Source organism: Hesperophylax consimilis, chromosome 9 (assembly GCF_061612785.1).
Source record: "Hesperophylax consimilis isolate HC1 chromosome 9, BYU_Hcon_1.0, whole genome shotgun sequence".
In the NCBI taxonomy this organism is placed as follows: Eukaryota; Metazoa; Arthropoda; class Insecta; order Trichoptera; family Limnephilidae; genus Hesperophylax; species Hesperophylax consimilis.
This window is the reverse complement of record NC_142844.1, coordinates 26,171,565-26,232,512: the sequence shown is the minus strand read 5'-3', so window position 1 is coordinate 26,232,512 and position 60,948 is coordinate 26,171,565. Positions and strand designations below refer to the sequence as shown.

The 60,948-nt window shown below is 34.7% G+C and overlaps 3 protein-coding genes across 4 annotated transcripts; 2 read left to right on the top strand and 1 right to left on the bottom strand.

Annotated features, from left to right (window-relative positions):
* Positions 1-8,345: 8,345 nt before the first annotated feature.
* Positions 8,346-30,140, top strand: ninaB (neither inactivation nor afterpotential B). Of its 2 annotated transcripts, XM_089635829.1 has the most exons (14): positions 8,346-8,425; positions 10,771-10,882; positions 13,282-13,393; positions 14,030-14,176; positions 14,441-14,551; positions 16,450-16,547; positions 16,898-16,978; positions 17,159-17,242; positions 17,326-17,450; positions 18,787-18,963; positions 19,324-19,531; positions 26,160-26,221; positions 27,088-27,186; positions 29,740-30,140. In XM_089635829.1, the coding sequence occupies exons 1-14, from the start codon at positions 8,423-8,425 to the stop codon at positions 29,959-29,961; spliced, it is 1,641 nt and encodes a 546-aa protein (XP_089491955.1). In that variant the 5' UTR covers positions 8,346-8,422; the 3' UTR covers positions 29,962-30,140. The 2 variants fall into 2 exon arrangements, 1 of the variants encoding a protein (XP_089491955.1); XR_016302638.1 differs by lacking the exons at positions 8,346-8,425; positions 10,771-10,882; positions 13,282-13,393; ... (7 more) ...; positions 19,324-19,531; positions 29,740-30,140 and adding an exon at positions 21,526-23,162 and having other exon boundaries at positions 27,088-27,158.
* Positions 30,141-30,329: 189 nt separating this feature from the next.
* Positions 30,330-36,992, bottom strand: Pgant7 (N-acetylgalactosaminyltransferase 7). Its single transcript, XM_089635828.1, has 3 exons — positions 36,734-36,992; positions 36,180-36,511; positions 30,330-35,612 (listed from the first exon to the last, which is right to left on the bottom strand). Exons 1-3 carry the CDS (start codon positions 36,894-36,896, stop codon positions 34,374-34,376), a joined length of 1,734 nt encoding a protein of 577 aa, XP_089491954.1. The 5' UTR covers positions 36,897-36,992; the 3' UTR covers positions 30,330-34,373.
* A 287-nt stretch (positions 36,993-37,279) lies between these two features.
* LOC149421139 (G patch domain and ankyrin repeat-containing protein 1 homolog) lies at positions 37,280-39,152 on the top strand. Its single transcript, XM_089635383.1, has 2 exons — positions 37,280-37,376; positions 37,582-39,152. The coding sequence occupies exons 1-2, from the start codon at positions 37,351-37,353 to the stop codon at positions 38,438-38,440; spliced, it is 885 nt and encodes a 294-aa protein (XP_089491509.1). The 5' UTR covers positions 37,280-37,350; the 3' UTR covers positions 38,441-39,152.
* Positions 39,153-60,948: the final 21,796 nt, after the last annotated feature.

Below are 60,948 nucleotides of genomic sequence, written 5' to 3'. Positions count from 1 at the left end.
GGCTTGCAAGGGTCCGCGCTAGTTCAAATATATTGTCGGTTGTATTGTAAAGCTGTTCTTAGATATTTTCAGAAACAGAAAAATATACTTACATTTTACAAATTCCTCAACATTTGTGATAGTTTATTTTAATTTATATTGCAAAATATAACATACATATCTGAAATTTTGTTAAATATTGAATTTATGATTTTTTACAGTAAATTTGCAAATCATTTTTACATGTTCACAATATATAAAGAGACGAGACATTTGTTGGTGAAGGATTTCAACCTCAAATTACTTGAATATTTGAACTAGTCTTTTCCTTTTTCTATTTTTCTTTGTGATTGGCGTATAATTGTATTTTTTCTAGATTCTTTTTTGAATTGAAGTGGTGAATCATTTTACTGAATTTAAAGTTACCGTTCTTTATACAAATAGAACGGCGTCATTTCGAATCACAATTTTTACCTCATATGGGTGTTTAAAATTTGTAATAAGCTTGTAAACAATATATATCAATGTCTCCCCACTACGAAAGATGACTTCACCCACCATGTTTTTTTTTCACTCCCCAAACACACATACAATATTTTTGTTTTAAATATTTCGATAGTTTAAACATGTGCAAAAAATGTGACATCAAATTTTTTGAAATAAATATTTTCATAAAAATAGATCTTATTCACCCCATTTTACGGTACCCCAAATCTAACATTAAATAAGAGAGAAGGTAGTTTTTGATAAATAAAGTCATCTGTTCAAAAATTCACAAACCTTTGTAGCTAAAAATCCATACCAGATAAAAAAAGTATCTGAAAACGTGAGAATATTGGAAAGTACCAACGTTTCTTTGTCACGTTTTTGATCATGTACCGGAACATGTCGTTAATATATTATTTTCAAAGGTCAAATATTTGAACTAGAATCCCTAACAGGGTATTAACGAGATGTAAAGAGGATTTAGAGGACACCATTGCATTGCCGGGTTGACGGTGAAGCAAGGAGGTCAAATAATCTCTACCATATTACTATTGAGTATTAAATTGTTGCATAATTCTTTAGGCGTTTTACGTATAACATTATTTGCTGCTTAATGTGTTATGCAAGCACAGGGCCGTATTTACGCGTAGGCTATAAATCAAAATTATCAGTTATATGTAGCTACATCGGTATAAAGTACAGGCACAAAAAAAAATTGCCCCTAATCGATTTCCAAATTATTACCTATCACAGACCACAATAATTCTCATCAAGTTATTATTATAAATGATATACTATTTTTTTGTGTATTTGTGATCATAAATATATATTTTTTAATTTTAATATAAGGAATATAGATACATAAATATTTAACAATATTACATTTTAGATCATCATTGGTTATGTATACATCAGAAAAGAAGAGTTCTTGTGCCTGATATGGGAGCCACGGTTCTTACATAGGTTTTATGTTGTAATAATATTTTTAAATAGAATACAGATTTTTCAATGTAATGTTTAATTTAAGTTTTTTTCAAAATTTTATTTCATTTATTTGTTCTGATTGGTTGACAATACAGCGCAGTTCAGAAGGAAGATTATTGTAGTTTTTTTATGGCTTAGTAAATATAATGGTTTTGCATTTGTGTTGTTTTAAAATTTGGTGTAATAAATTGATTTCCATTTCTCATTAGTTTGTAAAATTCTTGGTATTCTTTGTTATTTTTTTCTTTGCACATTTTTACAATGGAAGCTTGCTTAAATATGTCACCGACATTTGGTACTGGAAACAATTTAAATAGTGATTATGTTGAGAAAGTAGATTTTTTTTAGTATTACTTTTATGATTGTGAAAATTTTACAGAGTTTAGATTGTTTTTATAGGATCCTCCCCAGCCTATGATTTCGTAGATAAGCAAAGAGTGGACAAGGGCATTGTACACATTTTTGATTGTTTTCACATTTAAAATATTTCTTAACCTAACATTAATATGAATCTCAACTTTCTGTTTTTTTTTTTTTAATATAGCAGCGTTAGTAATTAATTGTGTTGAATGATTTTATTGTTTCCATTTTTTTCATTTATATCTCATCATTTCATCTATTTCTAAACGGTAGAAATTGTAAAAAATTCTACAATTTAATAATAAACTTTTAATGTTTCTTTTTAGTTTTTTGGTTAGAAAATCGCTTTGAAATGCGATTTATGTAACTTGATTTTGAAACAATTTCCGGGGGCGGAAGCCCGTTTTAACTGGGGGTTATGGATTATCCCCAAACCTCCAGGTAGAGTTCGCACTACAGGTTCAGCCTCAGGGTCTATAGATCTTAAATTCGGCCCTGTGCAGGTCTACCACGTGGTATGACTTTTTATTGGTTGAGATGTAATGTAAACTTTCATCTCTGTTTTCTCACAATTGCGAATTGTGTGTAAGACTCCAATTGTAGTATTTTTGTAAACATTTAGTGTTTTAATTAAAGATAATATAATGTATTCTATTATCATTGGTTTTTAATAATACAACACCCCGCATGTTTAAAATCTTATATAAGTTCTTATACGCATCAAAACATTTTATAACACCATATCGATCGCCATACAATCCCATACAGACTTGTCACACCTGACAGATTATTTTTTTATGTGAACAAGAGTCTCAAGTGCTCCCAACCGTCTGGAGCCAGTGAGGCTATGGCATCCCCAATTGTGGTATGTTGTGAGGCTGAAGGTGTGGGGAGGGGAAGGAGATGGGGAATAGGAAGGTGGAAGAGTACCTGGCTGTTCATGGTGTCTTTTGCATGAAGATTTTCAGGAAATTTCAGTTTGGCCGTGAAAAATAAAAAAAATTGTTTTCAGCCACAATAAAATCAGTTAATCATCGTAATATTAGCACTCTCTCTCTCTGGTTTCAATCCTGGGATTGGTTTGCAGCAATTTTATCTAATCTCCTCTTCCATTTTTCCCTGTCTTGTGCGGCTCTTTTGACTTCTGCATATGATGAGCAGCGCACGTCCACCAGCAGGTCCTCCAGGTACTCTCGGCGTGGGCGTCCCCTAGAGTTGGTTCCCTCGGTCATACCCTCCATTATGACATGCAAGAGGCCTTCTTGTCGTATAACATGACCGATCCATCTTGCACGCCTTTCGGACAAGGTCCTGAGCAGGTGCCTTCCTCCTTCGATTCTTTGGAGAACCTCCTCATTTGTAACATGGTCTCTCCATGAAATTCCTAACAGTCTTCTATAGGACCACATCTCAAAAGCCTCTAGTCTCCGTTTATCTCTTTCGGATAGGCACCATGTTTTGCAGCCGTACATCAAGATACTCCATACATAGGTCTTGATGAGGAGTATTCTCAGTTTTAGGTCTATATGGATTCTATTATTTTCGACCTTTTATTGAATGCAAGCCTAGCCTGATGTATACGGCTGTCGACCTCGCTCTTAGACCGACCGTCCCAGGTTATTTTGCTCCCGAGGTAGACAAACTCCTTGGTGTTCTTTAGTGGGACTAAAGAAACTAGAAAAGAAAAAATAAAAAAAAAGACTAAAGAAAGTAAGAAACCTAACTTTTTAAAGTTATTAGCACTCTATTACACCCAAAAGTCACGAGCCGCCACTAAGTTAGTCTCTATTAGCCGCTGTGTGCATTGAAGCCTTAATAAAGCCTGCGGTAGGTACCTAGTCATGTAAAAACTAACTCTAACACCATTTACCTTATGCAAGCATTTAGTAATTTGTGGTGACTTCCCGGGGTGTAATGTTCGCTAAGCACATTGGCTTGTTCCTGGTTGACTTTCCGGGGTCATTGGTATCTGTCTACCTATGAACCACATCTACATAGACATAGAATAATGAATAGCAAATAGCTACTCCAATTGAGGATACCATTTTGAGGCGTTTTTCCGTGTCTTTGAGAGAGTTATAACTAACTTTCCACTTTCTTAGTTCTCGTCACTTACTCCACTGACAATTAGGGATACCATCGATCTACATTTCGGCTCCGAGTTTATTGGGGGGTTGAAAGTAATGTGTAATTTTATGTATTGGTTCCACGATAACTTAACAAATTAACACACCATTAAAAACATTAATAAAAAACTAACCTATTTAACCTTAATTTCTCTTGATTAATTTTCATAACTTTATACCACTTTTTAAAGGTGTTTTCAATTGCCATTTTGACGGGTCATCCAGTCACCGTAGGTAATCTACACATTTTTTTAAAATAAATTTTTATTTAACCTTTCCAAAGGCAAAATAATATTTTCGTATATAAATTGTGTAATACTCAATTCAAAACGATAATACCCATATTTAATTCATCTACTTTCAAAGTTATTTTTCAAGTTCTGTGAAAGTTATATTCATGTTCTGTTAATTTATCAATATGGGCCATACGCTTCACAGAACTGAAATAATAACAGAACTTGAACAGAGCTCTAACAGTGCTTGAATTTTAACCATAAAATTTTATGAAGTGTTTAAATTCTGTTAAACAATCCATCCTTAGAATATTTTTCAATAATTTTAAAATTTTAAAAAGCTCATATATCTAGAAATCAAGATTAGGTGGCATAATTTTGTGGATCACGTAAAAGATTAATTTCAACACTTTTCCTAAGTGGAAGTTGTATTTTTGTAAACCAGTCAAATCGCTGTATTTTTTAATTTATGTTCTTTTTATTTTTGTTTCTTGCATATATTACTTTTGAATATAATTTTATTTTTATTATTTCTTTCTCATGTTTCAAAATTGTACCACCTACATGTAAAAGCCCTCTGGGCGTTGAATAAATAGCACTGTAAAAAATTATAGAAAATATGGTTTGTTATTTTTTCTGTAGGTTTACGGATTTCAAAGAGGGACCCCAAACTTAGTATGTCTATGGCCTATTCGCGGTTTTAAACGGCCCTATTCAAAAACCCTAGATAAACATGAGTATGTATTGCTAATTTATTAAGAATCTCTTCAAATTATTGGTAAATATAAGTCCGGTTAAAAACGGGATTGCAGGCCTCACGAAAGAATTAACAGGTTTCCTGATAAACTTTTAGTAAATTACGGATATGTTATCACGATGTCGAAACGCGTGTTTATGAAAATCCCACTATTTTCGCATTTCGTCATGTGTTATCCAAGCGAATGCACGTGCAAAAAAAGAGCATTTTGAGAAAAAATAATATTCACCCTAAATATTGTGAAAAGTATGAAATCTCATTAAGTCCCCACATTCCCAATTTCTACCGATTTATGACGAATTTCTCGTATAACTCTTTTAGTTTTAAGTTCCAATATTATATAGTAAAGATAATATCTACTAGCAGTTAAAAACCCGCTCCGCGGGTTTTTGCTGCTAGGCCCTGCGGGCGGCACTTGCTTGGGCTGCGCCCAGTTTAAGTGATATTAACAACAGTTACATTTAATAGATAGATATTAGGTCATTCACAGAGAGAGGGTGAGTATATATTGTTAAAACACGGAGCAGGAAGGAGTTAATGAATAATAACATGCTCAATTTAGGCATAATAAGAATGACAGTTGTTTGAATAAATGAAATTTTACGTATTTGTGATGGATTATTTCAAATGAAACACTATTATTGACTACATGTCTACAACTGATATTAACTGTTATGGTACCTAATATAATTTGCTTATAGGAGACTTGCAGTGCTTAAATATGTGTTACAACCGTCAATGTCTATAAGTTGAATCAATATCGTATAGTTTGTCACAACAATTAAAGATAGTTACAACAAAGTTGACTGAAATAATACATTATTACATATTGATTAATTGTACCCGTGTTTATGGATAAAAGGAGGGTAATTGTGCAATGTGATTAGCAGTCGGTTTAATTAAAAGGTGTGAATTTTACTCCAACTGGTGGTAATTCTTTTCCTAAAACTGTTACTGTATCTAATAAAGTTTAAAGTTAGATTATATATACACCTTCATCAGGAGAGTAAAAATCTATATATAAAGGTAGATTATTACAATATAGCGCCCCTGAGGTGATATCTCACAAAAGCGGCGCCATGCAAATTGTCCAATTAATAAATAAATATAATGTTTACATTTTATTATGTACGTATGCATTGATATACAATGGAAATAGATAAAATAATGTTATCCGATTAAACTTTATTTTATTAAAAAACAAATAACTTTTTTAACTTCACTTTATTATATACAACCAATACATGTTTCATGAACGAAGTATACACCGAAGTCAAAAATTAAATATAGATTACAATTGGAAAAAAGAAGTGGAAGGAGGGGGGAGGGGTAAGAGTAGGCTGGGTTTATAAGAATTAGGAATTACAATATGAAAGACCAGTTAAGTGGGAAAATATTTAAAAGAGAGTTTATAAAAAAAAATTCTTGTTAATTACATCTACTTTTATAAACATGTTCTCTTATTTCTAAAATTTCGAAATTATTTATTTGTGATGCTTTATATCCTGTGTGAAGTATTTAAAGACCTGAAATTTTTTTTTGCATATAACCATAAAACAATATATTCATAAGACAAATAACATTTAATAACGGTTATTCTAATAAATTGATAGTTGAAATACTAAATAAAATAATTAAACATATTATCTTCAAACGGTATTTTTACCCTAGTTCTTAAGATATAAATAAACAATGGCGTAGAATTCTGTTTGTGGATAACGACACTTCTAAAATTATATATGTATATAAACATTCCTGGTACTATTCAACCGGCGTTTTACACTAATAACAGAATGAATAAATATATTCTTAATAATATAGATTGCGAAAATCAAACAAAAAAATCAGGAGTTTATAAACTCAATTGGGCTGGATTGTAATTTATTTTACAAAGGTAGAACCAATAGTAACTTTGAAGTCAGAACTAAAAAACATCTCAGGGTTCTAAATGGAAATAGTGAATATGAGTTTGCAAATCATCTTTTGAATCACACTTTCGATAAAAATTCAGGTCTTAAAATACTTCACTCAGGATTAAAGCATCGCAAATAAATAATTTAGAAATTTTAGAAATTAGAAAACATGTCAATATAAAATCAGATGTAATTAATAAGCAAAAAAAAATTATAAATAATAATGAAAAATGCCATTGCAAAGTAGAACTAAACTTCCAGAAGAAATCTTATTATTAAACACTTGATGTTCAAGTAATTTTGCATATTTAAATATACGCACCAGTCATTTGATTCGTTTCTTCACCGCCAGAGGGGCGCTCTGTCGGCCACCTAGCCGCGATGCGTATTCGGGTATCGGCCATATTGAATTAACGCTTGCTTTTTTCGTCAAACGTCAAACGTAATCACGTAATTGTGGATAATTTTCACTGTAATGTAATTAATCCGATGGATTATGAACTTTCTAAGACATATTTTCTTCGATATTATCCAAAAATTGTATAAGCAGAAACGATATTTTTTAAGAAATATCGTATTACATGTGGCGATTCTATTTCAGTATGAAATGGTGTCTTAATCTTTAAAGTCTTATTTAAACACAATTTGAATTTGACCAATCACAGGGCCTACACCGTCCAGACGCTGGAGTAATAATATTATCAGATACACTTGTTGTGCCGAAACGTTGATTATATGAAATTCCCTCGATTGAAAAAATCGCAAAGTAAGCTCCGAAAATTATTAAAACACGTTTTGTTCATAGTGTATCTTTAAATGCAACTAAAGCATTCGTTGACAGATTTTTGCTCTATTTCAAATGGGTCGTGTTTTATTAAATATTTTCACAAATTTCGCTTAATTATTATCGTTTTTTTAACATCAGTGCGCTCTTCTTAACATTCGTATCTACATAATCTCCCTTTCAAACCATCTTTGAACGTTTACTACGGGGCATAATTATAATCCCTACATATTTATGTAAGTAACTGAAAATAAGAAGAATTAAAAAATACACATTTCTGACAGATATGGAGATAATTAGAACCCACTCTTGAATTACAATTTTCGAAATTTTTATTTTAACATAAATTTGCTTTCTGAAATCGAATAACATATTTGTAAAATGCTGTATACAAGCTATGCATCTGCACTGTGTTCTACTCAAATCTGGTTGCGATACATAAAGTATAAATATTTATCAAAATCCTACGTTCAAATTAATAAGATAGAAAATGTTGAGCTTGCGGGATTTTTCCCCGTTCCCTCAAAAGTATTCGGTCCGCGCGTGGTAAAATTTCCATCAATGTTATGGCACTTCCTGAAAAAATACTCAATTTTCCTGGTGTTGTTTCCCTCCTGAAAATGATTTTTCTACTCGTAACCCTCAAATAAAATTCCTTGTGTGCTCTAGTCCGGTAATATAAGAATAAATTCTACGTGCGGCGTACTTAGTGTGATATTAGCAGGCAAACAGAGTGGATTGCGAACTAATACGTAAATAAATTGTTTTTTGGAGAGTGACCTGTTAATTCAACTAAAAAAATGGTAAACTCAGTTGTTTGTAAATTATAAAAAAGAGATAAGTAGTAATAGATAATTAATTCGGCACATACTTCTGATATCCTTGTAGTAATTTAAAATTAAATTCTGCCATCGCGAAAGTTTAGTTACCCATATTTTCAATAAAAAAATATATTTTAGTGTCAGAGAATCAGGGTGGTTACTTCAAGCAAATAACAAACAAATATTAGTTACATTGTTGTATATATTTTGAGAGCTGTTAAGTATACCTACATTTTTAATTTTTCCCTCGAAACCACCTGTTTCCAAAATATTGAGTTGTACGGTTCTTCGATCACTTTGACTGTCGGAATTTTAAATTCCTAACGATCTTTTGTTTGGCTTGAATTAGTTTTGTTCAATTTACGTTACAATTGTAGCATAAATTTTGTAGTTCAGTTTTTTTACAGTGTCGAATGAGTGTTTACACTGTGAAGTTTATTTCGGTCGATTTACAGATTTTTTTAAAATACTAGTGCACGGTTAAAGTAAGCGATTTTTCATAAACATATTATATACCTTTTCAGCACTAAAAAATACACATTTTGTAGTCTTTTAACTGAAGAAATATCATTACAAATGATTTATCTGTAAATTCTATACGGGTAGTTTTCAGTGATAAATGTTCTTAGACTGTAACTTTATTCTATTCATGAAATAAATATTGGAAATTTAGGTAAAACGTTCGAAAATGAATTTTTTAAACTGCACTTTTCACAGACATTTTGGTATGTATTTCATTGTATTTAAAATATAACAGTTTGAAGATTTTTGTAGCTTGAAACCTTTTTCATTATTCTAACTACCCATATAGAATTTACAGTATTGCTTATATTTATGACTGTAAAGAGTGATGTTTAGGGTAATATTTTAGTGACATACTCGTAGCTACAATTCCCTTGGCTCTAGATTGTAAAATTAGAATGCTCGGAATCAGTGTAACTACGACATTCCCTTTATTGGCTAACGTCGTAAGGCTTAACAAAGTGAGGGGAGGGGAGAGCAATAGGGTTGTTATAAATTTCTAGACTATTCAGCTCTGGTCATTAAATCTAACTACAGCCATTTCATCCATTGCATTGATATTGAACATTAACAACATTTTCAGAATGGTAGGTATACACTGTGTCCGGAAACTCGTAATTCAAACAGGAAATTGGTGAATATACATCACATAGAACACAAAAAACTTTTTTCATCTATTTGAGAATTTAAATATAATTTTTTTTTCAGAAACAAAAAACATTTTTCATTTTAAGATAATCAAATAAGCAGCTGCACTAACACCATAGCAAAAAATTTTTCAAATTTGACATATAAAATCAACTTCGGACTAGATTTACTCAAAAATGAAAAAAAAGAATTAAAAAAAAATACTACCAAATCGATTCCAAATTTGATGATTCGATTCATGATTGATTTGATTCCCGCTTTTACCACCAGTTTCCCGCTTTTACCACCAGTTTCCCGCTTTTACCACCAATTTCCCGCTTGTACACCAGTTTCCCGCTTTTACCACCAATTTCCCGCTTGTACACCAGTTTCCCGCTTTTACCACCAGTTTCCCGCTTGTACACCAGTTTCCCGCTTTTACCACCAGTTTCCCGCTTGTACACCAGTTTCCCGCTTGTACACCAGTTTCCCGCTTGTACACCAGTTTCCCGCTTGTACACCAGTTTCCCGCTTTTACCACCAGTTTCCCGCTTTTACCACCAGTTTCCCGCTTTTACCACCAATTTCCCGCTTGTACACCAGTTTCCCGCTTTTACCACCAATTTCCCGCTTGTACACCAGTTTCCCGCTTTTACCACCAGTTTCCCGCTTGTACACCAGTTTCCCGCTTTTACCACCAGTTTCCCGCTTGTACACCAGTTTCCCGCTTGTACACCAGTTTCCTGATTTTACCACCAGTTTCCCGCTTTAACCACCAGTTTCCCGCTTGTACACCATTTTCCCGCTTTTACCACCAGTTTCCCGCTTGTCCACCAGTTTCCCGCTTGTACACCAGTTTCCCGCTTTTTCCACCAGTTTCCCGCTTGTACCACCAGTTTCCCGCTTGTACACCAGTTCCCGGACTCCGTGAATATTGTTGGGTGCAGAATGGTTCACTCTTTTGGATTTAATTTCGTATTTTTTTGCAAAATCACAGTGTTATTAGTGAGGATAAAGCTAGTAGAATAAGAGCTATTAGTATCCACAGTATACAAATATTTATTTGAAAAACGCCCATCTTGTAAGAAATAATGTTTAGGAAAAATTGGCGGCCATATTGGCAGTGTGAATAATGTAAAATGTTGAATAATATAACATGAATGTATTTTGAACTGCAGAACAACAATAAGGACGTACCCCCAGCCGACCTGTACCCCAACACGGACGAGGGTGTGTGGCTTCGGTCGTGTGAAGAAGAAATTATCAAACCACAACGGGGACACATAACAGGTTAGCTATCCGTATTGCTTTACAAACTCAAAATAATATAATTTATTTTAAGCAAAGGGACGACTGACGAACACCCTGATAGAAAGGCGCTTCCACTCAGGGCCGGCTCCAAACGGTGAAAGGCGTGAGTAAACTTTTGGCGACCCTTGTCAAAACCAGTTGACTCCTAGGTAGGGGATCACTGCAATCAATAATATTCGGAAGATTTACATTTGTGTGCATGGCTGTTTTTAGAAAAATAATCTCAAGGGTGATGTGTTAGGACTGTTAAGGTGTTAGGTATTTCCTTGGTAATTCGTCACCCGGAGAGGACTGCTCCAATTCCGCCCGCATAGGGCCGAATTACCGACTATGGGAATGTTATCTGTCGGATTAGATTACGCTTATTACTGGCGAGGCGAGCAAATCGCAATCGTGAATATCTCTCAAGTCTAGCTAAAGCAACTGTAATACCGGTCCTGAGGGAGCGATTGAGAAACCCAGAGCTAAATGGGGTAGACAAGCCGTGATTACAATTTTGAGAAAGGTACTTATTTGTATACAAAGAAACTAAAGCTAAACCTATCTAAATTAATAATTCCCATAAAAAATTTGTGTCTGAAAAAAATGGGAAATTTCCCATTCTGCCCAAATGAACCAGGGGCACAAAAAGGTACTAATTTTATTTATTTATTTTGATTATTTTTTATATACAGTTTAAACAAGTTTTTTCAATCAACACCTCACTAAGAAAACTTGTGCTGAGGCGTTCGCAAGTACTAAGAAAGCGTTATTATGATGTCATAAGTAAAAACACATCATCGTCCTTCAGGTAATCAAGGAGGATACTGTGGTTTCACCCAAGGCAGCAGTAATGTATACATAATAGGCTAATAGTTGTTACATCATAATGTTATAATGCATCATATTACACAGACGTAATTTCGTGAAAAGATAGTGTACAAAGATACAGTTAAGACGTAAGAGAATAAAGCAAAACAGAAATAGATTATAGTTAATATAAGTATTTAAAATGCAGGTATTTAAAACATTACCAAATAACTATGCAACAATATTTTTTTATTGGCAATTATTGGCACAGTTCACAGAAGAGAATGCTATTATCGTCATCACTGTCTAGAGTCTAGACTATCACACGCCATGTGGTGTTGTAGGTAGGTACTTCCCTGACGCTTTATCAACAACACCTCCTCCACCTCCTGGATTTTCTCGTCTTTTCCTAACATTCTTCTCTAATGATACTGATGGCACTTCACAACGTAACGCATTTCTCCACTGACCAAGACTGATGGCTGTTTTTTGATATATTTACGCACCATCTGCAGATGATATTTGTTGTGTTTCCACAAACAGTTCGCCAACTTGTCGTGGAAGGAGATTTTAAAGAATAGGTTCTTTATATTAAATCAGGGATTTATTCCATACGTATTACAATAGTGACTTCGATAGTTGACCTAACTAGGAGCTGGCTAAATGAGATCTGAAAACACCATGTTTTTCTGGAAGCAGTCTAACTAGCCCTAGCGACTACTGACTACTAGCTGCCATCTTGCGGACTTCCCAGCAAGCTCTTTGCACTGCCCTCTATGAGTGCATCTGTGAAGCTCCTAGCCAACTCACTTCCCAACAAATTAATGGGCTACACCCCTATTGCGCCCCACTCATTAGAGAATGATATCCATATATGTTGGCCTTGAGATATCACTAGACTTTTAGTCAGTCAAAAGTATGTTAAACAAACCTGTAATGTAAATTTTCGAATAAAGAATAGTGTATAGCGTAATCGTGTCGCAGAGCAAAAATGTCAATATGCAAGCTTTTTCTCCAATCTTCGGTTAAACCAAACTAAGGGCACTAGCACATTAACAGTAGGAACTCCGTTTAGGGCAACACAGCGAATCATAAATAAACCACTCACAAACAGCAAAACTGCAGCGGGAGTGGTTTATTTATGCTGCAGCGAAGTGAACGTTATGTGCGAAGGTCACGCATCTCTATCGTCCATAGCGAGCCTCTGCCGTTTTCCGTTCCGCCCCGGTACCCCATTCCGCCCCAGGTTTACCAAAATATATATTTTAAATATTTATTTTTATTAATTTATATATATTATTGCTTCTCACAGAATATAAATCATCATTTTTCACGTAATAATCAACCTCACTAGGACTAAGCCTGTATTGAAGTTGACAATTTACACATTTGATCAAAGCAGCATAAACGTAATCACTACACGACTTATTAATACAACACAACCTGGATGAGTGGCCAATTGGGTACTTTGATACAACAATTGAACAATATTTGAACCATGTCAGAATAATAAATCATTATTCCTAAGAAGAAACAACGCAAGCACAAATCACACTACAATTAATATAATTATTGATATATATTTTTAGGAAACATTCCACTCTGGCTGAATGGTTCCCTTCTAAGAAATGGTCCGGGGTCCTTAAAGGTGGGAGACATGGAGTTCAAGCATCTTTTCGACAGTTCAGCTCTATTGCACAGGTAAACATTAATACCTGCATTATACGCAATAGTACGATATACACGATAGCTACATCACTTTGAGTTTAATTTGAGCTTTCGCTTTCGAGTAAATCAATAAAAAACAATTAAAGTGCTCAGATCGAAAAAAAGTTTCTTGAGCGATGTAGATTCGCCAGTACTACGAGTTTTCAGACTCCGTGTATGGGTACTACAAATAATAATTATAAGACAATTAAATAAGACACGAAATATCACTTCTATAATTAAAAATAAAACAAACGGTTAAACATATATTCCACTCGGCGATATTTGATCGTACATGTTTTTGAGGGTATAGAAATAAACCAGGGAAAATAGAGTTTCGCGAATTTACGAATTTTGTGAATTTTGGTATTTCACCTGCACTAGAGTAATTGATTTTAATTATTCAAATCTGCCTTCCCTAATTCCAAGGAGAATGAAATACTTGAACACACTCATAGCCAATGTTTCGTTTGATATCCCTATTGGCTAGGAAGGCTTTCGACATGTGTAATTTTCGTGTACTTGAAATTAAGGCCAATGAAGATGTTTATTTTATTGGATACAGCCTGTATTGGTTTGTAACGAATATCTGTATCATACGGGTTAGTTTATTTCTGTATCGGCTTCAAGGTTCGCCATCTCCAACGGCGAGGTGAGCTACCAGTGCCGTTTCCTACGCTCCCAGTCCTGGCAGAAGAACCACAAAGCGCAGAGGATTGTGGTCACAGAATTCGGGACTAAGGCCGTACCTGACCCCTGCCACTCCATATTTGACAGGTGACAATGTCGATAACGATATTTTTGGCATTATTAGTGAATTAAAAATTAATCATTCAATTTAAAAAAAATCGTGTTCGATAAAATACTATCAAAAATTAGAACTTCGGTGCTATGAAAGTAGCATAACAATAAGGCGCAGAGTCTTTGAAATTTAATACAAATATTTCTAGGTATGCAAATATGCCCAGCATCCCAGAAGGGCGTAATTGAAAGTTTGTCGAAATACCAAATTAAAAATAAAAATAATCGAACTTGTTTCAGAGTTTCTGCAATGTTTACACCAGGAGAAGGATTATCGGATAATGCGATGATTTCAGTTTATCCATTTGGAGATGAATTTTATACATTCACAGAGAGCCCGATAATAACAAGGTAAAATAAAACAAGTACTACTTCGTTTGTGAAATAGATATTGAATTCTTTTATTACGACTTCATTAGTGAATTCCAGGTAAATTCGGACAGCTAATAAAAATTTATAATTTGCAACCTTATTTTAATTTTATTTTTATTATGGCGACTAATTAAACATTATACATTCAAATATGATAGTGAATATATGTATGGTGAATTGTATAGGATCCTTTAGTTAGTTGATCGCTCAGTGGTCACTGTTGCGTTGGGAAGAGCTTAGTTGTGCATTTGAGCCAAAATTTCGGCTCATCAGTTGATAAGTAGGATTGGGAACAACGGCTGTTAGTCTTCCTCACTAGGGTGACCTGTGCTGAGGCGGACTAAAGTTATTCAGTTCTATTTTCTTTTAATGTTTTTTCATTGATTTCTTTCAGACAAATTTTTATTCTTGATTTGTAATCATTAAACTTTTCTATTCGCTTTTTATATCTGGGGGAAGGATGTTATATATTTTTGTCGCAAAATAAATGTAGTTTCTTTGTCCGAATATGGTTTTATGACTTGGAATATTGTTTATGTCATTATGATTTAATCTAGCGTGATGATACGCGGTATTGTAGAGGATTCAGTATTTTTGAATTGTTTCAATGGTATATTTTAGCATATATTTGCTGTACATTTGGTACATCAAAACTACTGAAAATTTCAATCAAAAGCGTTCTTATGGGTACTTTCAGTATGGTCTATATGAATCCTTTTTGAATTGTATTCAGGTTATGTATATACGATACAGCAGATGCCCATCCTATAATTAAGTATTCAATTCAATCGAAGGCGTTCTTATGGGTACTTTCAGTATGGTCTTTATGATTCCTTTTTGAATTGTATTCATGTTATGTTATGTACATACTTAGATAGAGCAGATCCTAATCCTAAAATTCCATATTCAATTCAATCGAAAGCGTTCTTATGGGCAGAAATAATATAAGAAAACTGTTTATGTTTCCTTTAATGTTAAGGTTAATGATATCATTTATATCTCTAAATAGTGTAAAACAAAGTCACTATCCCCGTCTGTTTGTTTGTGCGCTTAGTGCTTCTAAATTATGCAACGGAGTTTGATAGGGTTTTCACTATCATTTATAGAATTTCTTCTGGAAGGTTGATATATACAGGGTTTTCTAATAAGAGGTGTTATTTTGAATAGCCCGCTATTTCGGTAGATGTTACTTTTGAAGCTGTCATTTTTTTACATTTGGCAAGTAGAAACTACGCCATTAATAAAAATGGAACAATACACGCTTCAAAAACGCATTGAAATTATTAAAATTCACTTGAGTGAATCAAATGCAAATCATCTTGAGTTATGAGGCCCATTTCCACCTCGGTGGCTTCGTCAACAAGCAAAATTGTCGCATCTGGGGCTCGGAAAACCCAAGAGTTATTGTTGAAACGCCTCTCTATCCTCAACGTGTGACTGTTTGGTGCGGTTTATGGTCTGGCGGACTCATTGGACCTTATTTTTTTCGAAAATGAGGCTGGAGCAACAGTTACGGTGAATTGATTGCGCTATCGAGAGATGATTAATGATTTTTTATGGCCGGAATTGGATCTGGACAACGTTTACTTTCAACAAGACGTTTGATATGATTTTTTCATCTACTAGCTTTGTAGATATCTATTTGTATTTTTTGAAGACATGGCACAATCAAGTGAATCAGATACTTGAGTCGGGCCATGTCAAGAGTCAGAATAATAGAAGAGTATGTATGAATGTTAATGAGGCAAGGAGCGTGTGCCAAGACCGAGTAGTTTGGCGGTCCATCCTCTCTGCCTATCCCTGCGGAGAAACGGCGTGATAGTTAGTTAGTTAGTTAAATTACCTACATATTTACAGATTTGTAAATATTTTTACAGAATAGATCCAGAAACGTTAGAAACAACTGGAAGAGTGAATGTGGCAAAACACGTTTCTATAATCAATCACACTTCACATCCACACGTTTTACAAAATGGTAAGCTTATTTTGTTCTATATTCAATTAAATTTTAATGTCTACATCATTTGAATCAACTATAAAAAGTTAGAAAGTCGAAGCTAGAATGGAACTCATTGTCCGGTCCACAGCATCAGATGTGTTATTTATCATTTTCGGAGCATACTATGCGATTTTTCTTCCATCGAGGGAATATCATATAAATTACCTTTTCATTTCAGCATCTGAATAGAGATTATCTTGAAATGACAATTTTTTTTAAGAGTTTTAAAACTTAAAGTGTTCAAGGGAAGTATATTGTATGTCGATAGAAACTCGTAATGCCCCCGGACTTGACACATATTTTTTGTTGAATTTAGTTTTTTTCAGGTGATGTGTATAACTTGGGAATGGCAGTATCTAGAAGGGGTCCCGTGTATACAGTCGTGCATTTTCCTAACGTTAAAGATGGTGAGAATAATTTTAAAGACTTGTTCTTATATCATATTTTTATAAAACAGCTTTGTTCGAATGTTAAAAATCACTTAAATCAACATAATTGAACAACTGAAAAATAAGGAACAGACAATATAACTTTTGCTTTTAGTAAATGATGAAAATTTAAAATGGTATTTTCAACTTTTCCTTCAGGAAGCAACATGTTTGACAGTGCTAAGAGGGTTGCCAATATCCCAGTGAGGTGGCCCATGCATCCAGGATATATGCACACTTTTGGTGAGTATTTATGTATTTTAATACAATATAACATTGTAAGTAAGTGAGTATATGGAAATATACTAAATATCACATTTATGCAGGCATAACGGACAACTATTACGTGGTGGTCGAGCAGCCCCTTGCTGTCTCCCTCTGTGAGGTCTTCAAAACCCAACTGAGGAATGACCCCTCAGCCGGATGCCTCAAGTGGTATCCCAAACATAAGGTTAATTCAATCAAAACATTATTATTTTAGTAGAATACAAATTAAAACGCTTTTGACATGTCAAGACGACAAATATAACATGAGATCTCGTGATGGGGCAACTGAGTTACCCCATAAAATTATCGATACTGTTATGAAATATTTAATTGATCATATTTTAGATATTAGGGAAATTATTTTGGGGTTACTCAGTTACCCCACATGGTTCTGAAAGGTTAAAATTTTTAAAAAAGTACTATATAAAATTTATAATATCTTTTGAGATGAGTTGAGGATATCCATTCAGATGCCCGACGTCTCGTGATGATACATCAGCTATTTACCTCCCATAGTAAGTATTGTTTTGTGACCGAAGTGCGAGCTGAACCACGAATTATGGAAAAGGAACCAAGAACATCGTTCCTTACCCATAATTCGTGGTTTGGCTCGCAAATATATACGTAGCATTAGATATTATTATTTATTTTTAAAAACACATTTTTACATGATTTTTTTTGCATAAATTATAAATTATATGCAGTTTTATTTATTTTTTCCATTAAAAAATGCAAGACCTTTGAACTTGAAAGCAATACTGATTTATAGAGAAGTAAATAGCTGACGTGTCTTCACGAGACGTCGAGCATTTACCGAGCGCTGCCGAAATATTCAGAACGGACAACGCGTTTGGTATTTACGAATATGCGTTTCGGGCAGGAATCTAAGTTTGATGATAATCTGCATTATTTATTTAATATTATACACTGATGTAGAAAGATTTTGATGTTTAGCCATCTTTTGATTAGGTGAATTATTTGTCCATGAACATTTTTGTTTGAGAAATTTTATATATTGTTAGTAATAATAAAACGCTAAGTAATGGTTATGATGAAAAGTCTATGACAATAATAACATCCAATATTCAGTAAGGGTATATTGCGTATTGCGCAGTTCAAAATCCCTGCCGTTGTCTGCTGGCCGTTGGGACGGAGACCGCCTCTTCCCGGGTGTCCAGCAGGTCCAGTCAATCCCTTCTTTACCGGCCGATACGCACGGCAGATGGAGTAGTTTCCCTGTTGGCCGACAGAGCGCACATCTGGCGGCATAAGAACGAACCAAATGACTGTGGTGCCAATATTTAAATATACAGCTAACAATACATCTAGTCCACCATCGAAGAAGTGCTTGAGCCGCCACTGCATAGATCCACTGGCTCCTCACAAATGGACTTGCTTGGTATCATAAAAAAATATGAATTTATGCATATTTAGTGAATGGTGTACAAGTTTTTGATACTCAGATGTCACACCAGGAATAATAACTAGTTAATATGTTATTTTACCATTCATGTTTGCAGACTGTATTCCACGTGATCAGGAGATCCGACGGTGAAATAGAAAAGTCCTTCGAAGCGGAACCTTTCTTCTACCTGCACATCGTGAACCAGTTTGAGCAAGAAGGGCATGTCGTCATCGACATCTGCTGCTACAAGGACGCCTCCATGTTGGAGTGCATGTATGTGGAGAGCATGAAGGTTTCACTATTTTTTATTTGATTAAAAGAAATATACATATTTCGCTTTCAACTCAACTTCATAATACTATAATTAGAATAAGCTTTCCTGAATATTGCTACGAAAAAAATACATTTGAGTCGAAAACGGAAAAATATCATTGAACATAATTAATATTAACTTACTCAATTAAGCCCTAACGAACATATTTTTTAAAAATTTTATGCATCTGATAAACAACCGTTTTCCATATATAAATGATTGTGTATGAGTTGTGTAAAATTTAAAACATGTTTATTTGTAACGGGGTTAGAGTGGAATTCCTCGATCTGTATGCAAGTAGGTAGGTACCATTATTTAAATATTTTTATTGTATTATAGAACATGCAGTCGAACCCAGAGTACGCCCGCATGTTCCGCGGGCGCCCCATGCGCTATGTGCTGCCCATAGAGGGTCACTCGGTGACCCTAGAGGGCGCGCTCGCCACCGCAAGGTCCCCGGCCTTTGGCGGACTCTGCCACGTCACCCCCGAGCTGCTCTGCCCCCTGGGTTGCGAGACACCGCGCGTCAACTACGACAGCTATATGGGTAAATATTAAATATCACTCAATGGGATATTTTCACAAACTATGAATACAGTTAAAAATGTGTGGAAGATTTAAAGTTCATTTTTATGAATCTGATCACTGTGCTAAAAACGTGTAATTTTAATATTTTTATTAATACTAGCTGTACCCCACCACGCATTGCTGTAGCTCAGTCTGTCTGTGCAGATAGAGAAAGAATAGCGCGGGTTGCTTTTACTTCCAACAGATGGCGCTGTTTCTTTCAATAAAAGCATATTTGTCCAACAGATGGTGCTGTTTTTTCGCAATCCGTAAAGAACTTCTGATTTCGAACAAACGAACATTTCCATTTTTATTTATATAGATTATTGATTTTAAAAACAATCTAAAACCGCACATTCTGAAACAGTTCCAACTTGCTTCAACATCATTATGACATAGAAACCGCCATGTCTGGTACGACTTTAACGCCGCCGAATTCAAGAATGAAAACGAACATGTCGTTTTAGCGGCAAATCGAAAATGGCACATTTTACTGTTGATTGATTGAGGAACTAGTACATGTTGAATCATTTGGTGGGTTGGAAATAAGCCGACATAGCTCAGTAGTTTCAGAGCACCTGACCGGACATCATAAGGCGCAGGTTCAATTCCCATTGGCGGCATTTATTTTTACTCGGGAGATATTTTCAATTTGTATTGATATTTCAGGCAACTAATTATTGCTTATAATTATTTGTTATCCTTTATGCTATGAATAAAACCTTGTCTTTTAAACATTAGTTAAATTAAAAATTAATCATTAAAAAATAATGGCACATTTTAAATCGTTTTAGAAAATGTATTTATCAACATAAAAATAAAATATAACTATCTTCAATTTTAAAAGTTTAATTTATTTATAAAAAAAAAAACAAAAGTATGTTTTTCTAACATTTCCATAGTCTGAGTAGTAAGGTTAAATACATAACATGTTTTTTAAGCCAGTTGAGACAGCATGCAGGAGGCTATTGTCTCATATATTCTAAATCATAGCAACCCGTTCCTAGTAACTACCTACCTACTGTGATTACACTGTGGTAATCTCAAACACGCACACTGCTGATTAGGTATGGAGTAGGTAGGGGGGTGATGTATGAGTGGTATATCTACCGTAGGTGAGTACCTATATCCTATATTAAATGGTAAACATAATTATTAACATCATTACATTATTGGTGCCAGATACTAGGAAAATTTGAAAAAAAATGTAAGAAAAAAAAATTTCAGTATGAACATAAACAAATTATATGTATTAACATTTTAAATTCAAAGGCAATAGACACTACAGAAAAAAAAATGGTAAAATTTTATTTAAGACTATCACACTTTGTGCATAATTACCAAAAAACAAACTAAGAACCTGAAAACCTATGAAGTTTTTATTCTAGATAAAAGAAAACTACATTTTCACTTATTTAACTAGAAATAACTAATACATTATATGACAATATTATTCACTTTCAGTGTTTTGTTGATTGAGCATAAAAGTGAACAATTTTTTTTTTAAATGTGCCTATACTTTTTTTAATTTTATCTGGAAGGTAATTATATATATTGCCCCAATCGTAACCAATGGATTGCTTACCATAGTGAGTATGTATGGTGTTTAAATGTATGTTATCAGGTTGCCGTGTAAAGTGTGTGTGTACTTGGGACATTTTAATGAGTGCGATAACTACCTACTTAAATTGGACTATTTTCCATCTACGATAACCGAAATAGTTTTTTGTTATTGTATTTGTTGAATCAAAGTGCTAATTCAAAATCAAAATTTTACTAAAAGTTTTATTAAACAGTTTGTACTAGTTCTATGAAAAGTGTTAGGTACCATACTTCTTTGAAACCTGTATATAGGAGCTATTGTTATTATTACTTTTCTTTGTCTCTGGCATGTATTCAGTCCTACCAAAAAAACTAGTAAGTGCCATCACATCATCAAAACCGGATTGCCTTGCAAATGAAGTTGTTTAAAATTAAGAATTCATTCTAAGCAATAATAATATGGCAAACACAATTTGTTCAGTTAGTGTTTTAATTTTGTTATTAGGAGTGAATGAACATTTAAGTGCTTTACTGTGCGATTATGAGACATGGAGCTTGGCAACATTGGAATGCAGGGCTTTTGGAGACAAGTGGAATGATATTTCTCAAAGTGTGAAAACAGAGAATTCAGACATTGACACTACTCTAATGGAAACTTTCAATAAGTTTCCATGGCAGAGTATTAGATCAATAGTAATGAAGGATGCCAAGTTAGTCGACATTCACGAGGACCTTTTTATCAATGCAACAAGTTTAAAGGAATTGGACTTCACGGGAAATCAGGAAATAAGCTTCACACGCAATAATAAAGCCTGCATTCATCTGCAGAGCCTTCGTACATTACGACTATCTGGAACTACGCCAAAGAACTTAGATATTCTGAGGTGTTTAGATAATTTGCGGGTTCTCGATCTCTCAAATGCTGGAATTTTTGTAAATAAATCTTCTATTCACAATTATTATTGGGCCCTTTTCAAAAACCTTATTATTCTGGATCTTTCGAGGAATATATTCCTTGATTTGACTCTCTTGAAGATCGGCGGTAAATTGAGGTCTTTGAATGTATCCCACACGGAAGTGAAAATAGGAGACGATTTTTTGATGGATGCCGGCAATCTGAAGACTTTAATCATGTCGCATTCAAGAATACAGAAAATATCTAAGTTGACATTTGAGCACACAAACATCTCACACTTGGACTTGAGTTTCAATTTCATCAACAGTTCGGATAAAGATTTTATTAAACACCTCAAGGATATCGTGCATCTCAACTTGTCTCATAATATCCTGGAAGATCTTTACTTCAATCCTCTCCCCATGTTAATGTTAGAAACCTTAGATTTGTCCTACAACATAATAAATCGAGTTCATTCGCAAGTCTTTGAAAATTTGAGCAAACTTTATTTATTAAACTTATCAAATAATCGTTTGACCTTTATAAATTCAAATCTCTTCTCCAAACTAACGAACTTAAGGCAATTGGATCTATCAAATAATCTTATAATGCAATTCAGAAGTCTTCATTTTAGAGACCTCGTGAAATTGGAAAGCTTAAATCTGAGAGGAAACAAATTAAACGAATTACGTTCAGATGTTTTCCGCAGTAATACATTGTTGAGGTTTATATCTATCGCAGATAATAATCAGATTGTTATATACAATCAAACATTTACTCATTTGAGTCATCTAAAAACATTGGACTTGAGCAGAAACTTCTTGACTCATATACCAGATGACATCCTTCGCAAAGGAAACATTTCTAATTTAATTATCTCATGTAATAAACTATCGTACATGAACGTGAAATTCTTTGAGTCAACTGGAGATGGATACAAGGATCGGAAGGTGTTTCTTCACGGGAACCCTTGGAGATGCGGGTGCCTGACTGCTATTCTAGAAAAGTTGAAACCCAATCAGTACGGAAGAGATTACTTATTGGATGGAAGGCATCCGTCATGTTACGTGGGGGAAAGCTTCCCGGATAACGAATGCAGAAACGAACCCCTCAATGAAGACGAACATTTGATCTGGCAAGAAGCTATTGTTGCTTCGGGTATTCAATGCTAATGGTAAAGTTATAACTAGAGACCGGATTATATGCATTTGCATATTTGCATATGCAAATGCATATTTAGACCCTTTTCAGCGGTAGTTGCATATTTTAGCAAAAAATTTGAGATCTTGCATATTTACGCATGATATCGTTCAGATGCCTCACATAGCGACACTATAGACGTCAGATAGCAAGGCGCGCGGCCAGCGAAGCTGAGCGAAGAACTGATAACTGATCTTACTGATCGCTACGGCCGGCGGCCGGAGCGGGGGGGAACCTCTCTCATCTTCGCCTGTGCTCGCGCCTACTCGGCTTAATTCGGCTAATTGCCGAAAACAATTCATTCATTCGTATGAGGGGTGATTTGGTATATTTTTATGGTAATTCAGAGAATTGCGAATTTTGTTTTTGACTGGTCGCACGCGCTGTTCTTTAGAGATTCTTCTAGTGTTTGGTTTGTTTGCACGAAGTTGTACATTGTGAAAGTGAACCATGCCCCCTGATAAAAAAGTGCCCATACGTGGATAGCTGAATATCCTGGAATATTTACATACAACGGAAAAGTTTTATACTGCCGAGTTTGCGAGAAAAAACATTTCTAGCACAAAAAAGTTCCAAATAGACCAGCATGTCAAAACCAGTGTTCATATCGCAGGAGTGCAGAAAAAGGGCCCGCGACAACAAGTTTTTACAGTGGCAAGTAGCAGTAACAGTGAAGTAACCTCCAAAGGTAAATAACAAAATCACTTTAGCATGGATCTATGTGAAGCATTTCTTGCAAGCAAAATATCCCTCTATACAAACTGACAAATCCTGCCTTGAAGGATTTTCTCAGAAAATATTGCATAAATCAAAATATACCGGATGAATCTACTTTACGTAAAAATTACATACCATCAATTTATCTACATGTGCTGGAAGAAATACGCAATGAACTCAAGGATAACATCATATGGATTTCAGCTGACGAAACCACCGACACTTGCGGCCGTTACATTGCAAATTTGATTGTTGGTGCATTAAAACTTGAACCTTCACCTTCCTATTTGGTGGCCTGCAGAGAACTTGAAAAGGCAAATCATTCTACGATCGCCAGATTTGTGAATGAGGGTATAAAAAAAATATTTCCTGAATCTTCTGCGGATGAAAATGTGTATGTGTTGCTCTCAGATGCTGCCCCTTATATGATCAAAGCAGGCAAAGCCCTCCAAGTATTTTATCCCAATTTGATTCATGTGACGTGTTTTGCTCACGGAATTCACAGACTCGCCGAAGAAGTGAGATCCACGTTTGCGAATGTAAATAACCTGATTTCATCAGCAAAGAAAGTTTCTTAAGGCGCCTGCTCGTATAAAGGCCTACAAAGAAAAACTGCCAAATATCCCTTTACCTCCTGAGCCAGTAATAACACGTTGGGGTACATGGATCGAAGCTGCGATGTTTTACCATGAACATTTTGAAGCCATCAAGAATGTTATCAATGACTTCGATAGTGCAGAGGCTTTGGCAGTTTTCCAGTGCAAAGAATCGTTTGACGACGCCAGTATTAAAAAAAACCTAGCTATGATTACCACTCATTTCGCCTACATATCTGCAAGTATAAAAACGCTTGAAACTCATGGATTGGCGTTGAATGCATCTATTCAGGTTATGAAGGAAATTCGCCTTATGAATTCCTCGTTGCCAAAGCTATTCCCGAGTAAACTCAAAGAAAAATTTGAAAACATACTGAATAATAACCCAGGGTTTGAACCTTTGTGCCAAATTGATAACTTCATCAACGGGGCAGGTGAAATTTTGCCCGGAACAATAAGTTCAAAAATCGCACCCAAATTTAAATTCTGTCCAGCCACATCAGTAGACGTAGAACGTTCCTTTTCCGCTTACAAAAATATATTAAGCGATCGTAGACACAATTTGTCTACAGAACATTTAGAACTGTACTTAGTCAAATACCTTTTTAAAGGTAAATTCTAAATTTTATTGTTAAATACATTTTATTATTTATATTTTCGAAAATATAATTGTTATCCTTGAGAACTAATGGCTTACTAAAATAAAAAAATATGTAAAAATACGACTTCCTGTATTATTTCATGTTGCATATTTTGACCCTTTTTATGGATTTTCGTGCATATTTTAGCTATTTTTATTGCATATTTGCATGCATATTTTGGGCTATTTTTGTTGCATATAATCCGGTCTCTAGTTATAACTAATTACATAATATTATGTAATGCAATAATAATATTTATGTAGATACCCATCATCGAGGATATCTGCATAATTCCCACTACCACAGAAATTACTGGCTTCTTTTTAATGTTTTTTTTTTATCAGACAACGTGGATATAATGTAATATAATAAAATAATATAAAAAGTGTAACATCGTAACAAAATATGTGTCAAATTAGTTAGTTTTTAGTTATATTCAAACTTATTGGTGGTTAAATTGTGAAGCTGCTTTTTAGATACATATTTAGATAACGGAGAAAAATGTAAATGTGTTTAATAAATTCCTTAACGATTATAATAGTTTTGTGTCATTTTTATTGAAATAACAAAATAACTACCAAGTTCTTGATTATTGGAAATCAATTTGGTGTATGAGCTTATAAAAGTATTATTTCAAAGTCGCACCACTACTTTACTCTAATGTTACAAAGTCTTAAAATCAAAAATATATTTTATTCAAATTCAATCGCTGATCCGTTCACTGTTCTAGGAATTATTCATAAAAAAAAGTTTCCAGAAAAGATATTACGTTAAGAGTTGTGTCCAAAACATTGTTCTTATGGAAGAGTTGAAAAGTGTTGGGAAAACAAATAATGTTGGTGTCATTTGTCTTATTTATGAATAAGGCAAGATGTGATTATATACGTAATTACCTAAAAATTCTGGGTTATGTCTTATTAAAAAGTTTTTAATAAGACATAACCCAAATTTCCTGCGTTATTATTAGTTTAGATTATGTGATATGACAATTAAACATATTTTTCTTTTAATCAACAGGACGCCCTTATCGTTACTTCTACGCAATTAGCTCTGATGTCGATGCAGAAATTCCTGGGGCGGTAAATACTATTTTTATATGAGTTCCTATTTTATATGTGACTATTAACATTAAAAAAATTTAATGGTTTCTGACTCATGTGTCAAATGGTTATTTAACTTTTCTTTGTGGGTTTATTGAACGCTAAATAGCAAATGCAATAACTAACTAACCATCACAGGGGTAGGCAGAGAGGACGGACCGCCAAAAAACTCGATCTTGGCACATGCTCCTTGCCTCATTCACATTCATACATACTCTTCTATTATTCTGACTCTTGACATGGCCCGACTCAAGTATCTGATTCCCTTGATCGCGCCATGTCTTCCTCGAGCGTCCCCGACTTCTGCTACCACTCACATTTGCGTCATATATTCTCTATACACTCCTTTCTTTGCTCATTCGCTCTACATGCCCAAACCATCTAAGCGTCCCTTTCTTAATCTCATTATTACGCTTACATCAGCTTTGCACTCGTTGCGGATCTCCACATTTCTCCCACAATCATACATGGTTTTACCACATATACACCTCAGGGATCTCACTTCTACAGCATTCAGTCTACTTTCATCTTTTCTCTGCTAGTTCCATGCCTCACTTCCATATATCAGGGTAGGTACCAGCACTCCATTGTGAACTGATAGCTTCGCTTCTTTGGACAATTTTTTGTTAGCGCCAACTGCATTCAGTCCTCCATTAATGGAGTTACCTGCATTTACCCTTCTTTCAATATCTCTGTCAGCCTTCCCATCTCTCTAGAACATACTTCCTAAATACACAAACTCATCCACATGCTCCAAGTAATCCTCATTCACAACTCAAATATTATAACAATTGTTTATTAGCTGTATGCTATTTTAATAACTAGTAATTTTATTTAATTTGCAGCTGATAAAAGTAGATGTAAAGGATAAAACTACAGTTACATGGCAAGAAAAACAATGTTATCCAAGTGAGCCAATCTTCGTCCCAAGGCCAGAATCACAGGTATGTTTTTTTAATACTTTAACCCAAAGAAAGTCTACAATTAAACATACAAATTTTAAACAGGACGCATCTGGACTTATACAATAGACTTAAACCAGCGATTCCTGACCTTATTTGGAGTACAAATGTAGATGACTTTTTTTTTAAATAAAAAATCTTTAATTTTTTCACATTTCACCACTGACAAAAATCTAAAAGTGCTGGTAAACGAGCAAGATAAATTGCCTATTATTGCCAATTGCAGAACAATTGTCTTGGCTGTCAATAGTCTTGCAGGGCAAGGTGTTGACAGTCAATATTGTTGTGTCCCGTCAACAAAGCGAGAAGAAAATAGATTTGTCCGAGCAATATTGTCGTAATGTCGGTAGCCGAGTGACCTCACTGCCAAGACAGCGTCTTTGAAACTATACAGAGCCAAAATGCATCCGTTAATGTACTAGCACTGTGTGGTTTCTGAGGTTGAAATAAACAAATTATAATTTGAATCTCTTGTAATTTATTAATCTATACAAGGCCAAAATGCACCCACAGTGTACTAATGCAGTATGGTTCAGAAGTATTGATAACTATATGTACTAGTATAGAATCAGAAGTAACAAGGTTTGTGTAATTATTTATTTATAATTTTGAATATAATTGCAGGTTGCAATATTACAATTAATATGCAGGTTCTACCATTTTCCTTTAATTTAATAAACATAACAATAATAATAATTGGATTAATTGTATAGCGCGGTTTATTTGAAAATCTCAGAATCTTTGTCCATCTATCTTCTTCTCCTATATAAATAAAAATGTAAATGTTCATTTGTTCAAAGTCTTAAATCTCCGAAAGTTCTTCATAGATTGCTTTGAATTTTTGACACAATGTTGCATATTCCTATATTATATAGACGACGCCTGTGACAGGCAAAAACATGCTTTTTTGAAAAACACCTTCATCTGTCGGAAAAACATACTTTTTTTTAAACAGTTTTTTAAATCTGTTGGGGGTAAAAGCAACATGCACTATTGTTCCTCTATCTTTACAGAAAGACTGAGCCACAGCAATCATGTAACTTTAATCAGGTAACTTAACTACTGTAAAATGTAGAAAAAATACATTAGTGGAGTTGTGGGAGTATTTCTTTTTAGGGAGAGTTATTTACATTTTCATATTTTTATTTAATTCTACAAATTAAAACGATTAAAGTAAAAAATAAAATAATTTTTTTTATGTTTTTTTTGTATGGCGTTTTTTAATTCAAAAACATAATTGTTTTCCTAGTTAAAATTGAAAATTAAGAAATGATTGTTTTTAATAAAGCATTATGGATAATTTACTCGGGGGCCGTTGTTTTCTTATTTAAATTCTCAATAAAAAGCTTTTGAAAATAATTTTTTTTTAATTTTTATTTTTGGGATATGGCATCACTGACTGTTGTAAAAAGAATAGATGATCATCCTTCCTAGTCCTTCGAAGAAAAGAAAGAGATAGCTACGGCACCGCGGGACTTATCGCGTATAGTTTCTAAGGTTATGGTTCTGGTGTAGTATATTTTATAGATAACCTAAAGGCGAAAATTCTTACAAAACATACAAGATTGCTGCATAATAACACAGTATAATAATAACATTTGGATGATTTGTATAGCGCCGTTTTGTGCAAAATCACCACAAGGGCACTGTGTACTTTTACACACTGCTAAGTTCTGTTTAGATTAGAATGTATGAGGGATTAGTATGCACATCTGCATTCTAGCACTGTATAGTTTCAAAATACGCGTCGAGACCGGGCAATACAACAATTAACAATACACAACAATCTTTACAGACAATTTGGAAATCTTGACGGAAATACCTTGCCGGTAAAAAAATGTTTGTTGCTCGTTTACTAGAGCCTTAATGCCAGCACGCTTAGGGGGTATTTCACTATGTCGGGCTAAATATCTGACTAGCTATCCGTTGGCTGGCTTTAAAGATCAGAATAACTTCGTTATTCAACGGCGACCGTTTCACCATTGTTTCGAGCTTCCGGATAGATAACACTCGAAATAGTCTGGCAACATCGCAAAATGTTTGCAGTTACTCCATCTACTGCCACGGCTGTCATGCGTCACAGTCCGCACACCGCGAAGTGTGCATTTTTTTGATTATGTTATGTTGATTATCAGGTCATTTTAGATAGATTCGTGTCGAATTAATACATTGTTTCTTATTTTGAACACAATCAAATAATTCAGGGTGGATCATACAAGCATTCAAATTCATTCAACAAAATTCGACTCACTTCTCAGCTGTCAAACTCGGAATGTTTTGACGCCATCTTTGATTCGAGGAATAGCGCCTAACGTGAAGTTCGAGCACTGATTAGTCAAATCGAACTTTAACCCGAGCGTTAGCGTTATTCAGATATAGTGAAAACGAAAAAATGACTAATCCGCGGATTAGTGCTTAGTCAGAACATAATCAGAGATAGTGAAATACCCCCTTATACCGCTTGAAATGCATCGTCCCTTACTATCCAATCGTCCAGTACTGTTGGAATGAGAAAACATTGAATATTATTTCCAGGCTGAAGATGATGGTGTGGTCATCGCAGCCATGGTGTGGGGAGGGGAGAGGGACCACGAAGTTGGCCTGCTAGTCCTGGACGGCCAGACCTTCCAGGAACTTGGCAGAGCTACCTTCACCACCCCCACCCCGGCACCTAAATGCCTGCACGGCTGGTTCCACCCATCATCCAAATCCGTCAAAATTACGGGAGACACCAACTATAATGATATTATTGACTGAGTTTCGAATTTTGTAAATTAACAATTTTTTTTTAATATTTTTAAATCGAATACATAACACGTACATATATAAAAGCTTAATATTGTAAGTAGACTGTTAGTACTTATGTAATCATTAATTGAAAAAGATACTATTATTTTTAGAAAAATTATTATGTGTGGGTGTATATTATGTAACATGTTAATCTTATACAATTTTCAAAAAATATTAGGTTGCAGAAAAAAAAAATCATTTTTTTTCTTTAGTCAAACAAAAGCATCTCTAAATTCTGAAAACAAACTATGTATGTAGATAGTAACTTTTCAAAAATGTGTAAGTTTAATTTTTTTTTTCATATTATTCTTATTTATTAAAACATCTTAAATATTTGAGGTTCTCATACAAGTTAGGAGGCTGATTTGATTCAGTATCCTGGCCTTGTGATATAGGAGGTTTTGATTATGTAGTAAAAAAAATCAAAAAAACTCCAGCCAATTTCCAAATTTGCCAAAATATCCCTTACATTTGGAGCAATTATACAAATATATTTGCATATTTAAAAAAAAAAGTTGTTCCATCATTTTTTTATTAACATAATTTTATTAGTAAAAAGTACATTCAAAACATATTTACAAAATGTACATAGGTAAATGAAAAATTGGTAAATGTATTTATTGGAAGACCTAACACTTACACGGTATTGAACTACACTTTCCACCACATTAATAGCAAAGCAAAACTAGATACACAGTATAATATATATTATTATGTAAAACACGGAACACTGTACGAAATAGTACATACATTTTAAAATCTGATATGTTAAACGTCAATGGTTTCCTCTGCTTCGGACAAATTTTTCCAGTGGTCGCCATTTCTCAATTATTGTAAAATATCTCATAGGGCATTATAATATAATCTAAAAATTACTTCTACATAAATGCTTGAGTTTCTTATAAATATGATAAACTTGCAGTCTGGAATGTGTGCAATTAACAAAAAAATACATATTTAAACTCTTTAATAAGGTTATTGGGACTGGAAAAAACATATTAAGAACTAGAATTACCAGAATGTGTTTGAATATTTATAAAAATAATATATTATAATCTACCATATGTAGTAGCTAGTTATTCAGAGAAATTATTCTTTTTAATATCCTTATATTATTCACAGGCGTTTGAGAGGTTAAACAATTTTTAATTTCAGATTTCAAGGAATTGAAAAAAATATAAATATTGTTGGATATAATCATATTATAGGATATATATCATATTATACGAAATATATCATATTATATGAGTTTTACTACAATTACATAAAATAAAAATTATCAATAAGAATTTTTTATGACTAACAAAATATTATTTAAAAAATGGATTTTCAGAAAAATGTCAAAAAACTACGCATTCAATAAATTGATGAATGTTGATTTTTCAAATCAATTAAATATAATATCCATCACCGATTGAAGCAACAACTGAACCAACATTGCGACATGTTGATAAAACATAACAGGAGACAGTCAAAAAACTACACACCGTTGTGGGCATATTTAACATAGCCACATTGCACGAGCCATTTTTAGAGATTCTCAAGCTTACTAATGTTATATTAGATAGTTTTCAAATAACTATTAATTAAGGCGATGTACTACGTAGTAATGCAAAATCATATGTTAATGGTTTGAAAATTTGGTCGCCTAGAAATGTTTCAGATGCTTTAATTAAATACTGCGAGTAGAATACAACTTGGCCTTTAAAATCATCGAGTATTTTTAAGATAAGACTTTTTATAAGCCCAGAAAAAAAAAATTATAAGGCCTATGAAAACTGCTTTAAAGTTCAAAATCTCTTCTTACGAACCCATTTTCGGTTTTGGTTTTATTGTATAATGTGGCGAATTAAGTTATTTATAAAATGATCGAAAAACATTTATATATTTGTGCCTGAACATCCACAAAATAAAAGGCACTTTTTGGCCATGTTTTTTTCTTGCATAAATCAAAACAGATGGATGGTGTTAAGCGGGAATTTAAGCCTTATCGCCATGTGTTATTGATAACGGCTAGATTCAAAATATTACACGACGTAGTGCATCGCCTTAAATTACCAGATGTAGCAAACACTTTATGGGTATATATAATTGTAATAAAAACATTCATATTTTTCGTCTTCCTCACAACCAACTTTAATATTACCATGTTGAGCTTGTTTACTTAACGAGTCGAAAGATGGCTACCCATATTTAGGTCTTATCGCTCTAGGACTTGAGTAATAGCTGTCTAAACTTAGTTAAACAATTTTTTCGAATTCATTGGCTTTAAACCACAGTAAGCAGTTTATATGTATCCTTATTAATATTCGGAGGTATGATTTTTTCAATGAGCGTTGCCAAATCCAAACCGAATGCCAGGTAATCTCTATCGCTCAAGTGGTTAATGATGCTGTGTATAAATAATATACACAGCAGTCCTCGAGACGACTGTTTACACGAAAACGGAGCTATAAAAGTAGTTAAATTATTATTACACATAATAGTTTTGAGAGATAACTCAAAAAATAACTAAATTGCTTGTGAAATTTAATTGCGATTATAACAATGGTAATAACCATAACATGTACACATAATTATTTTATTACGTGCCATAACAATATTACGTTTCATTTTTACATCATTCTTTAAATACTTGAGCCATGTTTTACATTAAATTAAAGGCACAACAATTTTTTAATAAAGTGATACTAATCTTTCGATTTATGTATTAAAATCCGATTTATGTAACTTAGCAATATAATAATTACTCAGTGTCAGTTAGATATAAAATGCTTGTTCTAGCAATTCTTCTATATCATTAAAAACATCCAAATGCATTGAAGTATACAATATTATTATTTAATTTCTCCCATATATAATACTAATTATCTCATCATTCGGCACGCAATACAATAAACGTGATAATTTTAACAAAAGTGATATTTTAATGCCATTTGATTCGTTGCGTTAAAATATTCGTTTTTTGCGACAATGTGAAACCGCTAGGACATATTGGGCATCATATATCAAGTTCTTAAAGTCAAACAACGTTATCTATAAAAACATACAGATAATTCGAGGGCTTAAAGTCAAACGACATTATATACAAATACACACCGATAATCAGTATTGGCATATTTTTTTGTATATAACATAGTTTGAACTCAAATTATTGGTATGTTTTTTGTGGAAAACATTATTTGACTAAGACCTACAATCATTTGTATGTTTTTTATAAGTAACATTTGACTTCAAGCCTTTAATGTGTCCTGAACTATTTCATGTCACATTCGCGGTATTGTACGCAGAACAACGATATGAGGCCTGTCAAGGTGGAATAAAATAAGTTGGTTTAACAGAAACTGGAATTCAAAATTTGAAGCCACTTGTGCAAACAATTAATACGCATATTTCCAGGATTTGTAAAATGGTAAAGTTGTTTGTGAAACAAAACCGTAACTTTTGTAATAAAATACTTCATTTCCGAAGTAGATAACACCACCTCACCCCACCCAACAGTACAATAAATTAATCAACACTAAATTGCAAAATTTCCTCTAAATTTGTACACGCTATTCAGCATTCTAACACACAAAACAAATTGAAATTATTTAAAATTTCATAAAACTGCTGTTTTTATGGTTTAGTGTAACATTCATAAGAAGTACATAATCGTATAAGTCAAATGTATTAAAAAAAAAACATTATGCAAATGGGTAAAATAATTATGGTACAAAGTTTGAGAAATACTGATGAAATAGTAATAACTATTATTATTTAGGCAAGCGAAATAAAATATGGCTATAAAGTTAGTCAAACATATCATAACTTATAAAACGCATAAATAATAAGCAGGAATTAAATAACATTTAATTAAGTAAATAGTTGTACTTAATAATATGTAATTAAGTTAGGCCATTGTAAAAAATTAAACATTTCTCATCTATTCAAGATGATGAAATTACACCGAGATGATTATTTCGGATTAACCTTGGAACCTTACATGTTTTATTGATGGCATTTCTGTAGATTTACATCACAATGAAAACGGGAAGAAACTTTACTTGCCAAAATATAAGATTTGCATAAAATTAGTGTAAAGTATTTCAACTCTAGAATTGACACCAACAGTAGATTTTGCGAGTGCTTCGTGAGAGTCTTATTTTAATCCTTGTGGTCAAATGGCTATAATATATTTTATAAAATGAATATTGAAGGTTGGTGGCGATCGTAGAGCAAACTGTGCAGATAAATGCAATATTCAGTCAAATATTTGTAGCAAAAATACAAAAATGTCAACCAATAATTATTATTTTCGACACTATTAAAGTTATATAGAAAAATAATCTGTCTACCTACCGGAGAATCAATTAGTTGGATATCTACGGAAGGATATTTCACCAGTTGGGCTTAGTTTGCTTTATGATCCATTGCTGATAGGTGTTGTTTGGATCGCAGACCGCTAGAGACAGCAGCTTGGTGCTGGGGTGAACGGCCAGGCACTTGGTGTAGACCTGATGCGAGATCATCCTCGTGTCGGGGGAGTAGATCCACGGACCGTCCACCGTGCCCAGGCGGCAGTAGGCGATCTTGATTCCCTGCGAGTCCGCCTCGATGCAACGCTCGCCCACCCCCAGCTGCCCGGCGCTGTTGAGGCGGTACAGCTGATTGCTGCCCATGCCGTGGCACAGCCCCGTACCCAGGTAGGCGGGGGCGGCGCGCCCCATGGTGTCCAGACACACGCCCGCCGCCACTGACTTTACCGTGCCCCAGTGCTCATTGGGCGGAAGCTTGGGGAACTTATCATACACGTCGTAAGCTACATTATCCATGTACCAAGAGAAACTTTTGCACTTCAACCTGTTCTTGAGAGCAATTTGATCGGAAATGTCTCCCATGTCGAGGAAGCGTGCCATCGGCTCGCGCGTATAGAAGTATTCCTTGTGTTCGTCATCGAACCACGTTTCAATGACTCTCTTATAGTTGATGGTGATGAGGGGACCCTTCTTCTTATTGGCCAACTTCCCAAAGCTGTAGGGCATGAACCCTCGGTATACGTGTCCCACTCGCGAGCACGGAACCCACTCGATGCTACCTCCACACTGCCAGATTTTGAAGCTCAATTCAAAGTTCTCACCTCCCCACACCAGCAGCCCGGGATCGTAGGCCCCGATATCTAAGAAGAACTGCCTGTTGATGGCGAACAGTCCTCCGGCGTGGGTGGGACTTCGGTAGGGCTCAGACTCGTGGGGCCTGCGCTTCGCTTCACGGTCTGGAAGCTCATTTTCTTTGTACAACATTCCCCACTCGAAGATGCCGCGATAGTGACTACCTTTTCCGTACACCGGACGGTACTCAAAGTTGGTGTGATCCACCCCGTCAATGATAGGAACAGTCATGACAGTGGAGTCCCGGTAGATGGGAGCCAGGAGGGGAGGAAGCCAGTTGAGATTCACTTCACAATGGGCATCGAGGAATACAATAACCTCCCCAGTGGCTTCCTGAGCTCCTCTCGAGCGGGTCCTGATGAGTCCCTCTCTCTCTGTGTTGCGGATGATTCTCACTTTGCCATTGAACTTCTGTATAGCAGCATCCAAGTTAGACGTGAGATCTTCCTTATCAGAAAAGTCATCCACCTGTAAGTATAAATCAAGTAAAGGCACATACATATAAAAACAACTGAATAATGATGTATTTAGTTCTATGAAAATGCAACACGACAATTCAAGTTTAATTGTTCTTCAAGTGAATGCTATTATAATGCTGATAAGGATATCCATTACAAAGGCAAGTCTTTGTTTTAAAATTTACTACTAAAATGTTTTTGAATTCAATTTTCTGTTTGAAAAATGATTATTTAAATATTTTTAAGTCAATAAAAAACATTAAAAATGTACAAAGATTAATTTGAATTAAATTCAAATAATTTATTCACCACATTTTTTTTGGCCTACAATATTATGTCTGCTAAGATTCGGTGTATTCTGGCATAGTTTATTTCATCTTTAAAGAAACCCTGCCTTAGGCGTACCCATAACAGTTGCGCTGTAACTTTCCTCTTCTCTCATAAACTATTGTGTAACAGAAAGAGAAGTTACAACGCAGCTCTTGTGGCAGGACCATTATGGAGTCATTTATTTTTGCATTTTCATAGAAGATTTAGACATAGAGAACACAGAAGTTAGAGATTGCCTAGAACTTACCAATAAGATTTCATGAAGCATTTCTGGTGGTGAGCGATTTATGACAGAATGAACTGTCCGCATGAGAACGGAGAAACCCTCATTGTGGAATACCACGATGACGGAGGTGGTGGGCAGCTTGGTTGGATAGTCCCAGTGGCGGCACTCCTCTAGCCTCGTGTCCAGCACGGAACGGTCCAAAGAGATCTCGTCAGAGCAGACCATGTTCATCCCGTACTGAGACTCTGACTCTGCCACATCATTGGCCTGGTTTTCGCGCAGTGTGTGTGCTGATCCGCTCTCTCCGGGTCCTTCCCTCTTTTCCAAATCTTTGGGCTCGAAATTACCCAGTCCTAAATTTAATAAAGATACATTACAAACAACCCGGTATAATAATGAGTCAGAATAAACAATAAAACTAAAGGAACCGGCTCGTTTATCGAGGTCATCAAGAATAAATGTCAGCATTTGCTGCAAAATTATGGCAGATATAGTTCTAACGAAAGTTTAATAAATTAAAAAATTTGGAGGATTAATTAACTAAGATAGTGATAATGTTAAAGTAAGATAATTACCTTTTACGAGGATAGGCACCTCTTTTGCCGAGACTTTCTCGTAACTAGGTAGAGAACTCCCATCTCGATTCCACGAAAATATCATGTATAAGATAATAATAATAGCGGCCGACGTACATCCTATTCGAAAAAGCCTATCCTTTCGTAAATTAGTGATCCTCATGTTTAATTCAGAGCCGCCGACTCTCACAGGAATTAATTACTGTTTAAAAATTATTGAAAACAGCTGAACGTCACATCCACAGTCACGTCAACACATAAATATACCACTCGTCAACAGTCCAATATTGACATTCTCTATGGAATCAGTTTACTGGGACATTACAATTACACGAATGCATAGCCATATAAGTTATTCATTCAAAAAACAACTTTCTCACCTTTGCGATAGTGTATTAAGTGCTGCGTATTTATAATTCACACTTTTACAGATTGTTGTAGCCGCTCGTTAAAAAATCGAAAAAGAAGTTTCTATGGTTAACCTTAATTTGTCACGTGATTGCTTATTTATAATCTGTCACTTTTGACGTTTTGTTTTTGTATTAAATTTAGTATAATATTTATCAGTGGCTTTCCCGTTTGCTGGCAGATCAATAGATAAATTCCACATATTGTGAATGTACTTAGTAAACAGCCGTGGCTGGTATATTTTTAACATTTACCTCAGTCAATAACATGAGCCTTCATCGGAACTGGGTTGCTTTATCTACGGTTGATATTCAATGGAAACAATTCATTCGAGAAAACAATAGTCCACCAGAGAATGAACCTAAAGAACACAGAAAATGTAAAAGTAACACCTTAAATGGAAATGAAGCAAAAGACTTCTATTTGAACGTTATTTCAAGCCCTTCAGATGACAAAATAGACGAAAAATCTCAAATACTCATGAGAAAAGGCCACCAAAATATTAAAAAGAGAAACGATGAAAGTAACAAACAACAGAGCAGTCATAGTCCAGTGATACAAGAGCCAACTACAAATCTTATCTGCAAATTTTTAACAGCCGCTCAGAACAATAATGTAGAGAGTTTGATAGAAATTTACACAAAATGCCCAAATATTTTGAATTCTGTTGACAGCTTCGGGTGGACGGCGCTCATGTGTGCATCGCAATCATGTGCCAAAGATAGTGTGAAATGTTTACTCAATTGGAAAGCTGATATTCATTTCAAGGATCGAACTAACAGAAATGCCATTTCTGTTGCCAAATCCCAGGACATAGTTAATTTGATTTTGGAATATAGTGATGACCAACCTGAAACTGAAAATGACACCCATGAAATTTTCGAAGACATTCATTGCAGTTCCTGTAATGTCAATTTTAAATCTAACCTGCTGAAACAGCATGATGCTTCAACAGTTCATATTTTCCATGGTGGGAAAAGAAAGCATCGCACATATTACGGAATACCCGAGAACAATAAAGGGTACCAGTTATTACTTAGAACAGGGTGGAACCAAGAGAAAGGATTAGGACCAGATGGCAGTGGAGCGAAATTCCCCATTAAAACTGTTCTTAAAACTGACCGACATGGTATCGGAGCCTCAAAAGACATTGCTAAAGTAACACATTTTCACGCTAAAGATTTAAGCTCAGTTTCACATAGAAAAGAAAGACAGCGAACTTTGAATAAATGGCAAAGGAACAAACAATGTAGCAAAGAAAAAAATTGGGAGAGAAATATCCGCAATGAATTAGCATGATTTTATATTCGATACATATATATTTTATTTTTTTAATGCTCCTGATTAACATTTAAATTAAGATGAATTTGAACATGTGAATCTTACTACTGAGACATGATGGCCTAACCGATTTGGATGGTATATCATGGTCGTCGGCAGGAGCTCTCCCAAGTTTAGTGCCAGATGCAGAAGTAGCGTGTCATCTTGGTCAGGGCCAGACTTCTGCCAAGGTCTGAGAGGCCCCTGCCAGGGAACAATTTTTATTTTATTTTTAACAGAGGCCCTGATAAGAAATAAGTTCCTTGAAGCATAAAATGTCATCTTTGGTGACCCCAAAGTAGAAGGGGCCCCGCTAGGTGCCAAAATGATGCGCATCGAGTTGATACGAGTAAGCTGAACATGTTGCTTTTGCAATGATGGAGGAATTAGCTAGTATTGCTGTGAACTGAGCCTTAGCGGAGATCTGATACATTTGTCCGCTCAACTTCTAGCCCGTTAAACTGATACGTTTTAAAGAGTTCCATTTTAAACAAAACACTCTAATTACAACACACGTCTTGTCAGTGAAGACATAAGGCAAACCTTATTAAACTTTTTTTTTAAATCTCATTATGATCTTCGCCATTGCTTTTGTTCTTTACCTAAGTTCTGTTTTTATATGCATTAACTTATTATTATATCATGATCAAGCCTGTCGCAATGTAAAATAATAAATAAAAAGTTCATGGTTATGTACAATGTGTTTGTTTCATTTAAAAAAACAATAAATTTTATATCTTATTCAATTTACCTAATATTATATATTCAGAATTGGTTATTTATGAAGGGAAGGAACTATTTTAAAGAATGCCTGACATCATTAAATTCAGTTCATTTGCTTTATTATTCTTTTTTTTCATTTCAATTCTGTTTAAATTTTCTTATTAAAATAATTGATTAATTTATCTTTATTTTCATCGCTTTCTTATTTTTAATTAAAGTATTACCTATTTTACAAATACATTGCATTTCACAAAATATGTATTAACAAATGAACATATGCAAAATCATGTGTTTTTGGTTTGAAAATTTGGTCGTCTAGAAATGTTTCAGATGCTTTAATTAAATACTGCGAGTAGAATACATCTTGGCCTTTGAAATAATTATTTTTTAGATAAGCCTTTTTATAAGCACAGAAAAAAATGATGTATAAGGCCTATGAAAACTGCTTTAAAGTTCAAAATCTCCTACTTACGAACCCATTTTCGGTTATAATTTTATTGTATAATGTGGCAAATTAAGTTATTTATAAAATGATCGAAAAAAATTAAATATTTATGCCTGAACATCCACAAAATAAAATAAAAGGCACTTTTTGGCCATGTTTTTTTCTTGCAAAAATCAAAACATGCGGATGGTGTTAAGCGGGAAATTAAACCGTATCGCCATCTACGTACGTGTTGTTATTGATAGCGGCTCAATTTAAAATATTACACGACGTAGTACATCGCCTTAATATAATTATACACAAATTTCGACTACCATAATACGGACATGTGTCTAGTGTGGTAGTCGAAAAGCATGTAAAAAACTGTATTCAAATATATTTTATGAATAAAGAAAAAAAAAATTAAAAATTCGTGGGTTGGGTGTGAAGGCAGATAAGTCAGAAATTCAAACTTAAAGTGGTATTTCTTCCAATGTTTTCTTACCTCACAACCTATATAGGAAAAATAAAAATAAATATGTTGTTTTAATACAAGTACCTACACTTTTCTGTGCACAGAAAATTTGAGACTTTTCTTACCTTAGCAAATTGTAGGTTTTTGACCAAGTTGACAGATTTTTAAATATATCTAGAGGATGGACCAAGGTAAATTAAATGATACATAAACTAACTAGCTTCCAAATCTCTTTTTTTTAATGAGAATACAACGAAATAGTTTGAAGCCATTGGGACTTGGCTTCCCCATTTTGGGTATGTAGTGAGACTGAAAGAGGTGGAGATGGGGAAGTGGTCTGGTTAAGTGAACCTGACTATTCAGATCTGATTACCTAACAAGTCATTTCTAAAATGGGATTTTCTCCTAGTTAGACGAATAAAACATTTTTCAAATGTATATAATAAGCGTAAATAAAAAAAATCAATTCTGAATTGGGGTTCTTCACGGCGATATTGAGAGTACCTACCACTTTGGAACGTGTCGCATATATACTATACATGGTGTCGCGGGTTTAAATCCAGATGTGCGCAAATAAATTTCATTTGATTAATTTGTGTTATTTCACAAATTATTCATTTACATTAATATAAAGTATGTTTGCGGCACGTTCCAGAGTGGAAGACACTCCTAGTGTAGCCTTGTTCTAAGATCACCATTCAGAATTGAAACATAGCTTGAAATGGCTTTGGCCGTGTTTGGTGACCAGATCTGAATAGCTAGGTACTTCCTCACCTCCATCTTTCCTATCTCCTTTCCCTCCCCACTATCTTCAGCCTCATAACATTCCCCAAATGGGGATGCCGTAGTCTAACTGGCTCCAGTCCTCGAGACGATTAGGAGCAGTTGGGATTCTTGTGCCGTTTCACATAAAATAAGTTAATAAAACTGTTGAATCACATAGATATCCCAAATAAACTTTTTTCGAACTGAGCATTTATTTGTTGAGTTTGTAGGGAAAAATTATTTTCTAAATTTAACAATGTTACTATTTAATTTAAAATGGAGTTCTACAAAATAAACTCAACAAAAATAAAACTTTTTTATTTGTATGTTGTGGGAGTTCTTTTTCTTTCTATTATTCAAAGGGAAATTACTGTTGTTAATAACGGAATGAGGATAATTTACATAAGTACCGTTGATTCCTTATTTAAATGGCCAGTAAAAAGCTTACGTAAAACATGTTTTTTTTATTTTTCAAGTCAGGTTATTTTTTTACTCCTGGAACTTGGTTTTCATTTTTGGGATATGGCATCTCAGTGGCGATGAGCACAATCAATGAATCATTGATGCATAAATAAACCACTAACCATTGATGATTAACTCGATCTATTTCGACTCGAAATATTTCGATTCTGTCAAAAATCATTCGAAATCACAGTTCGAGACAATGGTATTTTTTTTATTTTCATTTATTACAAAATCGTTCAAAAAAATCCTAATTATTCTACTACTATACACGGTGTCCGGAAACTCGTAGTACAAGCGGGAAACTGGAGAATCTACACCACATGGGGAACCCAAAAAAACATAAAGTTTTTTGTTTTGAGCATTTTCAAAAAAAAAACAAAAAAAAATATTTTTCGGCTATTTTAGGGTTAAAGTTTTTTCTGGTGTTTAGGGTTAAATAACAGATGTTTTAACCCTGCAGAGCAGAAATATTTTATGATTACACCGGGTTAAATGAAGGGTGATTTCAAAATAATGCTTCAAATCCGAGTTTCTTCATTTGTTTTACTTTCAAATAGTTTTAATTAGTTGGGTACTTTGATCTTCAGTAATAATTTATAAGAATTTGATTTAAAAAAAAAAAAAAAAAAAATCAACTTCAAACTCGATTTACTCGATAACGAAAGCTCAAAAAAAAATATATACTACAAAATCGACTCCAAATGTGATGTAGATTCACCAGTTTCCCGCTTGTACTACGAGTTTCCGGACACCCTGTATACAAAAAGAAAATAATGCTTAGAAGGCGATGAAACGTCATCGAACAAGGAATCTGAAGGAATCGATTCTGTCAAAAATCAGTGTTGCCAACGGATCTTGGCCTAATGTCGCCGTTTTTCAAACATTTAGTAGCCTAATATAGCCGAATTTCAGTTGCAGTAATTCTGCCCACATATTCCCAAATATTCTACGTGAGCTTGAATCCCCCTTTTATTATTCGAAATCCATTGGGGGGGGGGGGTTGTTAGAGAATTTCTGTAAAACATAATTCCCCACAAAAATGATTAAAAATAAGTACTCCCCACAAAATATTTGAAATTCATGGGGGGGGGGTTGTTACAGAACTTGGCTGAAATAAAATTCCGCACAGCCAAAAACATTATGTAATTCCCCACAGCAATGGGGGAGGGGGGTGGCTACGGAATTCCATTTCAAAAAATTCCTCAAATTTTTCCATTGAAATTAAAAAATCTGAGGTAGCCTAATCGGCGACCAGTCGCCTTTTACATTTTTACGTCGCCGATTCTCGTTCTGAGTAGCCTAAATGACGATAAATCGCCTTCGTTGGCAACACTGTCAAAAATCATTCGAAACCACAGCCGTCACGTCATTGGTCAGAATTCATCGATATTGAAGCAGTCACGGCATTGATAAGAATTAATCGACATAAAATCAGTCACGTCAACGAATCTGAGATACGTAATAAATATCTCGGATTGCTGGATAAACTAGATATTCCTGTGGGTACCTTGGGTTTCGTACTACCTAATATGATTTGATATCTAGGATAACTTGAAACCTGTAAATTTGACTGTCCTAAAACTGAAAACTTTCCTAGTTGAACAGGCAAAGCATAAAATGTAATGAATATTATAAATAAATAAAAATATGCACTTGGGGCTACGCAATTATTCTTTGGTAATTGTCAAATGTAGAAATGTTAAGTATTAGATATTAGCTGTATAATAAGGAATTTGAGTTCATCTTTTCAAACTCAAATACTGGTATTTATTATTTTTTTAAGTTTGTTTTCATGGTTAAATTAATTGTCCAAGTTTTCATATTTTTAGCCCGCCAAAACGATCGCAATCCGAGCGGGAACGTCATGTGGTTAGTGCATTTTATATGGATTTAAATATATATATATATATATATATATATATATATATATATATATATATTTATCCCCTCTCGTACTATGTTGATCTCGCGCGACGGTACGTCAGGTATATGTTGATCCGTTTGCATTTGTTGATCCACCCCGGATATGTTGATCCATTACCCAAGCTGGCATACATATGTAAATCCCTACAGATCAACTTGTGTCATCGAGATTTAGCTGTAAGCCACGCCCGTTTTTCGTTCGCATATACATTTTACACGATTTATTTTGTTGATCTATATATTTCTGACAAACTTGACGGCTTGCATGCGTTGTAACTTAACCGCCAATTTTGCGCGCGTTGTCGTACTTGTTAGATCCTGTTAGTACATCCATATTCTATGAAAATGACTTTATACTTACAGAGGATAGACTGCCTCACGAGTATTTATATTGAAATGGAACTTTCGCAAACGTCAAATCCATGCAAAAAAAATCTTTTGAACTTGATTAAACAAAAATTGTAAATTTAATACATCATTTACTACGTTTCGTGACTTAGCAGGGGTGCTCGGGTTCATAGGGTGAGGTTTGTCTGGGTCATTTTATAAGAGAAATTTTGAACTTTGATTGAATAAATTTTTATTTTAATGTATCTTTTACCATCTCTCCCGACGTAAGTTTCTTGTAATGATTAAGTTGAAACAAAGCGTAATATCCATAATATGTGCCTATATGATTAGATTGGTGAGAATTAAATTTTACAAATTTTAAATTATGATTGCTAAAAAATCTATTCTAATTTGTTTATTACTAAACATGGCTAAAGTCATTTCAAGCTACGATTCCAACCAACGATGTTTTAGTATATGTTCGTCAATCAACAGGAGCCATAATGTCTGTACATCAGAGCCCTCGAGAACTATTACAATTATGTGTACCGCCGCCCCGGGAACCATTTATTAGATAACCAACACCCCTACCATAGGTCACCGCCAACGTTTAGCGAGATTGTTGTTTATTTCTTATATTTTTTACAACATATCCTCTCAGGAGGCCCTGAGGAAAATCGTAACCCTCAGGGCCTATGTCATATTTGTGAATGCTGTGTTGGGGGAATTTTGAAGGAAAGGAAGGAGAGTGGGTTCTGGGAAGTAAATAGGTATGATGGGTGGGTAGTAATCTGGGGTTCAGTGTGTTTGAGTGATATACATAAGAATCCAACTCTCCTACTGCGTTGCAAGGCGATGCGTTGAAAGAGGACTAATCGATCCGGCCCACCACGCAGTTATTAGGCAGGCGCATCCGCCGCCAAGCCCCTCACATACCTCACCCCATAAACTCGGGCACACCTGATAAGTCACCAAACATATCAAACAACTTGGGGAGACCTATGGCAGAAGTGTAGGTTATCCAATAAATGGTTCCCGGGGCGGCGGTGCACATACCCTCCTCCCAAATTGTAATAAACGTCTACTTTCAAATGTAAAACATAATTTAAAACGTTCCTAAATGACGGCCTCCGTTATCGAGGGGTAAGGCTATCGACTAGCAATCCGAAGGTCGCGGGCTCAAATAAATTTTACTAAAATTAATTTGTACTATTTTACAATTAGTGTTTGGCAACCAGATCTGAAGAGCCAAGTACTCTCCTAACTTCCTCATCTCCTTCGAGGTTCACAATATCTTCAGTCTCACAACAACCCCAATTGAGGATGCCATAGTCTCACTGGCTCCAGATGGGAGCAGTTGGGACTCTGGTGTGGTATTCAAAACTACAAATCTACAGCTATTTTCGAGAAGTTGAATAAAGTGTTTTTAGCACGGCAAAATGGCAAAATTTCAATATTATTCTAACAATAGCAATATTATTATTGTAGACTAATATTTTTAGACATTAATACATCAATGAATAACATTCATTTTACATGACCACCCAATGAGAAGCTGATTTTTTTCACAGTTTGTGTAGAACCGAACACCTGCATGTTATACTTATACCAGCTAGAGGAGAGCGTAAAACACTTCAATATTTTTTTATTTAAATATTGGTAGTTCCTCGATGCTTCATAATAATGTTTCATAAAAAAATACAAATCAAATCACACCACATCCAGACAAAGAAGCCGATATGTTTTTATACACAAAAAAGGTTTATTTGGATATTCTCTGCATTAAAACTAATTTCGTTAAAAAAATAATACTTTATTGTGAATTTGATCAGACCTAAACTTCGTTGTTAAGATAATGCAGCTGCGTGGCCGGCCGCGATATATCCCGGCCGGCATTCTTTTGTTATAACAACACCCTGATTAGAATACATTTAATTGTTTTGTCTTTGATTTTATAAATATTTTTAATAAATTTAAAACGGCTATGGAATTCCACGTTTTGCCACCGCGTTTCCGGATACTATTGATTACTTAACACGGCTAAATATTTCAAAACGACTTATTAACGATCCCAGAATGTACTTTATTTATTACTGTTTTAAAAATGTATCTGTTTCTTTAGACAATTTTTTTTTTATAAACTGACTATAAACTACGTTTTATTACTTATCCACTGGAGCGATCTCTGTCATATTTTAGGCCGGTCGGTGGCCGAGTTGACATCGCGTTTGGGTCCCACCCAGGCGCGGCGTAGTTTGTTCAATTCCTGGGCTGGCCAAGTCCTCCATCACAACACAAGCAACATTTTCAGCTGACTGTGGTGGTAGTAGGAGATTTTCAAATATTGCCAGGTTATTCGAAACCCGGGAATGTATGTCTTTCTTTAAAAAAAGTCGTTTATATTGTTTCCGTTTTAATGTTTTCGGGGGATAATTATACCAGTACAACTCAATTACTGTCAAACTTGTTGTGAAATCAGATATGAGCGCATCAGCAGAATGCTGCCTGCTCATTACATAATAATTGACCCCGTACTACAAATAAACCCAAGTTTTTTTAAAGTTTCTGTGAGTACAGCTCCCAAGTCTTGCTCAAGTGCATGTCCGTCCGTAACACTTAGTCAATGTACTTATTTGTTCGTTGTCCTCTTTCCTAATGTGAACTTTATATTTTGATTTTAATTAATATATTTACACGTTGTTTGGGGTAAAGTTTTATCTCATTCATAAAAAAAAACTTTTTCTTCTTCTGTTTTTATCGAGATTAAAGCAAACTATGATATTAACATATATTTGTTTGGTAATTTTTGGATAGGGCCTGACACGCTTATTACGAATATTTTTTAGAAAAAAACTTTATATTCGCCTTAATTACTATAAAAGAAAACTTTTTGCATTTCGGGCGGCGGAAAATTATGAATTTAAATTTTCAATTGCGTTAACCAAAATTCACTTCGCGAATCGATGCGGCGGCAATCAGCTGCCATTAGGTACGTCACTGTTATGTTGGTATCCCTGATACATTGATTTGTATCACAAACCATGTTACACAAACCTAGCGTAGCCGGTAAACTAGTTGAAAACTGGGATGTTTTTCTTGCCTTGACGCGAGCAGGCGTTATTAAGGGGCACTTTCCTTTGTATCACAAACCATATTACACAAACCTCGGCATCCCACGAAGATAGCAACGGTCGTATTTAGCTCTTGTTAATGCATCAGTGATACCAACATAACAGTGCGTTCCTAATGGCGTCGCGTTGTCGCCACATCGATTCGCGAAGTGAATTTTGGTTTTATGCAATTGAAAATCAAAATGCATGATTTTCCGCCGCCCGAAATGCAAAAAGTTTTCTTTTATAGTAATTAAGGCGAATATAAAGTTTTTTTCTAAAAATTATTCGTAATAAGCGTGTCAGGCCCTATCCAAAATTTACCATTTGTTTTTCTTTTTTTATTACATCAAGTAGTTACGGTTCGTGATTAAACAGATTTTCTTGAGGATATACAGGGTGTATCGGCACTAACCCGACAAACTTTAACCAGCTATTCCTTAGCACATTTGGAGTAAAAAATGTTATGTGCACTTTGCTGTCCGGTAACGTTTTTTTTTAATAAAAAATTAATTTAACATATTTTCACCACATGTCACCACTGTTTTATCCTTAGTCAAAATTTGAAAGCAACGTCGCAACTCGCGTGCCGCTGCGAACGAAGCCCGTATTACATAATCCAGTACCAGAAAATAAATATTTTATTTAACAATAATGATTATTCACATTTTTCGTATGCGAATCACTGATTGTCTTCTTGTATTGTACACATCAGTTTTATTTTTGTATCTAAATTGTTTCACCTCTGGAATGCTCTGGTTTTACCTCTTACGCGTTTCACGTATTAAATAGTCTAATTTTGAAACTAAGAAACAAATTAGTAGGTTTCCTGAATTTATAATCGAAGTCCAATAATTCTGAGCACTTTTAAAAACAATTTTCCTCACTAGGTACTTATCAATAATAATAATTGGATTATTTGAACAGCGCCGTTGTTTTTTAAATCACCGTAAGTGCTCTGTCAAAATGTTACTTGCTAGGCTATCCTACAACGTATATTTTTTAATAAATTTAGTTACTTACAACTTCGCGGAATGTGATTTATGAATATTATTGCTTATGTTAAAAGCCTTCCAGAATTACCGGAATATAACGAGCAGCTTGACACACTTAAGTTTATTTCCACTAATTTGAAGGTACAAAGAATGTATAGTTTTAAAAACAATCCTGATGAATCAAAAAACGGTTCATATAAAACTGCTGCGCAACACACTCACACAAACGTCATGACTGCATTGGACTGACCATCTGCAAATGAATGCTGCCAGATTGCTAAGTTATTTACATAATAATTATTAAATTTTATTTAAAACATCGCAAATTTTTTAAAAACTAGACAATAAATTACAACTATAATTTAAAAAAATATTCTTAACCCCACGCTTTTTCGTAATTGATTAATTAATTCAGAATTTAAACGTTGCTTGAAATGACTAGCCATATTTGGTGACCAGATCTGAATATCCAGGTACTTCCTCACCTTCCACTCCTTCCCTTAGCCATAAAACTTTCCCCAATTCAACATAAAAATTGTGTAGATATATCGGATGTAATGAAATGCATGATAATTATACCCCAAAATACTTACTTATTCAGGGAAATATACCCCTGAGTCATTTGTAATTCGTAATTGATTAATTAATTCAGAATTTAAACGTTGCTTGAAATGACTAGCCGTATTTGGTGACCAGATCTGATTATCCAGGTTCAGAATTTAAACGTTGCTTGAAATGACTAGCCGTATTTGGTGACCAGATCTGAATATCCAGGTACTTCATCACCTTCCACTCCTTCCCTTAGCCATAAAACTTTCCCCAATTCAACATAAAAATTGTGTAGATATATCGGATGTAATGAAATGCATGATAATTAGACCCCAAAATACTTAATTATTCAGGGAAATAAACCCCTGAGTCATCAGTTGGAAATACCAACGACATTAAGTGAAATTTTAAACAATGCAATAATAGGAATTAGCAAATAATAATTTACGACACTTTACTCGGAAATCAATAAAGCCAGGATAATAAAAATAGAAAGTTATCACTTACGTCGTCTGTAAGTGGCTTCACCACAGTTTGATAATGCCGTCAGAAGGTGAAACAGCTGTCACGCGTAATAATAATTACAACTAGCAGAACTTGTTTATAAACACACTGTTTTTATAAATTTAATAATAAGACTGTTAAAAATTTAAAAAATCTCTAAATTGAAATGGAGTTCTACAAACTAAACTTAAAATCAAATAAATTTATTCCGAAGGTTCAAAGTACTGTACTGTAATATTATATTAAATAATACTTGGAAATATTTGAATAAATTTTTACGTGTTTAATTATTGTTTGAAGTCAGATTAAAGCGATTAAAAAACCCACCTGGCAATTCTTATTCGAGTTTCGTTGTATACTTACGTATTGGCGCGCTTTTACAATAACAATGGTATGGCATCATTCGTCTCATTTTTAACTATTATTATTTAGTGTGTAGGAAAGAGCGAAGATGGTTTTCGACACACTTGCTTATAATAGCCCACACGGGACTTGAGACAGAATACGTGTGAAAGAGATGACAGTAGCGCGGCGTTGCCAAGTACTTTACCCCTATACTGGGGGCAGTAACGGAGTGTGGAAATTTTATTTATTTTTTGTTTTTAAAAGAAAAAAAATGTTACCGTACAGCAAAGTGCCCATAACATTTTTTACTCCAAATGTGCTAAGGAATAGCTGGTTAAAGTTTGTCGGGTACGTGCCGATACACCCTGTATAGTGTATTACGTTAAAAATAATTGAAATTTTGAAGAGTAAGTTTAAACTAATTATAAAAACTGCTTTTCGTCATCGAAGTTATTGAAATTGGACAACTATGTGGTTTATGACAATTGGTTTATGAGTATATAGCTTAATTTATATGAGATTGAAAAAAAATCATATACTAATTTGGTGGGCAGTTAAATTGTCTGACGTTGATTATAAGTATTTTTATCGTAAACTTTATAAGCAAGACGTAGAAAATGTTAAAGTCAAATTGGTTCAATTGGCTTTGGTCTCCTCTACCGATCAAGCAAGTGATTTCATTGTGTAATATTCATTGGGCCTCTGTGAAAAATTCTTCACATAAAATATAATCGAAAAAATTGATTAAATATAATTGCATTTGTAACCACCTTGTGGTGTTTTTTTAGTTTTTGCATTATTATATTTCACTCAAAGATGCCGACTTCCGGTCATATTGTTTAAATAATATTAAATGTGAGATAATTCTTTTAAATAAGAAGATTTAATTTTATTTAGAGAACTTTAAAATATAACGATTTCCGGTAAGATGTGACAATAATTTATACAGAATATTAATATTTAAAAAATAATGTTTATTCGATTTGAATGATTTATGCCAATCATTGGGACTTTCTTTTCAAGAGTTATGTGATTATAAAGTTAACGATTTTTTTTAAATCCTAATAAAAAGTGATAATCGATAAAAATTGGGTGAATTCATTGGTTATAACTTATAATATAGATCATTTTGTATGTCTCCATATTCAAATTCGGAGGTATGACTTTTTTATGTGACACATCTCACTAGAGCGCCCCTGTCTTTACACGTTAAATACAGAGAAACTATGTCGCCACCTAGTTGGGCAGCGTTATGGGGCGGGTTAAGGTAGGGTCTGTAGGAATGAATTTATTAATGCGGGTCTTAAAGAGGCCCGGATTATATGGAGGAGGAAAAACAGATGCCGATAGCTCGTTCCACATGCGAGCCGACTTACGATAAAACGATTTGGAGAAACGACCCGTTCATATATAAACAGGCTCTAATAAAATACCCCTAGAATAGACACAGCATACGCACATTTCGTCATACATGATTTTACCGCACATATGCCTCAGGGATCTCATTTCTACAGTATTCAGTCTACTTTCAGCCTTCTTCTGCCAGTTTCATGCTCATTTCCATATATTAGGGTAGGTACCAGCACTCCATTGTGGACTTGCCGGATCGAAAGAGACTGGTTGAGGGATACCTTTTGGCCATAAAAATCTAAAATGGCGGCAAAAGGAATAATGTTATATGGTATATTTTGAACTTCTTGCCACCTCTCCTGATTACGCTTCGTGACTTAGTAGGGGTGGCCGGGTTCTTGATTATAATGGGTAATTATTTAAAATGGGTAATCAATGGATGATTGAACGCGGTTAGAGATAGCAAAAAACTGTCCAAAGAAGCGAAACTCCACGATGGAGTGCTGGTACCTACCCTAATATATGGAAATGAGCATGAAACTGGCAGAAAAAGGCTGAAAGTAGACTGAATACTGTAGAAATGAGATCCCTGAGGCATATGTGTGGTAAAATCATGTATAACGAAATGTGCGTATGCTGTGTCTATTCTAGGGGTATTTTATTAGAGCCTGTTTATATATGAAACGACCCGTTCTCATAAAGACAACATCAACTTTATTGTGAACGTGCGTTCCGCTCGTGACCGCCGAGTATCACGCACGTGCACCGGGGATCAATGCTGCTAGCTCCTTTTAACAGGCTCTAATAAAATACCTGTAGAATAGATTTCGTCATACATGATTTTACCGCACATATGCCTCAGGGATCTCATTTCTACAGTATTCTGTCTACTTTCAGCCTTCTTCTGCCAATTCCATGCCTCATTTCCATATATTAGGGTAGGTACCAGCACTCCATTGTGGACTGCTAGCTTCTCTTCTTTGGACAGTTTTTAGTTAGCTCCAACCGCGTCCAATCACCCATTAATTACCCATTATAACCAAGAACCCGGCCTACCCTACTAAGTCACGAAGCGTAATCAGGAGAGATGGTAAAAGATACAGGTTCAAAGTTTCCTACGTAACATTATTCCTTTTGCCGCCATTTTGGATTTTTATGGTCGAAAGGTATCCCTCAACCAGTTTCTTTTTCGATCCGGCCCGCCACGCAGTAGATGGGCAAACGCATCCGCCGCCAGGACTTAGACAAACCTCACCCTATGAACCCGTGTACCCCTGCTAAGTTATGATTTTTTTATGGATTTGTTTTTGCGAAATTTTCGTTTCAATCTAAATACGCATACATTTCTTATAAACAATTCAAGCAACACACGTCATTTTGATTTGAAACGGTACCATCTCACAGTCATTTCATGCGATATTCGACTCTAGAGACTAATACTTTGGGTTCAATATCACAAAAGATTACGGAATCACATAAAACCTTGTGATGAACAGTCCACCGATTGCCCCTTGATTGGTTCATTTAGTAAAACCATATATAGGGACACAGATCAACTTTGTCTAATAACTTCTTACCTGAATCAACATACTACGGGAATAGATCAATATATATGAGATCAACATAAGTATGCCAATTTGGGTAGATCAACATAAATTATGCATCCGATTTCCATACAAAATTTGAAAATTTTATTAACAGTATATCAAATGGTTTTTCTGGCAAACTGGCAACATTGATAATTATTGTACCACTGTTGTCAGTTCATACAGATGTATTCCATAATAGCCAAGTTATTTGGTGTTAAAGGTGGATCAACTTAGTCTAACAACTTCTTACTGGATCAACATACTACGGGAAGAGGACAATATATATATATATATATATATATATATATATATATATATATATATATATATATATATATATTGTCCTCTTCCCGTATTATGTTGATCCAGTAAGAAGTTGTTAGACTAAGTTGATCCACCTTTAACACCATATAACTTGGCTATTATGGAATACATCTGAATGAATTGACAACAGTGGTACAATAATTATCAATGTTGCCAGTTTGCCAGAAAAACCATTTGATATACTGTTAATAAAATTTTCAAAATTTGTATGGAAATCGGATGCATAATTTATGTTGATCTACCCAAATTGGCATACTTATGTTGATCTCATATATATTGATCTATTCCCGTAGTATGTTGATCTACCCAAATTGGCATACTTATGTTGATCTCATATATATTGATCTATTCCCGTAGTATGTTGATCTACCCAAATTGGCATACTTATGTTGATCTCATATATATTGATCTTTTCCCGTAGTATGTTGATCCAGGTAAGAAGTTATTAGACAAAGTTGATCTGTGTCCCTATATATGGTTTTACTAAATGAACCAATCAAGGGGCAATCGATGGACTGTTCATCACAAGGTTTTATGTGATTCCGTAATCTTTTGTGATATTGAACTCAAAGTATTAGTCTCTAGAGTCGAATATCGCATGAAATGACTGTGAGATGGTACCGTTTCAAATCAAAATGACGTGTGTTGCTTGAATTGTTTATAAGAAATGTATGCGTATTTAGATTGAAACGAAAATTTCGCAAAAACAAATCCATAAAAAAATCATAACTTAGCAGGGGTACACGGGTTCATAGGGTGAGGTTTGTCTAGGTCCTGGCGGCGGATGCGTTTTCCCATCTACTGCGTGGCGGGCCGGATCGAAATAAACTGGTTGAGGGATACCTTTCGACCATAAAAATCCAAAATGGCGGCAAAAGGAATAATGTTATGTAGGAAATTTTGAACCTGTATCTTTTACCATCTCTCCTGATTATGCTTCGTGACTTATAAGGCGGGTTAAGGTAGGGGCTGTAGGGATGAATTTATTAATGCGGATCTGAAAGAGGCGCGAATTATATGGAGGAGTAAAAACAGATGCTGATAGCTCGTTCCACATGCGAGCCGACTTACGGTAAAACGAGTCGGAGAAACGACCCGTTCATATATGTATAGATAACATCAACTTTACTGTGAACCTGTGTTTCGCTCGTGTCCGCCAAGTATCAAGCAGGTGCACGGTATTATATGGAGGAAAAAACACACACACGAGCGGACTTACGCAAAAACGAGTTGGAAAAACGACCCGTTCTCATAAAGACAACATCAACTTTATTGTGAACGTGCGTTCCGCTCGTGACCGTCGAGTATCACCCACGTGCACCGGGGATCAATGCTGCTAGCTCCTTTTAACAGGCTCTAATAAAATACCTGTAGAATAGATTTCGTCATACATGATTTTACCGCACATATGCCTCAGGGATCTCATTTCTACAGTATTCAGTGTACTTTCAGCCTTCTTCTGCCAGTTCCATGCCTCACTTCCATATATTAGGGTAGGTACCAGCACTCCATTGTGGAGTTTCGCTTCTTTGGACAGTTTTTTGCTATCTCCAACCGCGTTCAATCATCCATTGATTACCCTTTTTAAATAATTACCCATTATAATCAAGAACCCGGCCACCCCTACTAAGTCACGAAGCGTAATCTGGAGAGGTGGTAAGAAGTTCAAAATATACCATATAACATTATTCCTTTTGCCGCCATTTTAGATTTTTATGGCCAAAAGGTATCCCTCAACCAGTCTCTTTCGATCCGGCAAGTCCACAATGGAGTGCTGGTACCTACCCTAATATATGAAGTGAGCATGAAACTGGCAGAAGAAGGCTGAAAGTAGACTGAATACTGTAGAAATGAGATCCCTGAGGCATATGTGCGGTAAAATCATGTATGACGAAATGTGCGTATGCTGTGTCTATTCTAGGGGTATTTTATTAGAGCCTGTTAAAAGGAGCTAGCAGCATTGATCCCGGTGCACCGTGCACGTGCTTGATACTCAACGGACACGATCGGAACACACGTTCACAGTAATGTTGATGTTATCTATATATGAACGGGTCGTTTCTCCAACTCGTTTTATCGTAAGTCGGCTCGCATGTGGAACGAGCTATCGGCATCTGTTTTTCCTCCTCCATATAATCCGGGCCTCTTTAAGACCCGCATAAATAAATTCATTCCTACAGACCCTACCTTAACCCGCCCCATAACGCTGCCCAACTGGGTGGCGACATAGTTTCTCTGTATTTAACGTGTAAAGACAGGGGCGCTCTAGTGAGATGTGTCACATAAAAAAGTCATACCTCCGAATTTGAATATGGATACATACAAAATGATCTATATTATAAGTTATAACCAATGAATTCACCCAATTTTTATCGATTATCACTTTTTATTAGGATTTAAAAAAATTCGTAAACTTTATAATGGCATAACTCTTGAAAAGAAAGTCCCGATGATTGGCATAAATCATTCAAATCGAATAAACATTATTTTTTAAATATTAATATTCTGTATAAATTATTGTCAAATCGTTATATTTTAAAGTTCTCTAAATAAAATTAAATCTTCTTATTTAAAAGAATTATCTCACATTTAATATTATTTAAACAATATGACCGGAAGTCGGCATCTTTCAGTGAAAAAAACACCACAAGGTGGTTACAAATGCAATTATATTTAATCAATTTTTTCGATTTTATTTTATGTGAAAAATTTTTCACAGAGGCCCAATGAATATTATACAATGAAATCACTTGCTTCATCGGTAGAGGAGACCAAAGCCAATTGAACCAATTTGACTTTAACATTTTCTACGTCTTGCATATAAAGTTTACGATAAAAATACTTATAATCAACGTCAGACAATTTAACTGCCCACCAAATTCGTATATGATTTTTTTTCAATCTCATATAAATTAAGCTATATACTCATAAACCAATTGTTAATACTGCAATGACCCCGACCCCGGGGTCATTGCAGCATTAACAGAATGTTGATTGAAATGTAGAATTTAAGCACATAGTCCAATTTCAATAACTTCGATGACGAAAAGCAGTTTTTATAATTAGTTTAAACTTACTCTTCAAAATTTCAATTATTTTTAACGTAATACACTATATTATATCCTCAAGAAAATCTGTTTAATCACGAACCGTTACTACTTGATGTAATAAAAAAAGAAAAACAAATATATGTTAATATCATAGTTTGCTTTAATCTCGATAAAAACAGAAGAAGAAAAAGTTTTTTTTTATGAATGAGATAAAACTTTACCCCAAACAACGTGTAAATATATTAATTAAAATCAAAATATAAACTTCACATTAGGAAAGAGGACAACGAACAAATAAGTACATTGACTAAGTGTTACGGACGGACATGCACTTGAGCAAGACTTGGGAGTTGTACTCACAGAAACTTAAAAAAAAACTTGGGTTTATTTGTAGTACGGGGTCAATTATTATTATTATTATTATGTAATGAGCAGGCAGCATTCTGCTGATGCGCTCATATCTGATTTCACAACAAGTTTGACAGTAATTGAGTTGTACTGGTATAATTATCCCCCGAAAACATTAACGGAAACAATATAAACTACTTTTTTAAAAGAAAGATACATTCCCGGGTTTCGAATAACCTGGCAATATTTGAAAATCTCCTACTACCACCACAGTCAGCTGAAAATGTTGCTTGTGTTGTGATGGAGGACTTAGCCAGCCCAGGAATTGAACACACTACGCCGCGCCTGGGTGGGACCCAAACGCGATGTCAACTCGGCCACCGACCGGTCTAAAATATGACAGAGATCGCTCCAGTGGATAAGTAATAAAACGTAGTTTATAGGCAGTTTATAAAAAAAAATTGTCTAAAGAAACAGATACATTTTTAAAACAGTAGTAAATAAAGTACATTCTGGAATCGTTAATAAGTCATTTTGAAATATTTAGCCGTGTTAAGTAATCAATAGTATCTGGAAACGCGGTGGCAAAACGTGGAATTCCATAGCCGTTTTTAATTTATTAAAAATATTTCTAAAATCAAAGACAAAACAATTAAATGTATTCTAATCAGGGTGTTGTTTTATAACAAAAGAACGCCGGCCGGGATATGTGCTAGTTCAGACACGGCGGGAACCGCGCGGTTTGAGAATCGCGCGGGAACCGCGTGGGTCTTATTTACGCAGGTATTTATATAATCATTCAGACATAATCGCGCGGTTAGTCCAACCTCGCGATTACCGCCACTCAACCGCTAGAAAATAGAATCGTGCGGCGCCCACGCGGTTTTATTACTATGGAGATCTTCCTCAGCGTTCAGTAGCGTTGCGGGCACCGCGCGATATAATAAATATCTTACCTCAAAGTTACTACGAGTTTTTTTTCTGGTGACACGCTTGCCCTCATATGTGTTTCAGAGCTCGAAATATCTTCCCTGATTAGTTTAATTAGTTCATCAAAAGATTTTATTGACATTCTTAAATAGTCAAAAAATTTCCTCTCAAACATTCTTAAATTGGGATATAGCGTTACGAATTGGCCATGTGTCAGTCGATCCCTTAATATTGGATGCACCCAATACTGCCTTTTCCTTCTTTTCTTTATTTTTTTCTGAAGCAGCCACAGACACGCTAGTTCCTCTTCCATCTTGAAACTGATCGCTAATCGCTAACTAACCGCCGATGTTTGAACAGTCAACATTTTTGCGGTTCAAACCGCGCGATTTTATCAATCGCGCGGTTATCGCCGTGTCTGAACAGGCCCTATATCGCGGCCGGCGGCGCGGGCGGCCATGCAGCTGCATTATCTTAACAACGAAGTTTAGGTCTGATCAAATTCACAATAGAGTATTGTTTTTTTAACGAAATTAGTTTTCATACAGAGAATATCCAAATAAACCTTTTTTGTGTATAAAAACATTTCGGCTTCTTTGTCTGGATGTGGTGTGATTTGATTTATATTTTTTTATGAAACATTTATATGAAGCATCGAGGAATTATCAAAATTTAAATAAAAAATATTGAAGTGTTTTACGCTGTCCTCTAGCTGGTATTAGTATAACACACACGTGTTTGGTTCTACACAAACTGTGAAAAAAAATCAGCTTCTCATTGGGTGGTCATGTAAAATGAATGTTATTCATTGATGTATTAATGTCTCATATTAGTCTACTATTATAATATTGCTATTGTTACAATAATATTGCAATTTTGCCATTTTGCCGTGCTAAAAACACTTTATTCAACTTCTCGAAATTAGATGTATATTTGTAGGAAATATAATTGGCATCTGATTATAATATTTACAATATTGTTTTCATTTAAAAAAAAAATTTGAATACCACACCAGAGTCCCAACTGCTCCCGTCTGGAGCCAGTGAGACTATGGCATCCCCAATTGGGGTTGTTGTGAGACTGAAGGTATTGTGGACCTCGAAGGAGATGACGTAGAGGAAGGTGGGAAAGTACCTGGCTATTCAGATCTGGTTACCAAACACTAATTGTAAAATAGTACAAATTAATTTTAGTTAAATTTATTTGAGCCCGCGACCTTCGGATTGCTAGTCGAGAGCCTTACCCCTCGATAACGGAGGCCGAGATTTAGGTACGTTTTAAATTATGTTTTGCATTTGAAAGTAGACGTTGATTACAATTTGGGAGGAGGGTATGTGTACCGCCGCCCCGGGAACCATTTATTGGATAACCCACACTTCTGCCATAGGTCACCCCAAGTTATTGGATATGTTTGGTGACTTAGCAGGAGTGCCCGAGTTTATGGGGTGTGTGTTGGGAGCTTGGCGGCGGATGCGCCTGCCTAATAACTGCGTGGTGGGCCGGATCGATTAGTCCTCTTCCAACGAATGGCCTTGCAACGCAGTAGGAGAGTTAGATTCTTATGTATATCACTCGAACACACTGAACCCCAGATTACTACCCACCCATCAAACCTATTTACTTCCCAGAACTCACTCTCCTTCCTTTCCTTCAAAATTCCCCCAACACAGCAATCACAAAGATGACATAGGCCCTGAGGGTTACGATTTTCCTCAGGGCCTCCTGTGTGATGTATATGATGTAAAAATATACAAGAGATAAACAACAATCTCGCTAAACATTGGCGGTGACCTATGGTAGGGTTATTGGTCATCTAATAAATGGTTCCCGGGGCGGCGGTACACATAATTGTAATAATTCTCAAGGGCTCTGATGTACAGACATTATGGCTCCTGTTGATTGACGAACTTATACTAAAACATCGTTGGTTGGAATCGTAGCTTGAAATGACTTTAGCCATGTTTAGTAATAAAAAAATTAGAATAAATTTTTAGCAATCATAATTTAAAATTTGAAAAATTTAATTCTCGCCAATCTAATCGCCGCAATTTGAATAGGCACATATTATGGATATTACGCTTTGTTTCAACTTAATCATTACAAGAAACTTACGTCGGGAGAGATGGTAAAAGATACATTAAAATCAAATTTTATTCCATCAAAGTTTAAAATTTCTCTTATAAAATTACCCAGACAAACCTCACCCCATGAACCCGGGCACCCCTGCTAAGTCACGAAACGTAGTAAATGATGTATTAAATTTACAATTTTTGTTTAATCAAGTTCAAAAAATTTTTTTAGCATGGATTTGACGTTTGCGAAAGTTCCATTTCAATATAAATACTCGTGAGGCAGTCTATCCTCTGTAAGTATAAAGTCATTTTCATAGAATATGGATGTACTAACAGGATCTAAGTACGACAACGCGCGCGAAATTGGCGGTTAAGTTACAACGCATGCAAGCCGTCAAGTTTGTCAGAAATATATAGATCAACAAAATAAATCGTGTAAAATGTATATGCGACCGAAAAATGGGCGTGGCTTACAGCTAAATCTCGATGACACAAGTTGATCTATAGGGATTTACATATGTATGCCAGCTTGGGTAATGGATCAACATATCCGAGGTGGATCAACAAATGCAAACGGATCAACATATACCTGGCGTACCGTCGCGCGAGATCAACATAGTACGAGAGGGGATAAATATATATATATATATATATATATACTGTACTGCGTCCCGTGGTCATTCACGCGTGCATTGTTATGTATTATTTGAGCGTTTGGTTGAGTAAATCATCAGATTTGGCAACATTGGGTTAATTTACAACGATGCCGCTTGACATTCAGAACTAAGAAGCGTCCTGCGTGGTTTTTAATGCATAACGACGATCGTGCTGCGTCCACGCATTACTTCGATAGTACTGCGTCCCGTGGCCATTCGCGAGTACATTGTTGAATATTATTTGAGCGTTTGGTTGGGTAAGTCATCAGATTTGGCAACATTGGGTTAATTTACAACGATGCCGCTTGATGCTCAGAACTAAGAAGCATCCTGCGTGGTTTTTAATGCATAACGACGATCGTGCTGCGTCTACGCATTACGTTGGTAGTATTGCGTCCGTTTACGAATAGATATTATTTTTAATACATATCGATGGTAGTGCTCTATCCACGCATTACATCGATAGTATTGCGTACCCGTGGCCGATCTAGATTAGGTATATATATATATATATATATATATATATATATATATATATATATATATATATATATATATATATATATATATATATAAATATATATATATTAAGGAATTCTTGTACATTTTTGATCAATGTTGTCTGTCTCACTAAATTAAGGGTATTCTTTTTATGTATGAAACTTTCATAATGAAATTAATTGTAAACGTTAGAATTTGCGATTCAAAGCCCGTCCACTGAAGTCCACACGGTATCATCGGTATACCCACGTTGCTCACGTAGGTACATTAATGTAATTGCTTTTAATTTTCTTACTAGTTATTGTCATTGCTTTTACGTAAATTTGAAAAAAAACGTTAAATTGGCATGTAGGTGATTTTAGTCGCGGTCACGCTAGTTGTTTGAGTTGCATCATATTATTGAATAGCTTTAATTTTACCGCTTTGAATTAAACAAAATATTCTAAAATATCATGAGATACTACGACGTAAATTGAAACAATCTCAAAAACTTAAAAGACAACCACAAATCATCTCAAAAACTCAGATCAACATTCCTAATTACACAATATAAAGTTGTGTAGCGACCTCTCTCTTTCTTATCAACGCACGAATGTAATAGAAAGAGATACTTAATTATTAACATAGTACATTTGACATCGGATTCCGTACGACCAATCATGTTTCAATCAGTAAAGCTTTTAAATCATTTTTCAAGAATAATTTATTAATTCTGATAGTAAAATAATAGAAATATATATGTATATTAAGAATCGGTGTTTTATGATAAATACATTTTAAAAATAGTCTAAAGGATATTGTCTACCAACCGAAGCTACGAGTATGTAAATAATTCATTAATTTAATAAATGGTTTTCGACGCCAGTACATGTAAAAAATTGCATAAGTATGTAAAAAATTGCATTCTGACTTATAATAAGTTGGAAAGATTTTAATAATAATAAATTGATCATTTTTGTTGCACTGTTTATGCGAAAAATCATACGGAAGGCGCTATATTAATAATTTAAGGTTGACATGTATTTTAAAGTTACGTTTGTGTTTTTTGTGAAAGACCCG

Bases quoted from the DNA above. Each gene is read 5' to 3' on its own strand.
- ninaB (XM_089635829.1), top strand. The intron at 10,883-13,281 runs GTTAGCTATCCG...ATATATTTTTAG, and splicing joins ACAACGGGGACACATAACAG to GAAACATTCCACTCTGGCTG. The intron at 14,552-16,449 runs GTAAAATAAAAC...ATATTTTTACAG, and splicing joins GAGAGCCCGATAATAACAAG to AATAGATCCAGAAACGTTAG.
- Pgant7 (XM_089635828.1), bottom strand. From the start codon at position 36,896: ATGAGGATCACTAATTTACGAAAGGATAGGCTTTTTCGAATAGGATGT. The intron at 36,512-36,733 runs GTAATTATCTTA...TATTAAATTTAG, and splicing joins GGTGCCTATCCTCGTAAAAG to GACTGGGTAATTTCGAGCCC. The intron at 35,613-36,179 runs GTAAGTTCTAGG...TTATACTTACAG, and splicing joins TGCTTCATGAAATCTTATTG to GTGGATGACTTTTCTGATAA.
- LOC149421139 (XM_089635383.1), top strand. From the start codon at position 37,351: ATGTACTTAGTAAACAGCCGTGGCTG. The intron at 37,377-37,581 runs GTATATTTTTAA...CGTTATTTCAAG, and splicing joins TTAGTAAACAGCCGTGGCTG to CCCTTCAGATGACAAAATAG.